Source organism: Tasmannia lanceolata, unplaced genomic scaffold (assembly GCF_043159265.1).
Source record: "Tasmannia lanceolata isolate RefF3 unplaced genomic scaffold, GAP_Taslan_0.1 ptg000002l, whole genome shotgun sequence".
NCBI classification, from domain to species: domain Eukaryota; kingdom Viridiplantae; phylum Streptophyta; class Magnoliopsida; order Canellales; family Winteraceae; genus Tasmannia; species Tasmannia lanceolata.
This window is the reverse complement of record NW_027518679.1, coordinates 8,330,653-8,402,468: the sequence shown is the minus strand read 5'-3', so window position 1 is coordinate 8,402,468 and position 71,816 is coordinate 8,330,653. Positions and strand designations below refer to the sequence as shown.

Below are 71,816 nucleotides of genomic sequence, written 5' to 3'. Positions count from 1 at the left end.
TTAGAAAATCAGGTATACATATCGAAAATACTTTCGTTTTGATCCATTCTAAACATTTCATATTTGCTCTTTAACAAGTTTATTTTGGAGTCCTTGACTTGAGATGTTCCCTCATGGGTAACGGCAAGTGTATCCCAAATAATCTTGGTGGAATCAAAAAGAGCAACTCGATTAAACTCCTCTGTAGATAAGGCGCAAAACAAAGAATTTATAGCTTTGTAATTCAAATTGGCATGCCTTTTCTCTACCGTATTCCGTTCTTCAAATGGTGTGGAAGGCAAAATGTATCCATTTTCAATAATATGCCAAAGTTCCACATCTATCGAAAGAAGATAGATGCGCATCATTGTCTTCCAATGTCCATAGTTGGACCCATTAAAGAAGGGAGGTCTAGTTGTGGAATGGCCCTCCGGAAGTCCGGTTCCATTTTTGTCTGCCATTTCACAATTAGAAAGTTGCCAAAGATCTTATGATCTTTCCCTTGTTGAAATTTAAAGAAAAAATTTACCAAAGATTTTAAGAAAAGAAAATCTTTTAAGAGCCAAGGCTCTGATACCAAGTGAAAATCCAAGGGTGGTCCCGAGATGGCAACTATGAGGAGTGAAAATTATTAGGTTGCTAGCAAGTTTTAACCTTTTGAAAAACTCAAACCTAATTTGGAAATTAAGAGATCAACAATGAAATTTAAGCACACAAGTTAAATCTAGAGGTGCAATGCAAATAAGAGCTAGAGTTCAAGAGAGAGTGCACCCGAGATTTAAAGTGGTTCGGTTCTCAAAACGCGAGGCCTACTCCACTCCACCAACAAAAAACCCGTTGATGGCTTCACTATGTGATCTTCTTAACTTCGGCGAAGATCAATGCCGATTACAAAATTCCAACCGCCTTTAACCTTAGTGGCGATCTTCACCAATGAGAGTGGGCTACGCTTCTCCGAACACTCGCCCGATACAAAGTTCTTGAATAAGAAAGAAAGAACTAAAAATCCCTCACAAGGGTTTACAACTTAGAATAAGATGTACAACTTTGAGCCTAATGATCCAAATCCTAATCTTAGAAGATGAGAGGCATAAACAAGCTTTGATTAACTCTTGGGATATTCAAGTAGAGTTTAAGAGTGTTTGGATTGATTATCTTGAAGTTTAGAATGCCCATATATATAGGAAAAGCCAAATATGACCGTTCAAGGGCATTGTTGTAATTCCTGAAAAATTCCCAACGGCTCTTTTTCCGACCGTTATAGTGTTCTCGGAGTTCCGAGAAAAAATCTCGGAGTTCCGGGAATACAAACAGAACTTGGAAAATTTCTACTGGACCAAATCTCGGAGCTCCGAGGATTTCTCGGAGTTCCGAGAAGTCTCTCGGAGTTCCGAGAAGTCTATCAGCAGCAGATTTTCATTTCTGTTTCTTGGGCTTCCAACTTTACACCAAGTTAGGATTGCTATGAGAGTTCCAAGGTGTTGGAACTCCACAAAGACAATCTCTTTGACATTTAGGGTGTGTGTTTATTTACTTTATTTATGCCTCTAAAATCTAATTTAAGATTGGATCTTTTACAATCTAAATTAACTTCGATCTTCAATGCGATTCTTCAAGTCTTCATTCGTCTTGTACTTCGATGACTTTGGCCTTCATGATGTGGTCCATGAGATTTTCTTGGCCTTAATCCAAGCAATGTTGTCTTAGCACAATTAAGATCTACAACTTAAACAATCAAACACATTAGTGATCTTAAATCACTTGTGTATTGGAATCATCAAAATAAGATGGGAATTGCCAATGTGGGAACCATTGGGCTTACACTTCCAATCTAGCAATCGGAGAAAAGGTCTCATCATAATCGATACCTTCCTCTTGGTTGTAACCTTAGGCAACTAATCTAGCTTTATTTCTTTGAATATCTCCATGCTCATCGAGTTTGTTTCTAAACACCCATCTAGTCTCAATAACCGGGTGATCACTAGGCCTAAGAACTAACCTCCATACTTTGTTTCTTTCAAATTGGTTTAGTTCCTCTTTCATAGCAACCATCCAAAATTCATCATTTTCGGCTTCTTTTATGGACTTGGGTTCTATTTGGGAGATAAATGCCATGTTGGCACAAACATTCCTATAGTGAGATCTTGTCTTGACTCCTTGTGAGGTTTCACCTATGATTTGAGTAGAATGGTGACTAGACATGATTCTACTATGTTTGTGAGGACCTTCTATTTCTATAGGTTGACCTTCTAAATCAAGATTTTCTAAGGGTTGAACAAGGGACTCTACTTGACTAGGAGGCTCTAGAAGATTTGCACCATCATCATCTTCATCAATGACTTTAGGAGGTTCAAATGACTCATCAAATTTGACATGCACGGATTCTTCAACAATTTGAGTTCTTTTGTTGTAGACTCTATAACCTTTACTATGGATTGAATAGCCTAAGAAGATACCTCCATCGGATTTTGAATCAAACTTGTGCAAAGTGTCTTTCATGTTTAAAATAAAACATTTACAGCCAAACACTTTGATATAGCTAACTTTAGGCGGTGTTCTACTCCATAGTTCATAAGGTATTTTGTTAAGGTGACGTTTAATGAGCACCCTATTTAAAGTATAGCAAGCCGTGTGAACGGCTTCCGCCCAAAAGTTTCTTGGAACATTGTGCTCATTTAACATGGTTCTAGCCATTTCAATAAGTGATCTATTTTTCCTTTCAACTAGCCCATTTTGTTGGGGAGTTCTTGGAGCCCAGAAATTGTGCTTGATTCCATTTTCATTACAAAAGGTATCAAACTCAATGTTCTCAAACTCGGTTCCATGATCACTTCTAATTTCATTTATGAAGACCCCTTGTTCATTTTGAATTCTCTTGCACAAGTCAACAAATTTCTTGAAGGTTTCATCTTTACTAGTTAAAAACAACACCCAAGTAAATCTAGAGTAGTCATCAACAATCACATATACATATCTACTTCCTCCTCTACTACGAGTCTTCATGGGACCAAATAGGTCCATGTGAAGGAGTTGTAGTGGACAAGAGGTCGATAATACACTTATGGGTTTAAAAGAGTCTTTAGCATGTTTTCCATGAATGCAAGCACTACAAACTTTATCTCTAATATACTTGAGTTTAGGTAACTCTCTCACAAGATTCTTAGAAGACAATCTTGAAATCAAATCTATATGAGCATGACCAAGTTTCCTATGCCATAACCAAGGGTTATCATCCATGGCGGAGAGACATTGGATGTTTTGATTCTCAAGGTCTTCTAATGCTAATGAATACATATTACCATATCTATATGCAACAAATTCAACTTCATTATTCTTAGCATTCAAAATCTTACATCTATCTTTTTCAAAAAGAACTTTGTGACCAAGATCACATAGTTGACTAATGCTTATCAAATTGAATGAAAGACCATCAACATGCAAAACATGTTCAACTTTAATATCCTTAATTTTAATGGTACCTTCACCGATGATTTTGCTTCTTGTATCATCCCCAAAGGTGACATTTTCTTGATGGCTCATGGTGACGAAGGCGAACTTGGTTACGTCTCCCGTCATGTGCCTTGAGCAACCGCTATCCAAGAACCACTTGTCATTTGAGGGTTTTCCTTTCAAGCACACCTACAAGAACCAAAGCTCATGTTGAAGTTTTAGGTACCCACTTTTTCTTGGGTCCTTCAAGGTTAGCAATATCATAAAGCTCATTTTTTCTAACCCAAATAACTTTAGATGCTTTTGATTTCTTAATATTGCATGCAAACCTTAAGTGTCATATTCTACCACAATAGTGATAAGTAGGAATAAAAGCACTAGTGCTAGCATGCATATGGGAAGAATTCATTATAAACTTATTCTTGAATGAGGCTTCTCCTTTAGAAAAGGGTTGGTATCCAAGACAAATTTTTTCTAGAGAGACAAGCTTATTTTCAAGAATTTCATCTAGTTTATTTTTGCCACATGAGAATTTTCTAAACGTTAAATCAAGTTCTTTGCATTTCAAAACAAGTTTCTCATTTTTCTCTTTCAAGCTTTTATTTTCAAAAAATAATTTGTCTACTTCTTCATTCAAAGCCTTGTTTTTCAAAAATCAATTTTTCACTTGTATATTGGTTTGCCAATCAAATTCCTTTTTCAAGAATTCAAAATCCCTAGTTATATCATGCAAGGACTTTTTCATTGTTTTGTTTTTGGCAAGTTGTAAATCCAAATTTTCATGAAGTTTTTCACAAGCAATTAATAGTTCATCATTAGAAAATTCATGAGAGATATCATCGACATCATTTACCTCGAGTACGGAGATGTCATGTGTCAAATCGGCGAGTCCCATGAAGCAAAGGTCATCTTCATCATTTCCATTGGATTCATTTCCGGATGAAGCACTCTCTTCATCTCAAGTTGCCGCACATAAAGCCTTTTTGCCATTTCTTCTATTCTTCTTGTCCTTGTCTGACCAACCTTGTTGCACTTATAGCATCTCATCTCCTCTTTACTTGAAGGCCTATTTCTTCCTTGGCTAGAGTTGCCTCCTCTCTTGAACTTGAGAAATTTCTTGAATCTCTTGGTGAAGAGAGCAAGATCATCATCTTGTATGTCTTCTTCACTCTCTTTTTCTTCACTATCAACTCTTGCTTAAAAGCTATTCCTTTCTTTTTTGTATCTTCATTTTGTTTGTTTAAATTTTCTCTTCCTTTTAAAACCATTTCAAAAGTTATCATAGAACCTATTAAGTCTTCTAAGCCCATTTTTTATACATCTCTTGCTTCTTCAATGGCGGTGACTTTGGGATACCAATCTTTAGGTAATGACCTAAGTATTTTGGTAACTAAGTCCTTGTTGGCCAATTATTTACCTAATGATTTCAAACCATTGGTTATGTTTGTGAACCTAGTATGCATTTCGGCAATGGTTTCATTAGGGTCCATCATGAATAGTTCATACTCTCTAAAGAGAAGATTCATCTTGGACTCTTTGACTTGATTTGTCCCTTAATGAGCTACCTCTAACATATCCCAAATCTCCTTAGCAGTTTCAATAGTAGAAACTCGATTGATTTCCTCGGCAGATAAGGCACAAATCAAGGCATTCATTGCTTTTGCATTGATAGTGGACTCTTTTCTTTCATTATCATCCCATATGTCCATATCAATACTAGGTTCTTTATATCCCTTTTGGATGCTTCTCCAAACATTAAAATCTAAAGATTTCAAAAACACTTTCATTCTAGCTTTCGAATATGGATAGTTTGAGCCATTGAAGAAGGGAGGTCTAGTAGTGGATTGCCCCTCATTGCTATGAGAAAATGTTGCCATTTGGATCTTTCCCTTGTAGATTTTCAAAGAGGAATCCTATGTAAGAGCCTATGCTCTGATACCAAGTGAAATTCCACTTAGCAACCCAAGAGGGGGGTGAATTGGGTTTCTTTTAAAATCTTACTAATTTAAAAACTTTGTTTGCACTAGTTTTAGATTGATTAGAAAATCAATATTAAGATTCAAGATAAAAGTAAAGAACTTACCACAAGAGAAGATGTGAAGAGACAAAGAGGATTGACACAAGGATTTTTATAGTGGTTCGGTCTTAACCAAAGAGCTACTCCACTCTTCTCAAGTTTGGCTCCTTGAGGTTTCCACTATCTTCTCCAAGGAACTTAAATACGGCATTCCTTTCGCCTTGTACAATCTGAGCTTCGAGCTCCAAGGGTCTTCTACGGCGCCCTTTGTGCCAAATACAAAGAAGAGAAAAGGGTTTAGCTCACTTGCCTCTTAGTAGGCTGATTACAAGTAGAAAGCACACTCACTCTCATAAGAAAAAGATGTACAAATGAAAAGCCTAAGGTCTCTCAAGAATAATCCATGGTCAAAGCACAAGAGAGAGAGGGAGAGTGGAAATCTTGAAGAAAATGAGTATTAATGCCTTTGAATGCTCTTAGAATGTTAGGTTAACTCATTAGATAGGCTCCCAAAGCTCCCAAGGTTCATATATATAGAGGGGAGAAATATATGCCTTTTTTAAGCTCCCCAACGGTCTTCTCGAAGTCCGGGTTCGGAGCTTCGAGCGGACCGTAGTCCCTTTAAAATTTGAACCTGGAACAATTCTCGGAGTTCCGAGAAGCCTACACACAGCAAATTTTTCCTATTTTCTATGTTGTTTTGGTTTGGGCTTTTGGAATTCTATTTTATCAAGATAAATGGAATGTCATGGGGGTCCAACAATGTTGGGATACCACTATGAACATTCACAAACCAATTAAGTTCTATTTAGGTTGATTTTAACTCTCCCTTGTGCCTTAGACTTAGACTATACATGATAGACCATTTACATTCTAATTTTGCTTGGTCTTCAATCTTGTTGGCACCTTGTAGAGGCTTTGACATGTCTTCACTTAACTCCATTGATGCTTGAGCCAAGCTTAAGCTTTTGAGTTGATTTCTATTCTTGTTGGGCCTGAATTCAACCTAGTTTTTTAATACCTTTGACTTGCCTTTATGTTGGTCTTCTCTTGTATTTGAATTGTCTTTGTGATGGTGTGTAGACACCCCATTTTGACCTGGCCCTAAAGTCCCCAAAGTAGAGTCGAAGTCTTGAGGTTTAAGAAATTCCTGAAGGATGGACCCAATATGAGAAGAAGGCTTGAGTTTTTTAGCATCTTATTGTGCGCATTCGTGGGTACAAATTCCCGAGGAGATCGTTAGTGTTCTCAGGGACACCCCTACAAAATTTTGTGGCAGTCGGGCTAAAAATATAAAATAAGATAGGCGAAGCTTGTGCAATAATCAAAGCTTGGTTGTGTAGATATCCCCCTCCCTTTTCTATAAAAGACAATATTCAAAGAGAGGGGATTTGCCTTTTTTCATAAGGGTAATTTGGGTAATTCCGGTATTGCTTGTGTTGCAAGCAACATTTAATAACCATTGGATCAAATTAGAAGGTTAGGATTGTGTAGGGTGAAAAGAATCTTCTTTTTTATGTCCCCCTTCTCTTTCCCGAGCCACCCCCCTGGTAGTATGAAAAAGTAGTTATAATTACACTAAGGGGGGGTTGTCCAATAAGCAAGAGGGGGGTCGAAAACACCATTTTTCCTATATAAAATCCCATCGATTAGGGCTCTGGAGGGAGGAGAAGTCTCTTCATTTTTTGTTTTGCAAAGGAGAGAGAGAGAGAGAGAGAGAGAGAGAGAAAACAGAGAGAGGATAGAGGGATTTAGGCCGTCTTCTTCATCATCTTCTCCGGCCACCCTCCAACCTCCGACCAACCTCCAATCCAACCACCACCTGATTCTTCCTCTCTCACTCCTACTCCCCTTGAAACCCACTCCCATTCACCATCAACCACCACCTCTCCCAACTCCGGGCGTGCCTCCGCCATTGCTAGCCACCGCTCCAATCTCCGGCCATCTCTTCTTCCACCACCACCTTGAACCGCCGGCCGATTACCCTTTCACGACCATCATCACCACCATCTCCTCCACCTTGTTGTCCATCCACCATCTTCTTCACAACCACTTTTAAACCCTTTGAAATTTTTATCCTCTCTGTTACCCAGGAACCCAATCCAACCCCAACTCCATCTTCTCCACCCTCTCTACACCATCCATCTCCGATCAACATCACCATCTCCATCGATTCCGGCAACTTTGCCAGAATCCGACAAATCCCCTGTAAATCCAACCCCTATTACCTCCATTGAAACCCCCCTCCACCATTTCCACTTCAACCACGATCCTCTCTTTCCATCTTCACTTCTAACCCAAATCCGACCATTTTCCCCATCTCCGGCCGGAGCTCCAACCAACCCCAATTCCGGTCGCACCTCCATTTCTGCCTCATCGCCGATCCTTTCCACCATCTTCAACATCAAAGCCCATTTCTGCAAAACCAAAACCCACCTCACCGAACCTCCTCAAATCTGTCTCCATCTTCTCCGGGAATTCCCACTGGAATCCGGCGAACCGTTACACCCGAATCCGACCGATCAACTCATTCTATCATTACCCTAACCTTAAACTTGTGTTATCTTTATCCCCTTCACCCATCTTCAACCTCCCTCTCAGATCTGCAATATAGATCCCTCAAAACCCCATTCTCTCCTCCATTGCAGCCACCATCTCCACCCGAAACCTATTATACCTCCATTAGACCCCATTCCCCCCTGAAAGCAGCCCAATTAGATCCCATCGCTTTAGATCTGAATTCACTTTACCCTCCTCTAGATAAATCTAAAGAAAGAGTATCGGGTTGATTTGGGATTTGCTCTCTAGTCTAGAGTTATTACAAACTTGGAGAAGAAGAAAAGGAGATCATGTCTTTGATTTTGGGGGGAGTTGCTTCCGATTATAAAGCTTGGTTGCTGTCCTTTTCATCGCTTTAGTATGAATCAGCCACTCAAAATGGTGTCGGATGGGAGTTCTTGCTAATTTAATTCTTGCTAATTTAATTCCGGCTCAATCTCGATCGGCTGCTTAGGTAACAATCGTCCCTTGTTTTTAGTTCATGCGTGTGAATGTGGTGATTGTTCTTATCAATCTTTTGCTGCTGGGCCGTTTGGGATTTCCTTCGATTTACTAATGCTCTAATTACAAAGCCTAAAACGAGTAGATCCTATCCTTGATCCCAGCCCTCACCCCTTGGTTCAAAATCAAAGAAGAAACCCTTTTTCTGGTATCCTCCTTGGGCCTAATGTTGGAATAACCATGCTTCAATCAATACACTAGAAAATTGATTTGTTATTGTTGGAACAATTCAAATATTTGTCTGTTTCATAGATGTTAAGTTAATGAAAAAAACAAGTCCCAAGAATATTTGAAGCATGGTAATGCCAACATTAGAGTCTTAAGGAAATGGACACCAGCAGCAGCTTTATCATGTTTGTAGTTACATAAAATTTCCTTCACAGGTGAGTTGGTGTAATTATCAAACCATAGTATTGTCAATATTTCTAACCTAAAATAGGGCTTCTTCTTCATCTTTTTTTGGTGTTTTTAACACCAGAATTGCATTTTAATGTGTTGTGCTTAGTTCCTGCCCAGTTCTTATCAATTGTGTAGTAGGAAATGATATTAGTCTCAACCATGTTTCAATTGTTGCACAACTCAGCTTGTCTCTTTCCCTCTGATTGGCTTATGAGAAGCATTTGTGAACCATAATAACATCTGAACAATTTATGGAAATATCAAGATATGTTGGTGTGGCAGTCATTTCCTTGTATTGCTTATAAGAACCGCTAAGACCATTTGACGTCCCTTCGAACACTGAAAGACAAAAGGGCTTAGCAATTGTGTTAGTACCACTCCCTATTCAGCCCAATTCTCTTTGCTATATCTTGCAACTTGCACCAAACTCACCATGTCTTTCACATTTGGCATTGTTTCTTTGACCTTTTTGGGGCAACTGTAGTGGCCTTAATTGACAATTCGGTCAAAATGGGTTAGTGCAGCTAAAGAACATGGTTGTGGTGATAACATTCCTTTCAAGATAACATTAGGAGACTGATATTTGACCCTATATTTTAATCATGACCCTGTTATGATGTTCTGTATTCATCAGCTTTAATGGTCAGCCAACACACCGGGTGTACTATTCGCTAAATTCATGTCCAAATAGATGACTGCATAATAAAGTAAGGGGAGCCTTTGTTAAAATACCAAGGTACAGACATCAGCCATTGATATTGGCACCAACTTACCTCGGTACTAGTGCAAAATCATCATGTCTCTTCCATTTTATTCAACTTCTTCTTTGATGGGTCTTTCATAGGAAACTATCATGATTCCCTATGAGTATTCTACTAGTAAGAGACAAGATGATTCTTGAGTAACTATCGGAGTAGGGATAGTGACCTTGCCAACTTCTTTCTTCTTAAGGCATGCAAAAGGAAAAAAACAAAAAAAGCCGCTTTCCAAAACAATTGCCGTTTTGGGCTATGATGAGGCTTCTCAGAGCCCACCTTAATCCTTCTCTTTTCTTCCTTTTCTCTTAGTTTTAGGATTTTCCTTAAATCTCGGGGTTCCTATCGGTTTTCGAGGGGTTGTCCATTGATTTCAGCTGCTTTCTCTCTCAGTCAAGGCTATGACGGAATGTATCTTGAGCCAACCCCTTCCCTTCCTGCCTTAGAGTCTTCGCAGGTTAAGGGGTTTCTTCCTCTTTAGAGTCCGTCATAGAGAGTTTAAGAGTCTGTCCTACCATCCTAGAGTTTAGGAGTCTGTCCTACCCTCATAGAGTTAGGAGTCCGTCCTGCTTTCATAGAGTCTAGGAGTCTGTCCTACCTTTCTCAGAGTTAGGAATCTGTCCTACCTTTGCAGAGTTATTGGATTCTGTCCTACTGTCATAGAGAGTTTAGGAGTTTGTCCTATCCCCTATATAGAGTTTAGGAGTCTGTCCTCCCCCTATAAAGTTTAGGAGTCTGTCCAACCTTTGTAGAGTTTAGGATTCCGCCCTTCCATCTTTCAAAGTCAATCTTTGCATGTTCCTAGGCTTCGTAGTTTTGAAAAGTTTTCGAACTACGGATGGCTTGATCCCTAGTTGAGGGGTAAGTAGGCAGCTCAGGCTTGCAGCTGGCATCCTGAGTTCAGTCACAACTTCAAAAACTTCCATAACTTCAAAACCCTTCAAACTTTCCAAAAATACAAAAATTCTTCAAAATAACCTTGCAAACCATTTTCAAAAAAAGATCTTCCCATAGAGTCAGAAGTCTGTCCTAGATGTTTGGGGTATCTTAGAGTTAGGAGTCTGTCTTGGGTAGGTTGATGCTTTGTGTGTCTGGTCGTGTGAGTGTCCCTAGAGTTAGGAGGCCTCGAGTCGTGATCGGTCAAACACTTAGTCAAGCCGATGGCTAGACTAGAATGCACTTAGATAGCCCATGGTTTTCCTTAGGACACACAGCCTACTCACACATAGAGTGTAGGGTCCACCTGCATTAGTTAGGGCATTGTAGTATCGCAAGAAGCTTTAAAAACTAATCAAGTCTAGTTGATAGAGTCTAGGATAGCGGTCCTAGATGGTTAGGCATTGTAGTTTAGAATAGGCCGCTGAACTACGTTGACTCTGATTCTTCCCGAGGCCGAGATACGTAGAGCAGCCTGGATGGACGGCCATCCTGGTCCAAGTCAAGTATCGCATTAGAGTCTAGGGTTTGTCGTGTCGAGTCGTGTGTGGAGTCATGTTGTGTTGTGTGTTTTGCTGTGTTTTCTTACTTTCATGTACAGACCCTATACCTTTAGCTTTAGCATGCATGTGTTTGCCCATCAGAACTTAGACACCAATTAGGCATGACACTCATAACCTAGCTATTCTTAGGTGGTATGTCTTTCATTTCTTTTTGTGTGTGCTTATTATTCCTCTCCGAGACATGCATGATTAACTAGACGTTATCTCGAAGATATTCGTTCCCATTTCACATGATTTTCGCCCAAAACTCTTCAAGGTTAATAATAAATGGCGTAAGAAACCAGGTGTTTGCACTTGGGGGAATTGGAGGTGCCTAACCCCCTCCCCATTCGTCATCAGGCACGGACCTTTTGTATCTCTGGTTATCTATTGTGACAGAGCATAGTATGGGATCCAGGGCCTACTTTCTTGGATGGCGACTCTTTCTTTGTTTAAGGTACGCCTCGAATCCGGCTAGTCCCCGAATCGAGAGGTATCTCACTTTACATCGCCACTCATGCTGTGAGGGGCAGTCTTTCGAGAGTTCCTTGGTGGAGTTCTCCATCACGTGGATGATCTAGAGACTTTCTGGGGGCTCGTCCCCCCCGCCTCTCTCGGATCAGGGTCCACATGGTGATGCCTTCTTCATGCCTTTGATATCACTTTGAGCTTGAATGATTTGCCATTTGTTGTGCAATCTTGAATGTACTAAAGCTATTAACACAATAACTTAGCCAATGGAAATCATTAGTACATAAAACCATTTTATATCAAATTGAGTTTCTTAATCATCAAAACATGTCAAAGGGAATACTCGTTGAACCCCTTGGGCTAACACCATTGATGTTTCTAAGTTTAGATGGGAGGGGAATTTGAGAAGGTATAGTCTGCTCGATGCTATGGAGGGGAGGGCCAGCTGGACGGGTGAGGAAGTGGGGGAGAGTCCCGCCAGTCATCGTGGTGAGCCCCTTTCCTTGCTAATAATTTTCTTAAGTTTTTCCTTATTTGGTGTTCTTTCCTGAGCTGTTTTTTTTTGCGACAGGTATGTTTTCTTCCGAGGACGTCGCTAAAGGGAAGGGGGTCATGGTGGAGGAGACGAGGGGTTCATCTGGTCGGCCGAAGATTCCTTCCGATTTCATGGCCGCGGCCAGGAAAGACCGGACTGCGGCCAGGCTTCCCGAGCCCGCGCCATCTAGCTCCTCCGGCCACTCGGTTGCGGTAAAAGATACGACAATATCTCTTTCTAAGGAGTTGGAGGCCCCCCACCAAGAGGGTCATTCCCCCTCGCGCCACTCAGGGGAAAACTGGTTGGCCAGCCCGTGCTCCGACTGCACTTGTAGAGGACATGCCCAGCCGGCTGGAGGGGTCGGTCATGACCAAGCTACTCTTAGATAGAATGGAGGTCCCGGCGCATTGTTACTAGGTGCAAGGAGAAGTGTTCAAGCCGGAGTGGAAGATTGGTGTTGAGGACGGTGTCCTTTCGAACCCCGAGTTGGGGTAGAGCTGGGGTTGAAGAATGCTCTTCCTGGTGATGAGGCCGAGTTGGAGAACTTCCCCGTAGGGCGTTGGGGACCCGGTACCTTCATTCTATTTCCTGTGTAAGTATTGCATTGTTGACTTTCATTTCTTCTGTTGTCTTGAGATTGCATGTGGCTAATTACTAATGGTCTGTTTGTGGTGAGACTTTGCAGGCTCACAGTTATGCCAGGAAGATGTCGCAGTACATGATTGAGGATGAGTCTGAGATGGGCGCTTTCGAAGAGCGTCTTCGTAAGCAGAGCGAGGATCTTGAGAACCCCAAGCCGAGAAGGCGGCGCTTGATGACACCGTCAAGAACCTTCAGGGGCAGCTCCAGATGTCTGACCAAGGGAGGGACTAGGCGGAGAATAACCTGTTGGTGGCCCGACTGGCGAATGCTGAGGAATTGGTAAAAGTGCGAGAGGAATGGCGAGATTCTGAGGAGTTCTTAAGGGATGCGGCTGCATTTAGCATCGATGTTGAGATAGAGGCTTTTATCGAATGCCGCCGGCGCGTTCGTGATGTCAATCCTTCTTTTCCTTTGGAGAAGTTGGTGCATGATGCTGAGGACACCGTTCCGGAGGACCTCTCTCAGGGGGTAGTGGATGCCAGGGAGCCGGTTAACGATCTGGTGGCCGCTCCAAATGCCCCTACTAAAGCTGAGGCTCCCGCAGGGGGCCAGTAAGATGCAGGTGCTTCTGAACTTTTCCCGAACTTTGTTTCTTCAGGACCTTGTTTGAGGTCGATGTGTTTGGTTTGTAATAACTCTCTGAACTCTCTTTCTTTTTCCTCATTTCTCCCCTCCTTTTTTTTGTTGTGAGTGAAATACAAGGTGACAACCCAAGAGGGGGGGTGAATTGGCTACTTAAAAATTTGGGGCTTAATTAATTGAGTTACTAAAATCAATTTACACATTAAGCCTTAACTATTGATCAATCAATAAGGATATTAAGAGCTAGGGTTTGGATGTTACTTTAAATATGCATTCACTAACCCTTGTTCAATTAAAACATAGACATAAGTTGGGTTAGAGATTACCAATCACCACAATGTGCAAATGAGAAGGAGAAGAAGAAAGCATCCACATGGCACAAGATTTATAGTGGTTCGGTCACAACTTGACCTACTCCGCTCTTCCAAGTTTTCCTCCTTGGGATTCTTCACTAACTAATAAGATTATTCAAAGGGCGAATCTCAAAGCCTTACACCACCAACTCCTTCTTCAAATGGATCACACCATTTTCTGCACGAAGCCTTTCCGAGGACACCTTCCTCGTACAATTGATTTACCTTTCTTTCCGAGCCAAATCGGAGACCCTCAAACATAGAATGAAGAAAGAAACTCTCAATGCCTCTTGATAGGCTGATTACAACATTTAAAGCTCACAAACTCTCCAAGGAATATATACAAATGTAAAGCCTATGGAGATCCTCTTGATAGAATGTAAAATTACAAGTTCAAAGAAGTTTAACCTTTCATATAAAAGTTTTGGTTCAAGAAGATGGGATTTGATCTTGCAAAAGGTTTTTTATAAAGGTTTATGATAGTGTATATATAGCCCACAAGAAAATATGATCGTTTAGGGCTAAAACTGTAATTTACAGGGTTGAAAAAGTCAACCTGCGAAAGCCCCAACAGATCTATTTCTCAGTGGCGGCGGTCGACCGAGGCACGGCGGTCGCCTACCCTTATCGGGCTCTTCTTTTGAAATTCAAAATTCATATCGGCGCGGTCGCCTGGCGAGGGCTTACTGTTTGAATTACATTTTCGCTCAAAACACTATCGCGGTCAACCAGACCCATGGAGGTCGACTGCCCACACCATACTGGATTGTTTCTGTTTGAAACAGAAACGTATCTGCGGTCGCCCAGCTTGCCCCGGTGGATCGGTCCGATAGAATTCGAGATGGCCTGGATTTCCAGGTTCCATCCCGCGGTAGCCCAGCCTAGCCCGGTCGACCGGCCCTGAGTAAAATTCCATTTTAACTTTAAAATTCAGGGGCTTTTTGGGCTATGGTCTTTGGGCTTTAGTCCAAGGTTTTCAAACACATTTTTGGGTGTGTTGATGGTTTTCAAAGATGTAAACTGTTAAGTATAAAAACCATTTTGAAAACCTTTTGAATGTGCATTTTATATAAAATCAAGAGGACTTCAAATACATTCTAAAAATAAGAACCTTGAGTCTTCTTGAAATGTCTTTGCTCCTTTGCACTTTCTTGGACTTCTTCGGCTTGGGTGAACATCTTGACTTTGTCTTGGCTCTTGTGACACCCTCCAATCTTCACTGCATGTTGTGAGGAGCATGAGGTGTCACCAATGGTTTGTTCAACACCAAGCTTCTTCTTGACACTTGCTTAGGGAACTTGTGGGATCTTCTTCATGATGAGCTTCTTTACTTGAACATCTTCAAATGAGGATGTCTTCACTGTAGGATCAAGGTCTTGGTTCCTTTGATCCTTGATCCACAAGTCATGTATTATGAAGAGTTGTGTAATGGCGATTATGACATGAAAGTTCTGTATACAACACAACATCTCAAAGCAACACATTAGTCTGTCAATGCTAATCAATTTGTGTTTGCTAGCATCAAAACAAGAAGGTAAGGTGAATGATTAAACCCATGTGCACCCTTGGGCTTATAGTGAGGACCCTGGGAAAGAAGGTTCGCTTGCTTCCTGTATTTTATGTGACACTGTATATGGTGGCTGAGCCCTCTTGCAGGTTCTTTTTTTTTATGGAATGTTGTTGATTTTTAATTGCGTCGGCAAGAATACCTCTAGTGCGCCCTCGCGGGGCGTCATTCCTAGGTGTTCGTGGAAGGGCTATCTTCCTCTCGAGTGATCTGCTCGGAGTTAATGGGCCCTGCCTACCCTTTACAAAGGACAAGTCTTTTTCTCATAGGGAGCGTTTTAGGGTATTTTCGGGGGGATCAACCCAGATGTTACCTCTATCTCGCTCCCTGTATTCTTTCGGCCCCGTATATGTCACGGGCTAGAAAGTGGAGATGCGTAGATTTTTTGGAGGGAACGCTATTTCATTGATCGAAAAGGAAATACATAGCTTTGTACTGAAAATAACAAAAAGAGATAAACAGACAAAACATTGTACACCCCATTTTGACTAAGCCCTAAAAAAACAAAAAAAATAAAAAATTGGAAAATCCTAGGGCAGCTGGGCCCGAATAAGTCCTCGAGTGCAAATGTATATATATATAAATAAATAAATAAATAAATTAGCAACTTAAGGCTCTGGGGTTAAATCTTGGATAGTTCGAGACTGTAAGTGGGCCCCATGAAGTTTCGTCGAGATTCGACAGAATTTACCTGGGTAATGGGGTTTATTTCGAAAAATAGTGCAGAAGAGGGTCGAATTAGTTAAGTCGGGGGGTGCCCTGGGCAGAGAAAAACCAGTGAAAATAAACCAAAAGAAGGTTGTCCCCGGGAAAAAGAGGAAGCCAAATTCGTGTTCTCATCAAGAGTGAGTTTTGGGTGCGCTTATAGGATTGGTGTGCCAATATCATTTCCCCAAAATCTACCTATATATAACGAAGAGAGGGGAGAGAAGCCCTAATGGTTTTTCACCCCCATCAGCTACAGAGAGAGAGGGAGAGAGGTGTTGAGGGAGAGCTGCGAAGAAGAGAAAAAGGGAGCTCCGGCCTCCTCCTCCAGCCGAAATCCGGCAAAGTCCAAGCCATCCACCTCCTCCCTCTTCAACCTCAAAACCCCTTTCTGCAAAACCAAAACCCCACCTCACCGAACCTCCTCCTCCGGCAAGCTTGCCGGCTTCCGGCCAAGACTACCCCACCATCGCCACTCATGCTGTGAGGGGCACTCTTTCAAGAATTCCTTGGTGGAGCTCTCCTTCACATGGATGATCTAAAGACTTTCTGGGGGGCCCGTCCCCCCGCCTCTCTCGAATCGGGGTCCACAGGCTGGCGACTTTGCTGGGGAAAACTTGAAACATTGCCTAACTCTGTAAAAATGCCATTTTAATTAATTTTGAAGAAATTTGGGTCTAAACCAAGTTAAATGGGAACTTTATCGTTAGAAATCCAGGGGCACCAAGTAGGTGCGTAAATAAAACGAGGGATTTACACTGCGCATCATGCATTGTCATATTCTTTATTTCTTTCATCATTTTCATTATTGGCCCCAGGGAATAGATATGACGCGTACCAGACGGGAAATTATGACCTTAAGGGAACCGTTGTATCTATTTCCAAGCTATGCGCCGGAGCTGTAGACGTAAACACTGGGTGTGCTGGTGTTCTACAGCAGCCGATGAGCAATGAACATACTCTGTATAATGTCGGGTGTGCTGGCGTTATACATCAAGGGTATGGTCATAGGCATAGTACCCTGTAGAAATGCTTGGGCCCTACTTTTATTTCATTATATTATGTATGTATATAATAGTTGTCCCTTTAGAACCAAAATTAGGGAACCCTTGCTAGGATACTATATATATATGTACTCATATAGGACGAACATGTGCGACTGGCATGTGTGAGCCAAGGATAGAAGTCAGTCTACCCTTGTAGTGTAGAAGGGTAAATCACACTGTGATTACCCGTCGCGCTGTCTAGTACACTCACAGACAATTTTGAGTCAAGACATCATTGACTCCGCTAGGTTAGACTAGGGATGGTGCCGCTGGTTAGGATCTATGTATATCTGTGTATATGTATATATATATTTATTTATATGTCTACATATTTGTTATTAGATTAGGGTTTACTTCCTAGTTAAGTTTTCCTTCATAATCTAATCAATTATTCATCTCTATCAATTCTGTGGATTATCATCAGATGCTTGGCTCTTTTAGCCATGATCTATCTCCCGTGAGCTTGATCATTTGATTGATCCTGATCAGATGTACTCCGTATGTCGATTATGAGTCTATCTTGCCATTGTCATTACCGGAGTGTGTGTTCTTGCTGAGAGCCCTGCTTTATCTTGACCATGAAGGCATACTCTTCATGTTTAGTTGCCGAGACCCTCCTAGTATAGCTGTCATGCTGTCGATTTTTTTTTAGAACTCTTGAGCGTAATCATTATCCTTTTGGGTTTGTTGACAAACCATGTGCTTACCTTACCACATCTCCTGGTATAGGCGTTATGCTGCCGAATTTTCTCCAAATACCTTGAGTGTGGTCATCATCCTTTTAGGCTTGTTGACAAACCATGTACGTGCCGTACCATATCTTCATGTACAGTAACAACTGTCTGATTATATCCAAGGGATGGATGTGTTTGTCTACCTTTTGTTTCAACTTGCACATTACATTGCCATGTGATTAATTCTCATTAAGCCTAGTGTTTATGGTGTCCATGACAGGAGTCTTAGTCACTCGTCTGCCATCAACCCCAAAAGAGCTTTCATCCCTAAACTCGCTTGGTCTAGCTAGTTCGTTGTACCTATTTCCTCTCACATTGCCCAGATGGCTGAGTATACTGAAAATTTCATCTTGACAAAAATGAGAGAGATGATGATGATATCCATGACCTGATAGACAAGGATCCCCTCATTATTCTTGAACTCAAGTGCTTCCAAGAACCCTATGAGAGAGATGATGATGATATCCATGACCTGATAGACAGGGATCCCCTCATTATTCTTGAACTCAAGTGCTTCCAAGAACCCTACACCTAAACGTGTTGCACCTCCTACACCCACCATGGGAACCATTTCACCCATTCAACCATTCATATATCTTACCACGTTTACCCGTACCACCCTGGGGCTGGGAAGTAGATTGATTGCAAAGGGAAAAGGGAATAGGTCAGAGCTTGAAATTCAGGAGATATCACCGCGCCAAAGAAAATCCCACCAATGCCAATGGATCAGTTTGAGCCAAGTTGATAGGACATCATAGGACTGTCCCTTCTGAGATTCTAACTCCAGGGTCGATCTCTCCAATCATTATCATCATTAAGGAAGGCACATTGCCCTTGAACTTTCAGCGCCAATCCGTTGCCTCCGATGAAGTGTCTCATCTTTGAAATTTGTTTTGAAGTATGTCTACCAACCCTCCTGTCAAAGTTGGTAAGTCTAACCATGTCAATATCAATTCTAAGTATGTTGTGTTTATTGGTCTCTCTCATTGTGAGCCAATGTCCAATCTTTTGTTGAATTTGATGGAGAGCCTATCGTGGCGCGTCAAAAATCATTGTATGTACTTCAAACATTCAATGCAATGAACATTTGATTCCAGTGTCGTCAATATTCTTGTATATGTTCACTCTTGGATCTAATGTTAATAAACAAATTAAGACACCCTCCTCGGACGAGGATGCCGATGAAATTCTCCTCGAGATTTGAAAGATGATCAAACGAGAGAAAGAGTGTCGAGCAAAGCCACTTGAAGATGAAATCGATACCGTGGATAGTGGTATCCAAATCCGAAACTCGGGAAATAAGGATTGGTAAAATTTTATCTCCCGAAGAGCGCAAAGAATCGATAAACCTATTTAGAGGGTTCAAAGAAGTGTTTCTTGGTCCTCTGAGGATAAACCGGAAGCGTGCCTTGACACTGTTCAACGTACGTCACCCTCAGCTTTAGACATCAGGTCGAAAAAGAGAAAATTTCAAACGAAGAATACCAGACATCAAGTAAAGTTAATGAAAACTTGAGAGAAGACTTTCGGACAACAAAGTCATGAGCATAGAGCATGAACCCCAAAAAGAATACTTGGGCTATACGTTCCGATGGAATTTCAAGTCAAAGTAATCAAAGAGTAAGGGCATTCCCGCATTTCAAGTGAAAAAAGAAGAAGAATGAACAAAGAAAAAAAAAGATAGAATCCAGAGAAGAAAGGAGAAGGGAGCATGCCCCACGTCAACTCCTCAAGAACGTCAGAATCGCAGGAAGCGAAGTCAATAAATAGATTGAAAATTTCAAAATCATCAGCATTCAGAGAAGACCTAGAGTCGTAGAATCCCGAATATCAGTGCAAGATCCCAAAGAAAAAGTGGGAATTCAATCAGTTTAGCTTGCACAGTGCAGATGAAGTCTTGCTAGGAAATGCCGCCAGACTCGTCAAAAAAAAAAAGAAAGTTCAAAGCCATTGAACCTTAGCGATTCAAAACGCTTGTATGCCAAAACATCAGAAGGCCATCCTTGGACGCCTGAGCCTTAAATGCCAAAATCCCAAGTTTAAAAAATCCTTTTGCAAACACCTTCGAGCCTCAACAAAATCAAACATTATTTTCAAGCACCCGCAAACCAGGGGCATTACGTTTCCGAACTACGTCTGACCTGATCCCTTTCTACAGGGTACGTAGGCAACCTGATCAATTCAGGTTCGGTCAACCTTTGGATTAAAAGTCAAACTATTCCCTTTCAACCTTTGAGCTTAAAAGCCAAATCATTCTGTTCCAAATCCCAGCGAACTACACAGACCTGGTCCTCCATTTTTGGAGTACTTAGGCAAACTGACCAATCCAGGTTCGGTTGAAACTTTGAAATCCAAAAAAAATATCCAACCCTTTTGAACCCAAGCCCACCTAGAAAGTCCTTCTGGTGAACAAGCAGAGGTTCAAAGTCAAGAAAAAACGATGGAGTCTGAAGACCCGCTAGGCTAAAAATCCGAGAGGGCGGTCTAGGCAAAATTTAGGGTCATTCACCCGCTAAGTTGACAACCAAAAAGTCAGCTTAGGCAAAAATTAGGGTATCAAGCCCGCTGGATTGAAAACCCGAAAGGACGAACCAGGCAAAAGTTAGGGCAAGCGGTCCGTCAGATTGAAAACCTGAAAAGGCAATCTGGTCAATGGCAATGACTTCCAACAAAAAGCGAATCATTGTGATGGAGAAACAGTCTTCAACCAGGGTAAAATCTCGGAGTCCAAGTAGTGCCAGCAAGCTTACTTTAACATTCCTCTAAACTAGGAGCATTGAAACCGAGAAATCCGAAAGGGATAATAACCATGACATAAACGCCGAAAGAGGAGAGTAGTGCCTCTTGACATGGTTTTCGAAATGCTCTAAGAGTGGCTAAGCCATACCCTTAAAAAATGACACATCAGATCCAAGAGTGAGTCGAAAGCTAGTCGAGTCCTTCGAACAATAAGAATCTTCTTTGATTGAGTCCTTGGAAATCTGTTACTCCTTCATATTTGTATTCCCTTTCCTTGCAAAGTCCAAACTGTCGGGTGCTGGAAGAATGGGGGAGTGTCCTCCAAAATGCGAAGAAAATTCAGAGTAAATCCTGGTTTAGGTATCAGAAGGGGCGAGAGACATCTTGTTCAAACCTACCAGAGACCTTAAGCCTCCTAAAGTGAGCAATGTGAAAGAAGGGATTCTCAGACTCAGCCATCATGGTGATTGTCCTACTCTCTCCATAAAAATAAAAAAACTGTGCAACCTCAATCCTTCATGAAGCAATACATCTTCTCTTCAACCATCATTGTCCTGCCTCCTTAAAACTCTTGTCATGGAAACACAATATACTAGGGGCATCTTTTATGACTTGCGTCCTAAAAGATGTCAAGCACACAAAGGCAATCAGTAACAATGTCTCCAGCAAGTAAAGATAAGAGGGGTACAAGCGCATCTCAAGCCAAACCTCTAAACTCCTCAGTTGAGTCCATCCTTCAGAAGAGTCAATTCTCCAAGAAAATCAGTTTCCCCAGCGGAATCTAGAATTTGCTCCCACAACCTTCAATCCCTAGCAAAATTCAGTTCTCTCAGAAAAAATGATCTACTCAAAACCTCAGCAAGTTACTTGTGTTTGGTTCTTAGCAGAGATCGTGCACTCCTAAAGTTCTCGACAAGAGACAATCAATCATGTAATGGAATCGATCAAAATCTCGGTTTCTTGAATCAAAATTGTTCCTTCTTGAGTTTCGTGTTCTTGATTAGTTTAGTGAGAGACTGTCTCACAATTTTAGTGTGTGCTTGGTGAGAGACTGTCTCACAAACTTGAGTGGTTGTATGATGAGCAACTGTCTTATCATTGCAATTTATGGTATGGTAAAAAGCAAAAAAAAAAATCTTTCAAAATTGTTGAAAAGAAAAAGAAAACACATTAAAAAAAAATCTTTCAAAGCTGTTGAAAAGAAAAAGAAAAAAATTTCAAAAAAAAATCATTGTAACCCAAATTTCATGAAAGAAAGCTTGAATCTGTTCGAGTTTTGTTAGGACTCCTGAATCGGAAGCGAAATTATACTAGGGGCATCTTTTATGTCCTGATAAAAGTCAGACCATAAAAGATATCTAGCATGCATTGATGGTTGAGATAGCAGTTTTAAACGAATCAGGATTTGAGAAGCTTGAACGTGTTTTTCAAATCAAAATTTTAATTCAGGTTTGATCATGATAACTGTCTAATCATTCCGCTTTGTTGATCTGTCAAGATGCTGTCTTCTCAGATCCTAATTTAGGTTTGATCATGATGATTGTCTAATCATTCCGCTTTGTTGATCTGTCAAGATGCTGTCTTCTCAGATCCTAATTTAGGTTTGATCATGATGACTGTCTAATCATTCCGCTTTGTTGATCTGTCAAGATGCCGTCTTCTCAGATCCTAATTTAGGTTTGATCATGATGACTGTCTAATAATTCTGCTTTGTCGATCTGTCAAGATGCTGTCTTCTCAGATCCTAATTTAGGTTTGATCATGATAATTGTCTAATCATTCCGCTTTGTCGATCTGTCAAGATGCTGTCTTCTCAGATCCTAGAGTGGTTTGATCATGATGATTGTCTAATCATTCCGCTTTGTCGATCTGTCAAGATGACGTCTTCTCAGATCCTAATTTAGGTTTGATCATGATGACTGTCTAATCATTTCGCTTTGTCGATCTGTCAAGATGCTGTCTTCTCAGATCCTAATTTAGGTTTGATCATGATAATTGTCTAATCATTCCGCTTTGTTGATCTGTCAAGATGCTGTCTTCTCAGATCCTAATTTAGGTTTGATCATGATAATTGTCTAATCATTCCGCTTTGTTGATCTGTCAAGATGCTGTCTTCTCAGATCCTAATTTAGGAATGATCATGATGCTGTCTAATCATTCTGCTTTGTTGATCTATCAAGATGCCGTCTTCTCAGATTCTAATTTAGGTTTGATCATGATAGCTGTCTAATCATTCCGCTTTGTCGATCTGTCAAGATGTCGTCTTCTCAGATCCTAATTTAGGAATGATCATGATAACTGTCTAATCATTCCGCTTTGTTGATATGTCAAGATGCTGTCTTCTCAGATCCTAATTTGGGAATGATCATGATGATTGTCTAATCATTTCGCTTTGTTGATCTGTCAGGATGCCGTCTTCTCAGATCCTAGAGTGGTTTGATCATGATGATTATCTAGTCATTCTGCTTTGTAATCTCCAAATCCCTGAGTGGCTTAGTTAGAAGCTGTCTAATCATTCCATTCTGCAATCAGTGAGAGTCTGTCTCACTACTTCATCGAGAGTCCGTCTCATTATCCTATCGAGAATCCGTCTCGCCAATTCATCTTATCATTTCTTTCTTGATTGATCCGATGAGAATCTGTCTTGTCAATCAACCTTGTTATCCTCTTACATTCCTTTGTTTGAAGCCTTGGGCCAGTCAAAATGTGTTGTCTGCTCGGCCTTAGCATTCGTGCGACATGCACACTCTGCCAAAGAGGGGCATCTGTAGACACCCCATTTTGACTAAGCCCTAAAAAAACAAAAAAAACAAAAAATTGGAAAATCCCTGGGCAACTGGGCCTGGATAAGTCCTCAAGTGCAAATGTATATATATATAAATAAATAAAAATAAAAAATTAGCAACTCAAGGCTCTGGGGTTAAATCTTGGATAGTTCGAGACCATAAGTGGGCCCCATGAAGTTTCGTCAAGATTCGACAGAATTTACCTGGGTAATGGGGTTTATTTCGAAAAATAGTGCAGAAGAGGGTCGAATTAGTTAAGTCGGGGGGTGCCCTGGGCAGAGAAAAACCTGTGAAAATAAACCAAAAGAAGGTTGTCCCTGGGAAAAAGAGGAAGCCAAATTCGTGTTCTCATCAAGAGTGAGTTTTGGGTGCGCTTATAGGATTGGTGTGCCAATATCATTTCCCCAAAACCTACCTATATATAATGAAGAGAGGGGAGAGAAGCCCTAATGGTTTTTCACCCCCATCAGCTGCAGAGAGAGAGAGGGAGAGAGGTGTTGAGGGAGAGCTGCGAAGAAGAGAAAAAGGGAGCTCCGGCCTCCTCCGGCCGAAATTCGGCAAAGTCCAAGCCATCCACCTCCTCCCTCTTCAACCTCAAAACCCCTTTCTGCAAAACCAAAATCCCACCGAACCGAACCTCCTCCTCCGGCAAGCTTGCCGGATTCCGGCCAAGACTACCCCACCATCGCCTCTCATGCTGTGAGGGGCACTCTTTCGAGAGTTCCTTGGTGGAGCTCTCCTCCATTTTTGAGATACGTAGGCAGTCTGGCTAGACCAGAGTCGGTCCAAATCTTTTGAACTTTTGATATCTAACCCTTTTGAACTCAAGCCCACCTAGAAAGTCCTTCTGGTGAAACAAGCAAAGGTTCAAGGCGAATGAAAAAAACATAAAGAAAAGAAAAGAACGAGTCTGAAGACCCGCTAGGTTGAAAACCCGAAAGGGCGGCCTAGAGAAAAGTGAGAACCATTTTCTTGCTAAGTCTACAACCAAAGGAGTTGGCTTATGCAAAGTGAGGGTAGAGTCTAATAGATTGAAAACTCAAGAAGGCAATCTAGTCAGAGGCAAGAATTTTTCATAAATAGTGAGCTGATGAGATAAAGGAGGAGTTCCTCAGTTACGAAGAATTCCAAAATTCGAGTGCGAGTAGTGCAAGCAAGAGTTGAGACAAGTGGTCTGCTAGACCGAAAATTTTGAAGAACAATAGTTGTGACTTCATGGGAAGAGTGAAATCAAAGATATGGAGAAACAATCACTACATAGGGCAGGATCTTGGAATCCGAGTAGTGTCGACAAAACTTACTTTGACACCTTTCTAAACTAGGGGCATTAAGACTGAACAATCTGAAGGGGGTAATAACCATGACGGAAATCCTGATTGAGGAAATTAGAACCTCTTGACATGGTTTCGAGATTACTCTGAGGATGGCTAGACCTACCATAAAAAATAACACATTTGATCTAAGGGTGAATAAAAAATGAGTTAAGTCCCTTGAGTATCATAAGTCTTCTTTGAAAGAGTCCTTATGAGTTTGTTTATTGTCTATATTTCTCTCATTTCAAGGTCTAAAGTGTCTGGCACTGAGAAGGAATGGGTGTATACCTTCTGAAATATAGAGAAAATCCGAAGTAAATCATGGTTTAAGAATCAAAGAAGGGCATGAAACTTCTTATTCAGACATGGTTGAAACATTAAAGCCTCAAACATTGAGCAAAATGAAGAATTCTTACATTCAACCTTTGTGGAGATGGTTTTACCACTATACCAAAGAAAGAACTCATGCAAATTTAAATTTTTCTACTTACCTTGGTTGTGCTTTCTTAATACTCTTATCATGGAAGCACATCATACTAGGAGCATATTTTATGACTTGCGTCATAAAAGATATTAAACAATGATAATTGTGATATCTATTCTTATCAAATAGAGACGAGAGAAGCTTGAACACAGCCTTTAAGTTGAATTCTTTGATTAAATTATCTCTTTTGGAGTCAAAATTTTAGAAACTTCAATTCCCAGCAGAGTCTAGAACCTACTCCTACAGTCTTCAAACCTCACCAAAATGTTTCTCACATGTTAAAGAGAGTCATTACCCAAAAATCTCATCAATCTATTTGAGTCTTGCTTTTAGCAAAGATCATGCACTCTTAGTTTCTCTCGACAAAAGATAACTAATCTATTAGTGAAATCAATCAAAGTTGTCAAATTTTTCAATCACTTCCTTAGAGTTTTTAATTAGGATAGAAATTGACAACTCCGTGCTTCGAAGTCTAGCTTTTCTTCCATCATTTTGAAAAGTTTTTAATAAGGATAGAAATTGACAGCTCCGTGCTTTGGAGTTTGCCTTTTCTTCCATCTTTTGAGTTTTTAATAATGATAGGAACAGACGGTTCTATGCTTCGGAGTCTGTTTTTTTTTTCTTCTATGGTTTTTGAGAAGTTTTCAATAAAGTAGAAAATTATTGGAGTCCGTGTTGCGCGGTTTGGTCTTTTTCTTCAGTTTTCAAAAAAAAAAAAAAACTCTTTGAGCGTTTAGTTTGTACTTGCTTTGGTAAAGACTCTTTGAGTGTTTGGTTTGTACGTGTTTTGGTAAAATTTCAAAAAAAAACTCTTTAAGTGCTTAGTTTTATACTTGTTTTGGTGAAGTTTTTCATACAACGATAAAAAAAAACTCTTTGAGTGTTTGGTTTTGTACTTGTATGGAGCTGGTATATGCGGCACCATATAAATCAAGGATGTTCCGCAATGTGTCGCTACCTAACTTGTTAGGAGTCAGGCATATCTGCGAAACGGTTTATATGAAACTTGTTTGTGCAGAATCATATGAATATGGATTTACATGGAGCTGGTTTATGCAGCACCATATAAATCTTGGGTGATTCGCTACATTGAAAGAGAGGAGTCAGAGTTATCCAGGTAGCTAAACAAATGGATTTTTAGCAATGGTCTGTATAGCTATCACCCTGGTCTTTGACCTAATTGACAGTAAAAAAAAAACTCTTTGAGTGTTTGGTTTTGTGTTTTGTTTTGGTATATCTGTGAAGGGTTCATATGGAGCTGGTTTATGTAGAACCATACGAATCTGGATTTACCTGGAGCTAGTTTATGCGGCACCATTTTTGTTTTGGAAAAGGTTTTGATATCTCATATAAAAAAAACTCTTTGAGTGTTTGGTTTTATGTTTTGTGTTTTGTTTTGGTATTGTAGACACCCCATTTTGCTTTGCTTAATCAACAAAGAAGTAAGTGTTCTTGTTATCAGTCTTTTTTTCAGTGTTTTCCATTCTCGTGTCCGTCCATTATGCTTTATCAATCTTTCCGATCATTTCCGCAATGTTCTGCATTTTTCGTTTCGCTAAGAGTTGAGAGTGGTTATTCAGAAGAATCCAAGCCAGGGGAGAATTCAGACCCTTTCGGTGGGTCCGCATTGAACATTTATTGAAATTTGGACCGGTTTGGGGGGCCCGCATTGAACCTGTTGACTAGATTTGGGTCAAGCAAATGTGCCCCGCATTATTTTTAATAAAAAGCATGAGTTCTGAATTTATTGGGATCGAATAGGCAAAGCTGACTTACATGGTTGCCATAATGTATTTCGGCCAATCTAGCATGGGCTCTCGACTGTTGTAAATCAAGCTTAAGGTGGCAGCCCATCAATGGAGTGATTTTCACTAAAGCGATTTAGTCATCGCAAACTATTTGTGTTGTGGCCCATAAAATGGAACATTCCGATCGTCTTATTGGAAGGGGTTGTGGGCACAGTCTATTCATGTTCAGCCCATCAATTTGATGGCTTATATCTTCCTTTCTCTTCCCGCATTTTGGTTTGTGGATCAAAATCCTACCCTGGAAAAAAAGTAGAGCAACTAATTTAATTCCATGGGGGTTTGGAAAATTTGAGTGGGACCTGCAATTCCTAGAGAATGAGATCCTCATGAGACTTAGAAAAATATCAAAAGAGGAAAATTCGATGGTCTCCAAGCCAAATTCGTTTGCTTTAGGTGGGGTCCATTGGTTGATCTTATCTTTAGTAATAAAATCTCCTCTCTTATTTTCTTGGAAAGGTCTATAATAAGCTCATGCAAAATATAGTTCTTTGAATCTTGGCTGATTCCCGCTCTCTCTAGTTTAGCAAGAAGCCAGAATCCTTGGTTTCTTTCTTTTCTAGTTGGAAGAAATTATCTTGGCAAGGGTTATTAAAATAGAAAAAAATAAAAATTCTGAGAGGGAAGAAGGAGATTTCGGCAACTTTCCGACAGAGATTCTAAAAAAAGAAAAAGAAAGAAAGAATATAGAGCAGCAGGATAGAAGAAAAAAAAAGAAAAAAAGAGGAGGGTGACCTTGATCGCTGGCTCGATGTTTCCTTCTTCTCCGGATAGCTTCTGTGTTTTCCTCTCCCCTCAGAGGCTCGGTTTTGATCTCTCCTCTCATAGGCTCAGTTTTGATCTCACACAGACCACCCTCTGTTTCTCATCTCACGCAGACCACCCTTTGTTCTTCATCTCACACAGATCACCCTCTGTTTTCTTTAACCTTCCTATTCTCTCAATAAGCCCACGTGTTCTTCCATCTCTCTGGAATACTCCCACAAAACTCAAACTTCATTTCAAAAAAGAACCAGAGCGTCGGTTTCTTTTCAAAAAAAAAAAAAAAAAAAAGCTAAAAAACGGAGTGCCGTATCTGTTCCCATCACCTTCCCCTCTCAATCTCCCTCTGATCTATTCTCTTCTTCACTCACCATCCCTATGTTTTTTTTCCTCTCTCTGGAATACCCCACACGACCCATGCGTCATCTCAAGGAAAACAGAGCATCAGTTTCTTGTGTTTCATTTTAAGAAAAAAAAATATATAAACCACGGAAAAAACAGAGCACCCTCACGGCCTCTCTCTCTCTCTCTCTCTCTCTCTCTCTCTCTTAATCCCATTATCACTCTCTTTCTCACTATCTCCCACTCTCTAATCTCCCACACCATCCTCTGCTTCTCACCCTCACCCTCTCAGCTATATCTATCATTCTATCTCCATTTTTCTAAAAAAATAGAGGATCAGTTTTTGTTGTTTTTTTTTTCGTTTGTTTTTCTCGTACTCTCTCTCTCTCTCTCTCTCTCTCTCACTCTCTCTCTCTCTTTCTCTCTATCTCTCTATCCCTCTCAGTCTCATTCTCTCTTTGAACTCTCTCTCTCTCTCCATCCTCGGTGAGGAAAACATAGCAACAAAAAGAAGAAAAAAATATATAAAAAACAAAGAAGAAGGAAGCGGAGTGGATCGAGTAGCGGCCGGATTTTCGGATTTCTTCGGCTCTCGGATTCAGTGGGGATCTCCACCATAGGTAGGTACACTGTTCTCGAATTTTTCCAAAATTATTTGGTATTTTTTTAGATTTTTGCATGATTTTTAAGCATTTAAATGATTTTAATTCAATATTAAATGTGTGTGCTTAAAATCATGATCTGCAAGAGTGTTTCAATTTCGTTTCGTCCCAAAATTTAATACAATGATCTATCTAAATAGAGTAAGATAATCATCGGATCGGATCGGACATTGAATCAATGGTTTTCGAAAATTTGAGTGAAGAGGGGTATTTTATTTAAAAAAAATGGCTGAGTAATTACGAAATTCGAAAAAATAGCCATCTCAGGATGATCTATTTTTTAGAATTTTTTTTTTTTTTTCATCATATCAGAAGAAGGTTGGAGGACATTTTCCGGAATCGTAATTTTCTCGAAAATCGCGTTTTAAAAATAGAAAACTCTTCAAAAATATCTTTTCGACGAAGAAAGATAAAATATATACTAAACGAATTCCAAAATTAATGAAATTTCGTAAGAAAATAACATAATTCTGATACATTATACCATGAATTTTTGAGAATTTTTGGAATTGGTTTGGTGTATTATTTTATGCTTTCTGTGAAAATTATCAGATTTTGGGAGAATTTTTATAGACACCAGATCACAGATAAAATTCCCAAAATTTTTACAGTAGTCTTATATTCCATATTTCTAGATGCTGTAAAATTTTCAAGTGATTTAGATCTTGTTTCATATGGGATGTATTGTTAATTCATAATCTTGTCTGAACATTAACAAATCCGAAACTGATAGTAAATGGTTTGTAAAATTCATGAAAATCTCATAGCATGCTATTTTTACTTATATCTTGTTACTGTAGAAATTTCATTGAATTTAGATTCCTATTTCTAGTAGTTTCTGTGTTATTTTTGCAATCTGATCAATTAATTGTTAAATCAAAATTAAATGTGAGCTTAATGTAAAAATCTGTAAAAATCTTCCAGTAAGCTACATCTCATCATATCTTGCTGCTGTAGAAGTTTCAACTCATTTCGAATTCGTTTGCAGCAGTTTCACTTGTAAAATCACTCATATGTTTAAAATTGATAAAATTCATTGAAATTCCGAAATTAATTAAAAATCATCTGAAAATCTCTAAAGAACCTTAAAACTCTGTCACGTATTAACTTCTTAATCCATTGAAACAGAAATCTTAGGATCTTTAGATTTCCCTGGAAAAAAGGCCAGTGCATCCATAATCGTATCCCAATTGCAACCGATCTTTAACAATTTGAATACTTAAGCTATAGCATGTTATTGGCTCCGAGGTTACTGTCCACGGAAATCCTGAGATATGCCAGGCAATAAGGTGCTATAACCTAAGTATTAAATTGCACAAGGAAAGAGCGCACGATTCCCTCCCTTGGATGTTATTCTGGGCCGAAATTGGTGAACCCTAGAACCATTGGTAATCCTTGAATGTCTAGAAACTGAAAATCCTTGAAATCTGAAATTAACTAACTTCAAGAGCTTAAATTGATTTGTCTCGTGTCTTTGGGAACCGTTGGACCACGGTTTCTGTCATAAGAACCCTTAGAGCCCAATTTAGGAACACTGGTGTCGTGTCTTGTCCTAAGTTTTAAGGATTCTTAGGTTTTAGGAAGTCCTAGAGTTAGGAGTCCAGCCTCATCATGTACGCTTGCTATGGATAGCAACCGTGCCATAGGTCTAGTTACACTAGTCACCCAATCTTTCCCTAGGACAAGCCTAGCAAACTAGGATGTAGGCTAACCTGCATTAGTCTAAGGAACAACTTGCATTTAGATAAGAATCATATAGAATCTTAGATGAAATCTTAGGATAATAAAATCCTCAACTTGAATTAAATAACTCCTCTTAAAACTGTTGAAACAGTCAAATCCGTCTAGATCGGTGTCTTAGTTGAGTTAGGCATAAGTAGCTTAGCTTAGGTGCACCGAACTACGTCGACTCTGATCCCAGTGAGGCTTGGGTATGTAGGCAGCTTGGATGTCTGATGGCATACCACCCGCGAGTCGGCACTACAACAAATTGTGGTGTTTTGTATATTAATTTTCTTGTAAATGCTTAATTAAATCACTTAGGACTTTCCATGAAATTAGAATTTTAGGAGAACTTTCACTTAGATTGAATCCAGACAAATTAAGAAATCAAGATACACATTTAGGATTCACATTGAAATTAGATCATAGGATGTATGTAACATAGTTAGCACATTAATAAAGAGTTGAATGAGCCATTTAAAATGAATTTAAAAGAGTTAGCTTTTGGAATTGAAGACCGATTACCGGGTAGGAATGGTGCATGTGGTGGATAACTCCCCATACCTTCCATTCTTGTAACCAGGTAGCGAGTCTAGATTTCTGGTTAATCATGGGTCCTAGATCCCACATCTAGGTGGCGACTCTGTTAGTCTCTTTTGTGTGGAATTCGGATTGTCTCAGTGATCCCAAGTTCACATAAAAGATGAATTAAAGTCAATATTAAAAATGCACACGCCATTCGCGTGGGTACGAGAGATCAAGAGAGAGCGTGGCGGCTCGCGCCCCACCCCTCTTGCGGGATCGGGTCCCACAGGTATATCTGTGAAAGGTTCATATGGAGCTGGTTTATGCAGAACCATACGAATTTGGATTTACCCGGAGCTGGTTTATTCGGCACTATATTTGTTTTGGAAAAAGTTTTGACATCTTATATATATATATATATATATATATATATATATATATATATATAACTCTTTCTGCATTTGGTTTTATACTTGGTCATATGGATCTCGTTTATGCAGAACCATACGAATTTGGATTTACATGGAGCTGGTTTGTGCGGCGCCATATTTGTTTTGGAAAAAGTTTGATTATCTCATATAAAAAAAACTTTTTGAGTGTTTGGTGTGGACCCCGATCCGAGAGAGGCGGGGGGACGTAGGCTATCTGGAAGGGTCCAGATTCGGTCCAGTCAATGCAAACACCCTAATCCAATTCTTTCAAACCCTAACCCACCTAGAAGTCCTCCTAGTGTGATAAGGCAAAGGTTTGTGAAAACAGAAAAAAGAAAAGAAAATAAAATATAATGGAGTCTTAAACCTGCTAGACTGAAAACCCGAAAGGGCGGTCTAGGCAAAAGTTAGGGTCATTCACCCACTAAGCTGAAAACCCGAAAGGGCGGCTTAGGCAAAAATCAGGGTGCGGAGCCTGCTGGATGGAAAACCTGTAAGGGCAGGCAGTCCAGGCAAAAATCAAGGCAAGCGGTCCACTAGATTGAAAACCCAAAAGGGCAGTCTAGTCATGGCAGTCGCTTCTCACGAAGGACTAAATTTTCGAAGCTAGCAAGACTTTCATACCTGTATCGGCATCACTTCCAAGGTCTGAATAGTGCCGGCAAGGCTTCCTTTGATATTCCTCTCAGCTAGGGGTTAAAACCGAGCAATCCAAAGGGAATAATAACCAGGACTAAATACCAGAAAGAGGCGAAATCACCTTAAAACGCGGTATTCAAAGAATTCCAAGAGTGGTAAGCTGTACCATCTTAAAACAATTATCAAATTAAGAAGTAGATTCAGTCTTTTCTGAAAGTCAGTCTTGTAACTCGGTTGTGTACTCACCCAAAAGTCCTTTGTCAAGCAGTTGTCAAGGTCATTCTTTGTCAAGTCAAAGTCATGTACTCAGTCGAGTCAGGTTTGTCCCAGAATGACCTGTTTGGTCCAGTATCCTTTCAAAAGCTGGGGTAACAGGTACCAAAAATTGAAGTCGCATCTCCAGAAGGCGAAATGACCTATGCATAGTCTAGAAGTGCGGCAAGCTCTCTGGCCCATTTGAAATTCCTGCAGCAGGCAGGAGGTTGAAGATGTGTCAAGCAGAATCAGTCTGTTTGGAAGTTGAAAACCATTATAACCTGAAATTCTGACAGCTGGTAGAAAATTGAAAGTGTTTCAGGCAGAATCAGTCTCTTGTGCATTTGAAAGCCTTTGAGGCCCGAAGCCCTGCTATTGGAATAAAAGTGCCAGACCCTTTAGCAAGAGTCAGTCTCTTGTACCTTCAAAATCTTTGTAACCCAAATTTCATAAAAGAAAGCTTGAATATGTTCGGGTTTTGTTAGGACTCCTGAATTGGAAGCGAAATTATACTAAGGGCATCTTTTATGTCCTGATAAAAGTCAGACCATAAAAGATACCTAGCATGCATTGATGGTTGAGATAGCAGTTTTAACGAATCAGGATTTGAGAAACTTGAACGCGTTTTTCAAATCAAAATTTTAATTTAGGTTTGATCATGATGATTGTCTAATCATTCCGCTTTGTCGATCTGTCAAGATGCTGTCTTCTCAGGTCCTAATTTAGGTTTGATCATGATGATTGTCTAATCATTCCGCTTTGTCGATCTGTCAGGATGCTGTCTTCTCAGATCCTAATTTAGGTTTGATCATGATAATTGTCTAATCATTCCGCTTTGTCGATCTGTCAAGATGCTGTCTTCTCAGGTCCTAATTTAGGTTTGATCATGATGATTGTCTAATCATTCCGCTTTGTCGATCTGTCAAGATGATGTCTTCTCTTAGATCCTAATTTAGGTTTGATCATGATAATTGTCTAATCATTCCGCTTTGTCGATCTGTCAAGATGCTGTCTTCTCAGGTCCTAATTTAGGTTTGATCATGATAATTGTCTAATCATTCCGCTTTGTCGATCTGTCAAGATGCTGTCTTCTCAGATCCTAATTCAGGTTTGATCATGATAATTGTCTAATCATTCCGGTTTGTCGATCTATCAAGATGCTGTCTTCTCAGATCCTAATTCAGGTTTGATCATGATAATTGTCTAATCATTCCGCTTTGTCGATCTGTCAAGTTGCTGTCTTCTCAGGTCCTAATTTAGGTTTGATCATGATGATTGTCTAATCATTCCGCTTTGTCGATCTGTCAAGATCTTGTCTTCTCAGATCCTAATTTAGGTTTGATCATGATAATTGTTTAATCATTCCGCTTTGTCCATCTGTCAAGATGCTGTCTTCTCAGATCCTAATTTAGGTTTGATCATGACGATTGTCTAATCATTCCGCTTTGCAATCTCCAAATCCCTGAGTGGCTTAATTAGAGGCTGTCTAATCATTCCATTCTGCAATTTGTGAGAGTCTGTCTCACTATCCCTTGAGAGCCTGTCTCAATGTTTCAGCATCTCAGTTTCCTTTACGAGAATTTGTCTCATCAATTCACCTTATCATTTCTTCTTGATGAGAATCTGTCTCGTCAATCCATCTCGTCGCCCCCTTGCATCCCTTTTGTTTAAAGCCTTGGGTCAGTCGAAATGTGATGTCTGTTCGGCTTTGGCATTCGTGCGATAAGCACATTCTGCCAAAGAGGGGCATCTGTAGACACCTCATTTTGACCGGACCCTAAAAGTCCCCAAAATCGAATAAAATTCCCAAATTCCGAGTCCCAAGATGTCCCAAAATTAATCTCAAAATTCCTGAAGGGCTGGGCCCAAAATGAGAAGAAGGCTTGAGTTTCGAGCATCTTATTGTGCGTATTCCTGGGTACAAATTCCCCAGAAAGTTGTTAGTATTCTCAAGGATACCCCTGCAAAATTTCATGGCAATCGGGCGAGAAATGTAGAATAAGACAGGTGAAGTTTGTGCAATAGTGAAAACTGGGTTGTGATAGGGTATGAATTATCAAAGCTTGGTTGTATAGATATCACCCTCTTTTTTTCATAAAAGGCAAGATATTTTTGTTGGTAAAATGGTGATTTGTCATCTTTAGAAGGGCAATTTTGGAATTCTGATAATACTTAAGGTGTCAGCAATCTCTAAGAGCCATTGGATCAAATCAAAAGGCTAGGATTGATTTGGGAGAAAAGAATCTTTTCCTTTATTTTTGCCCCCGTTTTCTACTTAGCCCCCCCTGTTCACCAAATGAATAAACATAAATGCACTAGGTGGTGGCTATCCATGGAGGATGGGGGAGGAAGAAAATTTCCCATTTTCCCTTATATAGCTCGATCGGATTAGGGTTTAAGAGAAGAAAAAGAAACGGAGGGTCTCATTTTTGTTGGAAAATAAAATAGAGAGAGAGAAGCAGAGAAGAGAGAGCCTACCCCAAAACCCACCTTCTTCTCCGGCAAGCTTGCCGGAATCCGGCAAGCCTACTCCCACTCCATCTTCTTCCTCCACTCATCTGTCATTTCCCCACTCACGGCCACCACCTTCTTCTTTCCCTTTCATCTCTGTAACTCCCGACCTCCGGCCATCTCTCTTGCCGTCGGCAAGCTCTCCCATCCACACCACCATCGTCTTCAACCCCCATTAAACCCTCTATCAAAACCCCATTAAAATCCCATTTCTCTTCCACCATTGCAGCCGCCATCGCCAGCCTAAACCCATTCCAGAAACCCACGGCCACCACCTTCTTCTTCCCCTTTCATCTCTGTAACTCCCGACCTCCGGCCATCTCTCTTGCCGTCGACAAGCTCCCCCATCCACACTGCCATCGTCTTCAACCCCCATTAAACCCTCTATCTAAACCCCATTAAAAACCCATTTCTTCTCCACCATTGCAGCCGCCATCGCCAGCCTAAACCCATTCCAGAAACCCACGGTGACCCCTTCTCCTTCCCCTTTCATCTCTGTAACTCCCGACCTCCGGCCATCTCTCTTGCCGTCGGCAAGCTCCCCCATCCACACTACCATCGTCTTAAACCCCCATTAAACTCTCTATCAAAACCCCATTAAAACCCCATTTCTTCTCCACCATTGCAGCCGCCATCGCCAGCCTAAACCCATTCCAGAAACCCATCATCCACCACCTTCTTCCACCTCCGGCCACTCCTCCTGCCGAGCCTCCTCCACAGCCACCCATCCTCTGCCATTTCCGACCCAAACCCATTTTTAACCTCCACCTCCATCTCCGGCCAGCCGTCCACCATCTCCGACCATCTCCGACCATCTCAACCACCACCTCCACTACAAACCCATTTCGTTTTTTTTTTCTTTCTTCACTTGCTAGCCACCCTTAAAGCCCATCAGCTCCTCCTCCAAACCCATTCTTACCCAAATCACTTCCTCAAACCTATCCTCTTCTCCACTCCATCCTCACCACTATTTAAAAGTTCCAAACCCCTTTTCCATCTTATTCTAAAAAAAAAAAAAAGAAGAAACCAGAGGGTCTCTGTTTTCGTGAGAAAAAGAGGAAGGGGAGGAGAGACTCGCAGAAATAGATAGAAAGAGAGGTAGGTGAGGATTCATCCATTTTTTTTTCACCAGGCCTATGCCATTTTCTCCGGCCAAACCTTGGCTGCTGGCGAGCTTCTCCGATCACCTCTGCAAAAACCACCCTCCAGCCCATTCCACACGGATCTGATCTCGCCTTCTCCTCCGATGACATTTGCCTTTTCTAGGGAGGAATTCTACCAGCCTGAGAAGAAGAGCAGGTTGAATCATCACATTTGAAACAGGTATCATCTCCCCTGCCTCTTTCCCTTTATTTTGCATTGAGCAATAGGTCTCGGTTCAATTTTTGCTTTCTTACCATATTTTTTATTTAACTTGGAGTCTTTGAATTGTGAGATTCTCTTGTTTTTCCCTTTCATTCTCTTCATCTTTGTTTTTCATCGCTTCGGATTACTTCTCAGATCTCTCTTTCTATATTTGGTCTTGGGCTTGGCTTAGACATTTGGTAATTTGCCTACATCGGCTAGTGCATTGGAGCATTTATTTCCTTGATTCATAGAAGAGAAACCAAATGTGAATTTCATTGATATGAAAGTCTGTTCTTAAAAGACAAAGCTGAAGTAGTCTCGTAGTATGGACTGTGTTTTTTTTTTATTCATTTCAATAAAAAAAAAGATAGCATTCCTCTTTTGATTAAACCTGAACATGTTTGAATGGATGTTTTTCCATAGTGTATACTAGGATGTATTATCTTCATCTGCTTTGGAAATCTGTAATGCTCCAACTCTCAGTTGCAACCATTATCATGTTACTTTTATATGTTGCAGCCTTGGTCTTGAGTTTTAAATCTCTCTTCATGTTTTAATTTCCATTTCTTGAAACTCCAAGGTTTAGGTTTGGCAATCTCTTGGCTTTCAATACACTCATGCTTGGATCCCGGTTACAGCTTTTATTAGGCATTCCATGAATTTTATACTCAAGGTCCTTCGCTCAACCTGAGCATAAAGGAGAAGCAATGACCATATCATCTAATTCAATCAGAAATTTGCAGAGAGAAGCATTGAAAGTCATCCAAGGGTTGTTATATTCTTGAAATCCCTGGCCCCTTCAAAAGGGTCGGATATATCTTTAGATGTATTGGAAAATTGGCTGATGGATTTAATAGGATATTCTTTGATGAGATTTTATTGGAAGCTAAAAAGGATATGTCTAAGAATGAGGGAATCATGGAACTGGGCACATCATTTGACTTCATGTTTGGTGCCTTATAATCTTCATTTAAGCCTGATTTTCTTAAACTTTGTAGAAGAAAGTTAGGATTCACTCATTCAACCTGGTTTCACCTTGATTCGGTCTTTTCAATGTATGTGCTTGAGTGTTTTTTTTGGAACATAATGGCAGGTTCAGTTTTAAGCTATAGTTTATCCGTGTGTTCCCTCGTACATCTATGTGAACATCAAGGTCAGAGAACCTGGTGCCTAATTTGGTTCCTTCCTGGATCCTTCTTTTGGTTTTCTATGGGGTATGTCTGACAGCGCAGGGGGGAGCTTAGATCTTCTGATTCGATGTATCCAGAGTTTTGATTTTGATTTTGGTCGTTTAAAGGGTTTTGGCTATGACGGGACGTCTCTTGAGCCAACCCCTTCCCTTCCTGCCTTTGAGTTTTCACAGGTTAAGGGATTTCTTCCTCTTTAGGAGTCTGTCCTACCATCCTAGGGTTTGGGAGTCTGTCCTACCCTTGTAGAGTTTAGGATTCCGTCCTTCCATCTTTCAGAGTCAGTCTTCAGCATAGGAGTCAGTCCTTCAGTCTTCCAGGAGTCAGTCCTATCATAATAGGGATTAGGATTCTGTCGAACCCCTCATCAAGTCATGTGATTTTATCCGCTCCTGCAAGGTATAGGATGCTGTCCAACCCTTGCAGAGTCGTGATTCTGTTCATTTCCCCCGCAGAGTATAGGATGCTGTCAAACCTTTGCGGGATATCTGGAGTCTATCCTCCCCTTATGATGATAGGATTCTATCCTCTTAAGTCAAAAACATCAAAAACATCTGAAAAATCAAAAAATCTCAAAAATCTTGAGTCATTAGGAGTGTAGTTAGGAAATTTGGTCCGAACTACGGATGGCTTGATCCCTAGCTGAGGGGTACGTAGGCAGCTCAGGCGTGCAGCTGGCATCCTGAGTTCAGTCACAACTTTCACAACTTTCACAATTTCAAAAACTTCTATAAGCTTCAAAACCTTTCAAACTTTCCAAAACTACAAAAATTCTTCAAAATAACCTTACCAACAATTTTCAAAAGATCTTCCCATAGAGTTAGGAGTCTGTCCTAGGCGTTTGGGGTGTCTTAGAGTTAGGAGTCTGTCATGTTTGTGTTGATATGCTGAGTCCTGTCGTGTGAGTGTCCTCAGAGTTAGGAGGCCTCGAGTCGTGGTCGGTTAGACACTTAGTCGAGCCGATGGCTAGACTAGGACGCGCTTAGAGAGCCCATGGTTTTCCTTAGGACACACAGCCTAGTCACATATAGGGTGTAGGGTCCACTTGCATTAGTTAGGGTATATAGGGAGTCCTAAAAATTACAATTCACTTGAACTTAAGTAATAGCAAGAAGCTTTAAAAACTAGTCAGGTCTAGTTGATCGAGTCTAGGATAGCGGTCCTAGAGGGTTAGGCATTGTAGTTTAGCATAGGTCGCCGAACTACGTTGACTCTGATTCTTCCCGAGGCCGGGATACGTAGTGCAGCCAGGATGGATGGCCATTCTGGTCCGAGTCAAATATTGCATTAGAGTCTAGGGTTTGTCATATTGTATATTTTATTGTGTTTTCTTACTTTCATGTACATATCCTATACCTTTAGCTGTAGCATGCGTGTGTTTGTCTACCAGAACTTAGACACCAATCAGGCATGACACCCATAACCTAGCTATTCTTAGGTGGCATGTCTTTCATTTTCTTTTGTATGTGCTTATTATTTATCTCCAAGACATGCATGATTAGCTAGACGTTATCTCGGGGATATTCGTTCCCATTTCGCATGATTTTCGCCCAAAACTCTTCAAAGTTAATAATAAATGGCATAAGAGACCAGGTGCTTGCACTTGGGCGAATTGGGGGCGCCTAACCCCTTCCCCATTTGTCATCAGGCACGAACCTTTTGTATCTCTGGTTATCTGTTGCGACAGAGCACAGCATGGGATCCAGGGCCTACTTCCTTGGATGGCGACTCTTTCTTTGTTAAAGGTGCGTCTCGAATTCGGGCCAGTCCCCAAATCGAGAGGTATCTCACTTTACATCGCCGCTCATGCGGTGAGGGGCACCCTTTCGAGAGTTCCTTGGTCGAGCTCTCATTCACGTGGATGATCCTGAGACTCGTCTGGGGGCACGTCCCCCCGCCTCTCTCGGATCGGGGTCCACATTTGGTTTTATACTTCTTCATATGGATCTAGTTTATGCAGAACCATACGAATCTGGATTTACATGGAGTTGGTTTGTACGATGCCATAACTATTTTTGAAAAGTTTGGTTATCTCATATATAAAAAAAACTCTTTGAGTGTTTGGTTTTATGCTTATTCATATGGATCTAGTTTATGCAGAACCATACGAATCTGGATTTATATGGAGCTGGTTTGAGCGGCACAATATTTGTTTTAATTTTTTTTTTAATATCTCTAAAAAAATCTCCTTGAGTGTTTGGTTTTGAACTTGTTTTGGTGACGTTTCAAGGATATAAAAAAAGGAAGAACTCTTTGAGTGTTTGGTTTTGTATTTTTTTTGTTCAATGTGACGATACAAAAAAATCTGAGTCATTGGTTTGTATTTGTTTGAGTGATTAGTTTGTTTGTTTTGTTTGTGCTCTTTGAACAATTGTCATGTTTGCTTTGATATAGTCTCGTTTTAAAAAAAGAAAAGACAGAAAGTGTATTTTTTGTTAGCTTGTGTTAATAATAGTCCTTGTGGACTGGTTTAAATAGTTGAGGCGTGAGTATTAGTGAGAGGCTATCTCTTTGATGTCATGCGTTGTCACTTTAAGAGTTAGAGAGAGGTTATCTCCCAATTACTTGCAAAAGTTGAGTTTGGTTGACATTTTGCTGTTTTTACGCTTGTTAATACCTTTTTTTAGAACCAAATCCCAAAAATTCGTTTTACTTTGTTTTCAGGTCGGCCAAAATGTGTCGTCTTGTCAGCTTTGCCATTCGTGTGACAAGCACACTCTACCAAAGAGGGGCATCTGTAGACACCCCATTTTGACCGAACCCTAATAAGCTTGTTTTGATTAAAATCCTAGTAAACTAGTGTTCTAGAGTTTCAAATTAAACCTAAAGTAGTTTAGGATCCCATTTAGGTCCCTTAAAAATTTGGTCGAAATTCGCCCAGAAATGGTAAATAAGAGTGTAGTTTGTAGTTTGTAGCGTTGTCTGTTATAGTGTAGCAGCAGGGGGTTGCCTGGGAGAAATAAAACATGTGTAATTTGCAGTAAGGGGTGTCCTTGGGCAATGGAAAGGGTCAAAATTCATTTGCCTAATTTTTCATTAAACTTTTTCCAAATGGCCACCCTTTTGCAACCAAAACCAAAGCAAAATTTTTGAAAAGGAGTTGTCCTATAAACTAATGGGGGACAAAAATTAAAGAAAACTCTATAAATAAAGCCTTTAGGCTCTCATTTGAGAAATTAAGGCTCTTAATTTAATTTTAGAGAGAGGGAGAGAGGGAGAGAGAGAACTTTCTAGAGAGATAGAGAGAATTCTAGAGAGAGAGAGAATTCTAGAGAGAGAATTCTAGAGAAAGAAGGAGATCTAGAGAGAGAAAGAAGGAGAAGAAGAAGATCTCAAGGAGAGATACAAGAGAAGAGCACAAGGTTAGTAGATTTTCAGTTTTCTTTGAAAATCTAACATAAAATGAGAAATCTAAGAAGAAAATGCTTAAAAATGGCTAGATCTAGCAACCTAGGGCTAAATTCTACCAAAATATGTTTAACAATATGTCTCATTTAAAGATCTAAAATAAATCATCTTAGATTTTGAGTTTTAGTTGAATTTCGATGTGAAAATGGCAAAATAAAGTGCTGTCCAGGTTCATTTTTACCATTTTGATCAATTTTTGGCTTGAATTTGTGAAAATTTTTAATGAATAGGTGTAGATCTCGTTGAGATCTTCGATTTGGCATATAATGGCCCAAAATTGGCAAAAAAATGTAGAAGTTATGCTAATTTTAAGATTTCAGCTGAATATTAGGGTTAAAATGATGAATTCTTGGATGAATCTGTAGATCTTATGTGTTAGGCTTTGGAATTCAAAACATTATGTATCAATATGTGTGTGATGTGAATATCTAGTAAAATTCATGATAGATCTAAGGTTTTGATGTGAAATGCTCTTGTAAGATTTTGAAAAACTTAAAAAATATATGTTGTCCAGATTTATTTTTTGGGTTTTTCACTAAAATCTGTTTAGAACTGAGTGTTGTACTCACATAAGAGTTGTAGAGGTTGTCGAGATCTTCGATCTGGCATATTATGGCCCAAATTTGGCAAAGAAACGAAGAAGTTACGCCAATTTTAAGATTTCAGCTCAAAATTCGACGCAAAATGGTGAATATATGTGTGTTTTTATAAGAATTTCTTAAAGATCTTCAAAACTGAAACTAACATGGTTAGATCTAAGCCTAATCAACATGTATTGTCATCTATTTGTGTCAAATTCCCATAGATTTTGTGTTTGAATGAAGTTTTGATGTGAAATGTCATGAAATTGTGTTGAATTACATGCTGTCAAAATTTTATTTTCAAAATTTCACTAAAATCCGGTTAGATCTAGCAAAAGTAATACACAGGAAACTTGTAGATCTTTCCGAGATCCTCAATTTGACATCTTACGGGCTTCGAAACGATGAAAAATGAAAAAGTTATGCTACTTTTAAGATGTTAGCCAAAAATACTACATTTTCAGATTTGAATTTACCCGGAGATGGTCGTTTTCTGGCCACTTCCGGCAAGATCCAGCAAAAATTGTCAACGGGGAAAAGTTTATTTGATCAATTGCCTAAAATGTTGTAGTTGAACACGTTTCTTGAAAATGTATTTTTAATCTTCTGGTTTACAAAACCAAATCAGAACTTTTGAAAAATAAAACTGCATAAATGAAATCTGAAATCAGCCCAAAGATGACCATTTTCGGCTACTTCCCGCTAGAACCGGCCGAAGTACATAACTAATTAAATGTTCCCTGATGTGTTCCCTACAACCGTTATGTGTATCACGTGTGCTAGTTTTGCCATTTGGATAGTGTAATGTTAAATACAAATTTTCAACTTACATGTAGAATGCAAATGCGTGCTTTTGATACTTGATTCATGCTTAGCCTAGTGGGCGATGAAGGCGTTAGCCCAAGCCCATCCTTAGGGGACTTGTTTAGTCCGAGTAGCTCTCCCATATTTCATTTAGAAGATTTTTTAATTCTTTTAGACGTGTTTAAACCATAGAATCCTTCCTCCATTGCAAATGGCGATGAAGGCGTTAGCCTAAGCCCATTCTTTTAGAGGGACTTACCTAATTATGGTAGTACTCTTTTCCTTCTCTTTCTTTATATAGAGAGTTTCCAGTCTTTTAGATATCCTTCTTAGTCATTTGTCTTTCCTTGCCTATCATCGCTAAGGCGATGAAGGTGTTAGCCCAAGCCCATCCTTTAAGGGGACTTACTTAGTCTCAGTAGTTTCCCCTTCCTTTTTTTTCTTTCTATAGAGACTTTCCTAGTGTTTTAGACAGTCGCAAGTCATTCGTAGCCCTTTCATCATTGCATGGGCGATGAAGGCGTTATCTCAAACCCATCTTTAGGCGACTTGCTCAGTCAAAGTAGTGCTCCCCTCTTTATTTAGTAGACTAACACAGTCTTTTATATATCTTTTAGATAGTAGACCTTCTCATTGCAAGGGCAATGAAAGAGTCATCTAGAGCCCTTAGTAGGAGACACGCCCAGTCTCGTTGAGGCGATTTTCCTGTGGAGACAAGCCTCATTTAGAACTTACTCTCAGGGAGTTTACATTAGATGCATTAGAGAGTTTACTCATAGGAGGCATGTCTTGCCTCATTTACAGAATCATTTCTAAGTTGTGCCCCAACTTGCCCCCTACTAGTTGGAGACCAACTTGGTCTGTTACTTGCCTTAGCTCTACTTATTCATTGCACGGGCAATGATAAGGATACATTGATCCCACCTTTGTGTCTAGGAGACTTGCCCAATCTCACTAACACTTTTGTTCACTCCCTCATTATAGAGAGTCTTTGACTTATTTGTACCCCTTTAGAGTGTGAGTCATGCTTTGATTTATTCGTACCCCCTTTAGAGTTTGAGTCATGCTTTGACTTATTTGCCCACTTCTTTATAGAGTTTTTTGTCATACTGGGACTTATACTCCCTTTTAGTGTTGATTGTTTGGAAGTCTATTTCATAGACTATTCGTTGGTTTTCTAGTTAGGAATTGGTCTTTTGGGTGTTATTGTCTCCTCTTTGTTAGAGACTAGCTCAATCTCATTAGAGTTTATCTACTTAGGATCTTAGATCAGTTTTAATTTCCTTGGGATATTAGTTTACTCGTTTCGAGGTTATTTCACTTTTAGTGAGTTTGTTTGTTTGGGGTTTCCCCTTTGCCCTAGGGTTTGGCCATAGGGTGTTGCTTTACGTGTTCCCTTAGGACTTTGACCAAAATGGTGAAAACATCTTAAAATCTAAAAAACATCAGAAATTTAAAATTCAAAAAATATTTAAAAATATCGAAAACACTAGAAAATCTTTAATAGAACCAAAAACACTGGAAATCATTTCAAAATTCGAAAACATTAAAACTTTTGGAAAAGTTAAAAGATTTTAGGAGCGTAGTAGGAGAGTTTGTTCCGAACGACGTTGGCTTGATCCTCTTTCACGAGGTACGTAGGCAGCTTGGGATTTTTGTCCAAAGTCCAGCCAAACTTTGTAAACTCTTTTAAAATATATATATATATAAATCTTCAAAGACATTGTTTTTTTTAAAAGATCTTCTTCTAGAGTTAGGACTTTGTCCTAGAAAGAGAGTTTTAGAGTTAGGACTTTGTCTTTGATATGTTGTGTGTTTGGTTTGTGTTTGTTTTAGAGTTAGGAGTTTGTTCTAGCTAGGAACGCCTCCGTCCAGTCAGTTGGCGATCCACATCACCGACTGATGACTAGAATATGATGCGTTAGATAGCTCATTATTTTTCTTAAGACATACAGCCTAGTTACACATAGGATATAGGAACCACTTGCATTAGCTTAGGGCTAAAACTTGCATTTAGTTAGGACATATAGGGTGTCCTAAAATCCACAATTCACTTGAATTTAAATAAGCGTTAAAGAAGCTTTAAATAACTAGTCCAGCCTTTTAGGTCGAGTCTAGGATAGAGGTCTAGATGGCTTTGGCATCATAGTTTAGAATAGGCGCGAAGAATTACGTTGCTTTGATTCTCGTGGAGGCAGGGATACGCATGCGGCTTGGGATGAATACCAGACCATCCAAAGAATCAGGCGAAATCGTTTAGAGTCTTAGGGTTTGTTGTGTTGTGTCGTGTGTGGTATCGAGTCGTATTGTATGTTTTTGTTGTGTTTTTCTTACTTTCCTGTACATACCTTATACCTTTAGCTGTAGCATGCAATTGTTTTCCCACCAGAAGTTAGACACCCTTTAGGCATGACACTCTTAACTTAGCTATGCTTAGGTGACACTTCTTGTATTTATTTTGTATGTGTTTATTATCTCCGGGTCATGCATGTTTCGGTAGACATTTTTCGCGGGGATATTTGTTCCCATTTCACCTGATTTTCGCCCAAAACTCTTCAAAGCTAATAAATAGATGGCATAAGAGACCAAGTGCTCGCACTCGGACGGATTGAGATGCTCTTCAGACCTTTCTCATCCGTAATCAGGCACGGACCCATATATATTTCTGGTTTTCCATTGCACAGAGGGTTTATTTTTTGGGTTCCATGGCCTATCCATGGATGACGACTCTGAGTTATTTTAGGTACGTCTTGGTTTCGAGCCCCGGCTCCGGATCAAGAGGTATCTCTTTTATTTATCGCCACTTGTGCTATGCTATGAGGGTGGCACCTGTTTTGAAAGTTCTTTGGTAGAGCTCTCCTTCATGTGGATGATCCAAAGGACCGACGGGGGACTCATTCTCTCGCCGCCTCCTCAGAATCGGGGTCCACACCAGTACACCAACCACGAAAAGTTTTGAATCACCAACCACAACATCAACTATCACCACCAACTAAGAAACATCAACTATCATCACCAACGAACAACCACAAAATCTTTCATGAAGACAACGTAACCACAAAATACCATGAAGGAATAAAGAACACTTAGCCTCCTCAACCAAGTCATAAAATCCCTAAAAAAAAAAATTCAGGACCACAAAGCAGAGAAGAGGTGGTTAAGGGTGTCGTACCAAGGAAGGAGTGCGTGTGGGGTTGTACGAAGCAGAGAGATGCGCTGGGAGGGTCGTGATCAGTAGAAGGTGTCGTACGAAGCAGTGATGGGGTGTGGAGGTGGCAGCAAGCAAGGAAGTAGAGGTGGGGTGTGGGGTGTCGTACAAGGCAGGGAAGATGGTTGGGAGTGTGGTACGAAGCAGAGGGGGGGCTGGGTTTTGTGTAGGTTAGGGTTAGGGTAAGGTTATGTTAGGGTTAGGGTTAGATTTTCTTATAGGTTTATTGTTAGGGTTAGGATTTAGAAGATGAAGGGGATAGTGTTGATCTACATGGCTCTGATACCATGTTAGATTAACACATGAAGTTGCAGAGATAAAGATTGAGGAGAAGAAGAAGAAGAAGAAGTTGAGATTTGGGTTGTGGGAGAGGGAGAATCGTTAGAGTTCTCTCCTCACCCTCACGATTATTATTTTATATTAAAACTATATAAAAAGACAAAACTACCCTTATATGTTTTAACAAAATGGAGGGGTAACTGCCTATGGTACCAAGAGTAAAGAAAAAAATTCCCCCAGCTAAAATTTATTCTCCGATGAATGGAGCCCAAAAAGAAAGAAACAGAGAGAATTTGGGGTAGCGACAAGGGGACTGGTTTTTCTCATCCTGCAATTACTTAAACTTTAAATGGCAGGGTAGATGTCGTTGGTGTCATCTGGATAGAGAGCAAAGCTTTCCATCTCCTGGAGAGTCCCCACTCAACCCTGCGGCTTCGAGTACCGTGGTCAAGGAGGGAGAATGTTGGCCTGATTCAAGGCTAATCTCCTCTTTAGTTGAAGAAGGGATACCATCCTTATCCATTTCGGATCTGAAGGTGGAAATGAGATCGAATACCTTACGAGCGTGTTTGGTAGGTAAAAGAAAAGATACATCCGGAACCATATAGGATCTTTGGCTCTGGGCTAAAAGCTGTTGGGACATTCCTACCCTCCGCTGTCCTTGTCTTTTATAAAGGATGAAGTTCTATTCATGTTTGAATCGATAGGGATGGCCTCTGAAATTCTAGCTAAAGAAGATGAGGCCTATGGAAGTATCCTGCTCTCCCTCTCCACCTGGACCCAAGACTATGTCCAGGGATCTGAAGTGTTTTGGGTCAATATTTATGGTATCCTTTTGCAAGTTTGGGCTACCTCAACAGTTGAAGCTTTGGGGAACCTCTTTGGACCGGTTTTGGAGGTGAAAATGGAAGGAAACCATAAACAATGTATGAGTTTTGTATCGGTCAAAATCCTTGCCCTTAGATGGAAGTTGAATTGTCCCTCTGCTAATTTATGAATTTCTGGTGATTATTACATAGTTGGAATTATAATCCAAGATTCAATGGGACCCCTTTCGATTTCTGAGGCTGACCCTTGTGAGCATTCCTTCGTTTTGGGACCCCTTTCATCCCCGGCGAAAGTCCCTATGAGTCTTCGGTTGAATCTTTTGGGTTCGGACGGACCGCCAGTGGTCCAGGCCATGAGTTGTCCGGCGCCTATTTGGAGGAATCTGGTCAGGAGAACCATCAACCCGTTGGGGTCTGCCACGCTGTTTTCAAAATTCAAATCATCAGGAGCAATGGCGGGAAAAGTGCATGGTGCTCTCTTCAAAAACGTGTCCTCCCTTCCACTTATGACTGATCGATTAGGCCTTGTAGGGAGAAATCTTAGATCCCGAAAAGGTATTTTTAGCCTATCTTAGAATAGAGGTCGATACCCAAGGCCTGTACCGCTTTTGGGTGAAAATCATGGAGTACCTCTAGCTTCTGACAAGGTTGAGCTAGATGGCGTGTGGTATTGGTTTTTACTAGAGAAAGGAAGAAAGTTTAGAGATATCTTTCAGATTTGGATCCTAGCACTATAAAAGCCTTCATCTTGGGAGCATAATTCCCTTTTTCTTTTTATCCCTCAGAAGGCGAAGAAGAATTTTTGAGAATTGGGACTGATTTAATGATTAATACAGCTATACAGAGAAGTATTTCTGAGATTGGACAGGTTGAATGAGTACTACTGCTACATAAAAGCATAATTATTATAGGTTGCATCCGGAATACGCTACTAGGAGAGTGGATGGACACTTGGTGTTAAGGTATTGGCCAAGGGCTTCGTGAAGTGGTCGTGAAGCGAATAGGAATCACCCTCCCTTGTATTCTTAGTTAAAAAAAAGAGAAAGAAAGGAAAAAGTTAGAACAGACGGAAATGGAGGATCCGAGTGGGTCATCCCCTATTCAATCTAGGAAGCGTCCCTTGGATGTGTTGGAAGTGGAAGAAGCTCTAAGTAGAATGCGGACCATAGTATATAATGCAGAACTGGCCTCCAAGCTATTACCAACACCAAGAGAAAAAATTAAAGTTTTTCTGAAGAGGCAATGGAAACCATCCTGGACATGGAGGCCCCGGCAACGGCAGTAGAGGTGCAGCGGCTTGCGGGACGGGTCGCCGCCCTCTGCCGTTTTATGTCCAGATCGGTAAAAAAATGCCAGCCATTCTTTAAGCAGTTAAAGAACGTACGGGAGTTCGAGTGGACCCCGGCTTGTCAAGAAGCCTTCGACGCCTTGAAGCAGTACCTCCAAACACCGCCAGTGCTGACCAAGCCCGAGCCCGGGGAAGAGCTGTTCTTATATTTAGCTTTCAGTCCTACCACGGTAAGCGCGGTACTGGTTAGGCAAAGAGACAAGTGGGAACACCCGGTGTTCTATGTGAACAGGATCCTCCATGGTGCAGAGGTCCGGTACCTGGATATAGAGAAGTTCACCCTCGCCGTTGTCACCGCTGCTCGGAAGCTCTGCCCCTACTTCCAGGCCCACCCCATAATACTCTTGACTGACCAACCACTCAGTAAAAAGCCGGAGACCTCGGGAAGAATGGTAAGCTGGGCCGTCGAGTTAGGAGAATTTGACATCCAGCTCTGACCGAGGCTGACCATCAAATCCCAGGTCCTCGCCTATTTTATAGTAGAATTCACCACACCCGCCACGGAACCGACGATGATGGACGAAACCAGGGCACCCGCCGAGCAAACAGTCCATCGAGACGAACGCGATGGGCCCAGATCACCTGAAGATGACAACAAAATCCACTGGACCTTGCACGTAGACGGTTCAACGAGTAAAAGAGGGTGCGGGGCGGGAGTGGTCCTCCAGGGCCCGGATGAATTCATAGCAGAGTACGCCCTATGACTAGACTTCAAAGCCTCCAACAACGAGGCTGAATACGAGGCCCTATTAGCAGGACTGAGTCTAGCCACAGAGCTGGGCGCAAGGAAATTAAAAATCTACAGTGATTCACAACTGGTGGTCGGGCAAGTAAACAGGACCTACGAAGCCAAAGAACTCAGAATGAAAAGATACCTCTACAGGGCGAGGGAGAAGCTGAAAGGAATGGGGGAAGTCAAAATTCTCTAGGTGCCACGAGGCATGAACGATCGCGGGGACACCCTCTCCAAAATGGCCTCTGAAGAGACCCATAACTTCGGTTCCGTGTACACTGAGATACTGCTTCACCCCAGCATCGATGAAATACAAGTCTTGGAAATCCCGGCGGGGCCCAACTAGATGGACCCCATAGTACGGTACCTGAGGGACGGAACACTACCCAAGGACAAACTAGAAGCACAGAGACTAATCGCGAAGGCCGCCCACTACGTACTCCACGGATCCAAGTTATACAAATGGTCATACACTTGGCCATACCTCCGATGCCTAGTACCATTCGAGTCAGAATATGCATTACGAGAGGTACACGAGGGGATCTGTGGAGACCACGGAGGCGGAAGGACCCTGGCTCAGAAAATCATAAGACACGGCTGTTTTTTGCCCACAATCCTCAGAGACGCTCAGGAGTTCGTCAGAAGGTGCGGCCCGTGCCAGAGATTCACCACCACCCCCCGCCAGCCGGCCACCCCCTACACCTCAACGGCAAGGCCACTGCCCTTCGCTATGTGGGGCATGGACTTGGTCGGCCCATTCCCAAAAGTCCTGGGAGGGCATACAATGCTATACATTGCCATCGATTATTTCACCAAGTGGGTCGAGGTTAAAGTTGTGGCAAGATCAAATTCTAAGGCAACAGTGAAGTTTTTCCATCATGACATGGTATGTCGCTTCGGCATCTTAAAGGTGCTCGTAACGGACAACGGACCCCAGTTCGCAAGTGCCGAATTTTGCAAGTTCTGTGATAACCTGAGCATCGAACACCGGTTAGCCTTCGTAGCACACCCTCAGGCCAACAGACAAGTGGAGGTAACCAACAGGATCCTACTCTAGAGTCTAAAAAAATGATTGGGAGAAGCAGGGAAGTGCTGGGTAGAGGCGCTCCCCAATGTCCTCTGGGCCTACCGGACAACACCACGGGCCGCGACATGGGAATCTCCTTTTAGCCTAACCATCGGGGTCGAAGCTGTCATCCCGGTCGAAATTGGTCTCTCCACTTACCGCATAGAAAACTACGACGAGCACGAAAATTTCGAGCTCCTCCAGAACACTCTTGACCTTGTCCTGGAAGAAAGAGAGCAGGCTCGTCTCCGGATAGCCTCCTACCAACAGAAAGTGGCGCGATACTACAACTCCCGCGTAAGAAAGCGCTCGGTAAAACCTGGGGATCTGGTACTACGACAATCAGAGGTATCTGACCCCCGAAACTCCGGAAATCTCGCACCAAAGTGGGAAGGGCCCTACAAGGTCGCTCGAGCACTCCGCCCCGGAGCCTACCAACTTGAGCACCTCGATGGGACCCCAGTCCCTCAAAGCTGGAACATGGACAACCTCCGAAAGTTTTATCAGTAAAAAGAAAGGGTAAGAGCTGTGTTTTCTTTTAAGTTGTTATGTATGTTTGTGGACCCCAATCCGAGAGAGGCGGGGGGGACGGGCCCCCCAGAAAGTCTCTAGATCATCGACGTGAAGGATCAGATCTGGAGGATCAGATCCGCGTAGTTCGCCCTTTTGGGGTTTAGCAATGAATGGTTTAACTTTTAAGCTTGAAAATTTTCAAAGGGGAATGATTTAGCTTTTATCCCCAAGGTTGACCGAATCTGAATTAATCAGACTACCTACGTACCCCTAAAGATGTGGGGATCAGGTCCGCGTAGTTCAAAATGAACTTTTTTTTCTTAGAAAAAAAATGCCCCTAGTTTATAATGTTGTTAGAAGGAAATAGTCTGATTTGACTTTTTTGCCCAAATGATACACAAAAGGATTTTAAAATGTTAGAATTTTGGCTATAAAGGCGCAAACGTCCAAGGATGGCCTCTTGGTGTATTTGGCGTACAAGCTCTTTTGCTTAAGGTTCAAAGATTTTGAATATTTTTGTCGAGAAGCCCGACGATTTTCTCGCAAGACTTCAACAACGATGTTCAACTTGAATGTATACTCATTTCAAAGATCTTGAATTTGTGCCCAAGATTTTACAACTCTCTTTAGTCTCCAAATGTTGAAGACAATTCTCATATTCAATCTATCTCATTGATTCCTTCATCTGGGTCTTTGACATTCTTAAGGAGTTGTCTTAGGGACACATTCCCTTCTCCTTTTTGTCTTTCTCTCGTGCTTTTCCTTCTTCTGAATGTTCTATTTCTTTTGGACATAAGAAATATCCCCATTACTCGAATGCTTTGGCTTGAAATTCTATTAAGGTACCTAGCCCAGGTATTCTTTTGGGTTAATGCTCTATGAATATAACTTTGTCATCCATAAGTCTTCTCTCAATGTTCTCATCAGCTTCACTTGATGCTTGATGTTCCCTCTTTTGAATTTTGCTCTTTGACTTGTGGTCTAAAGCTGATGGAGTCTTGCTTTGCATCACAACTAGCATTCCCCTAGTTTATCCTTATAGAATCAAGTAAGACTACCTCAAACCCCCTCTAAACAGGTTTATCAATTCTTCGTGCTCCTCAGAAAATAAAGTTTTGCCAATCCATCTTTCCATAGTTTTGAATTTCGATACCACCATCAATGGCTTCGATTTTTTCTTCAAGTGGCTATGTTAGATGTTATTCCTCTCATTTAACCATTTTTCAGATCTTGAGTGGAATTTCGTCTGCATTCTCATTCGAGAAAGGTGTATTTAGTTATTTTAAACATTGGGAGTGAATCATAAGAATACCGATAACGCCGGACTCAAGAGTTTATTTCAATAAAAATTTCATATACATTGATGATGATTTTTGACGCGCCTCAATGAACTCTCCATTGAATTTAACAAAGGAAAAAACACTGACTCTGAATGAACAACACCGACAAATATGACATTTTTTTTCTGACAAGCCTCAAAATGACTAAACATTGACTCAATGAAAAGACTAATGGACTCAACACACTCAAGACTAATATTTGCACAACTTAACTTGCCAACTTCGAATTAAGAATTGGCATTTATTCATCAAAAGACAAACTTTAGGAAAATGACTATGTTTTTATAAGCAGATGATTAGCACTGAAAATTTACAAGTAGCAGGCCTTCCTTCATGATAATGAAAACTATAGAGTTTGACCCCGGAGTAGGAATCTCAAAAAAGGCAACTCCATAAGGTCTAGGTTAAATGAGACAACAAAAGTCTATGTTGACAATGTGGGTGAAGCAATAAACTGCCTGGATCAAGTGTGATTGGACATAGTTAGTCTTTTGGAAGAATGGTCTTTCGTTGAACACAGACTCTTGACTTGGAAGCGCACACACTAGATCAACAGTCATGAGATAAGAATTATGAACAAATAGAAATAAGAGCAATCTTGAGAATATCTATTAGTACCTCAAGTCAAAATGTCAAAATAGAGACGACTCATTGAGATCAAGGAAGGGTAGGCAATGATGACATGATCTAAGTAAACTATGTCTCAAAGAAATCCTCAATCAACTCCTTCAAATTTTCTTCGGGTATGACTTCTCTTCTTTCGGGTATGAAAGAGTCAAGAACGATAAACACCCTTAATCTAAATAGCTTTTGATCTCAGCATCAATCATGCACTCATGGGATAGATGGGCAAGACATAACCAATCCATTAATGATCACGGTATGATACAAGAGTACAAAGTGAAGGACGGAAAACATAGATCAAATGGATAATCAATGGCTCATATGATAAACCATGGCCATAAGAATGACAAAAGTAGGGTCAAGGACCAGATCTAAAATCTGAATGATATATGGACACACAAATGATTTTTATGTACAAAGAATCTCTACAAAAAGGTAAATCCTAACCAATGGATATACATGTGGAATGTAACCAATGGATTTATAAGTGGAATGTAACCAATGGATCAAAAGATAAACCACGGCCATGAAAGTGACAGATAAGAGCCATAGGCCATGTCTAAATTTGAAAGATAGATGGGTATAATTGATTAAATTAGATAGGGAAATCTCATTAAATAAGAAGGCCCTAATCTAATAATCAATATATATAGATATATATATATATATATATATATATATATATATATATACCATAACTAGAGGCACCAGTCCTAAGTCTAATCTAGCGGAGTCAAGAAAATCTCAACCCATAACTGACTGATGAGTGTACTAAAAGATGGAGCGAGTAACCACATAAGGCGAATTACTCTCCTACACTACATAGGTCAAGGCTGGTTTCTAACCTAGGCTTACATGTGCTAGGTGCACATGTTCGTCCTATATGCATATGATAATGTAAAATAAGGCCCCAATATATACACTAAATGGGTCAACATGCTGATGCACAACTTAACCTGTATGTCTCAAATATCTGGGGGAAATACAGAGTGATGCACCATTTGCATGCCATTGGTATTAGATCCCAGGCGGTGTCAACAAGTAATGACCTTCTGTGTCCTGGCTGGATCCATACCGAGGCCGACGTATAGATATATAAATAAAACTTAAAAAAATAGAAAAATGCATGGAGTGAAGTGTGTGAACCCTTGATTTATTATGCACCTACTTGGTGCCCCTGGATTCTAACGATAAAGTTCCTATTTAACTTGATTTTGGCCCAATTTTTTCCAAAATTAATTAAAATGGCATGTTTAACAGAGTTATGCAATGTTTCAAGAAGTCCCCAATGGAATCGCCAGCCTGTGGACCCCGATCCTGAGGAGGCGGAGAGAGAACGAGTCCCCCGTCGGTCCTTTGGATCATCCACATGAAGAAGAACTCAACCAAAGAACTCTCAAAACAAGTGCCACCCTCATAGCATAGCACGAGTGGCGATAAATGAAAGAGATACTACTTGATCCGGAGCCGGGGCTCGAAACCAATACTTACCTAAAATAACTCAGAGTCGCCATCCATGGATAGGCCATGGAACCAAAAAAATAAATCCTCTGTGCAATGGATAACCAGAAATATATATGGGTCCATGCCTGATTACGGATGAGGAAGGTCCAAAGAGCATCTCAATCCGTCCGAGTGCGAGCACTTGGTCTCTTATGCCATTTATTTATTAGCTTTGAAATGTTTTGGACGAAAATCAGGTGAAATGGGAACAAATATCCCCGGGAAAAAACGTCTACCTAAACATGCATGACCCAGGATAATAAGCACATACAAAATAAATAAAAGAAGTGTCACCTAAGCATAACTAAGGTATGAGTGTCATGCCTAAAGGGTGTCTAAGTTCTTGTGGGCAAACACATGCATGCTACAACTAAAGATATACGGTCTGTACAAGAAAGTAAGAAAAACACAACAAAAACATACAACACGACTTGATACCACACACGACACAACACAACAGACCCTATGACTCTAAACGAATTTGCCCGATTCTTTGGATGGTCTGGTATTCATCCGAAGCCGCCTACGAATCCCCGCTTCCACGAGAATCAAAGCAACATAGTTCTTCGCGCATATTCTAAACTATGATGCCTATGACATCTAGACCTCTATCCTAGACTCGACCTAAAAGACCAGACTAGTTATTTAAAGCTTCTTTGACGCTTCTTTAAATTCAAGTGAATTGTGGATTTTAGGACACCCTATATGCCCTAACTAAATGCAAGTTTTATCCCTAAGCTAATGCAAGTGGTTCCTATATCCTATGTGTAACTAGGTTGTATGTCCTAAGGAAAAAATGGGCTATCTAACGCATCCTATTCTGTTCATCAGTCGGCGATGTGGATCGCCAACTGACCGGACAGAGGCGTTCCTAGCTAGGACAAACTCCTAACTCTAAAACAAACACAAACCAAACACACAACATATCAAAGACAAAGTCCTAACTCTAGAACTCTCTCTCTAGGACAAAGTCCTAACTATAGAGGAATATCTTTTCAAAAAAATAATATTTTGGAAGATTTTTTTATTTTTTTAAAAGAGTTCAAATGATTTATTTACAAAGTTTGGCCAGACTTGGGATAAAAATCCCAAGCTGCCTACGTACCTCGTGAAAGAGGATCAAGACAACGTAGTTCGGAATAAACTCTCCTACTACGCTCCTAAAATCTTTTAGCTTTTCCAAAAGTTTTAATGTTTTTGAATTTTGAAATAATTTCTAGTGTTTTGGTTCTTTTAATGATTTTCAAGTGTTTTTTATGTTTTTAAATGTTTTTTGAATTTTAAATTTTTTGATTTTTTATATATTTTAAAATGTTTTTACCCTTTTGGTCAAATACCTAAGAGAACACATAAAGCAACACCCTAGGGCCAAACTATAGGGCAAAGGAAAAACTCCAAACAAACAAACTCACCAAAAGTGAAATAACCTTAAAACGAGTAAACTAATATCCCAAGGAAAGTGAAACTGATCTAAGATCCTAAATAGATAAACACTAACGAGACTGAGCTAGTCTCTAACAAAGAGGAGACAATAACACCCAAAAGACCAACTAAAAGTCTATGAAATAGACTTCTAAACAATCAACACTAAAAGGGAGTATAAGTCCAAGTATGACTAAAACCTCTATAAAGAAGTGGGCAAATAAGTCAAAACATGACTCACACTCTAAAGGGGGTACAAATAAATCAAAGCATGACTCACACTCTAAAGGGGTACAAATAAGTCACTCTCTATGAAGATGGAATGAGCAAAGGTATTAGTGAGACTGGGCAAGTCTCCTAGACACAAAGGTGGCTCTAAGTATCCTTATCATTGCCCATGCAATGAATAAGTAAAGCTAAGGCAACTAACAGACCAAGTTGGTCTCCAACTAGTAGGGGGCAAGTTGGGGCACAACTTAGAAATGATTCTATAAATGAGGCAAGGCATGCCTCCTATTGAGTAAACTCTCTAATGCATCTAATGTAAACTCCCTAAGAGTAAGTTCTAAATGAGGCTTGTCTCCACAGGAAAATCGCCTCGATGAGACTGGGCGTCTCTCCTACTAGGGACTCTAGATGACTCTTTCATTGGCCTTATAATGAGAAGGATTCTACTATCTAAAAGATATCTAAAAGACTATGTTAGTCTACTAAATAAAGAGGGGAACACTACTTTGACTGAGCAAGTCTCCTAAAGAGAGGCTTGAGCTAACGCCTTCATCGCCCTTACAATGATGAAGGGGCTACTAATGACTTGCGACTATCTAAAAGACTAGGAAAGTCTCTATAGAAAGAAGAAAAAGGAAGGAAAAACTACTGAGACTAAGTAAGTCCCTTTAAAGGATGGGCTTGGGCTAACGCCTTTATCGCCTTAGCGATGATAGGCAAGGAAAGACAAATGACTAAGAAAGATATCTAAAAGACTAGAAACTCTCTATATAAAGAAAGAGAAGGAAAATAGTACTACCATAGCTAGGTAAGTCCCTCTAAAAGAATGGGCTTGGGTTAACACCTTCATCGCCATTTCCAATGAAGGAAGGATTCTATGGTTTAAACACATCTAAAAGACTTAACAAATCTTCTAAATGAAAGAGGGGAGAGCTACTCAGACTAAACAAGTCCCCTAAGGATGGGCTTGGGCTAACGCCTTCATCGCCTACTAGGCTAAGTATGAATCCAACATCAAAAGCACACATTTGCATTCTACATGGAAGCTGAAAATTTGTATTTAAACTTACACTATCCAAATGGCAAAAATATCAAACATGATACACATAATGGTTGTAGGGAACACATCAAGGAACATTTCATTAGTTATGCAGTTCGGTCGGTTCTCGCTGAAAGTGGCCGGCCAATGGTCATCTTTGGGCTGATTTCATATTTTATTTATGCAGTTTTATTTTTCAAAAGTTCTGATTTGGTTTTGCAAAATAGAGGATTAAAAATACATTTTCAAGAAAAGTATTCAACTACAACTTTTTAAGCAATTGATCAAATAAACTTTTCTCCGTTAACAATTTTGGCTGGATCTTGCTGGAGGTGGCCCGAAAACGACCATCTCCAAGCAAATTCAAATCTGGAAATGTAGTGTTTTTGGCTGATATATTAAAAGTAGCATAACGTTTTCATTTTTCATCGTTACAAGGTCCCCAAGATGCCAAATCGAGGATCTCAGAAAGATCTACAACTTGTGTATCACTTTTGCTAGATCTAACCGAATTTTAGTAAAAAAATGAAAATAAAATCTGGACAGCATGTAATTCAACACAATTTTATGACATTTAACATCAAACCTTCATTCAAACACAAGATCTATGGTAATTTGACACAAATAGATGATAATACGTGTTGATTAGGCATAGATCTAACCATATTAATTTCAGTTTCGAAGATCTTTAAGGAATTCTTATAAAAACACACATAGATTCACCATTTTGCGCTGAATTTTGAGCTAAAATCTTAAAATTGGCAAAACTTCTTCGTTTCTTTGCCGATTTGGGCCATTATACGCCAAATCAAAGATCTCGACATGATATACAATTCTTATGTAAAGTACAATATTCAGTTCTAACCGAATTTTAATGAAAAATACAAAAAGCAAATCTGGACAGCATATATTTTTAAGTTTTTTAACATATTATAAGAGCATTTCACATCAAAATCCTAGATCTATCATGGATTTCACTAGATATTCATATCATACACATATTAACACATAAATTTTTGAATTCCAAAGCCTAAAATATCAGATTTAAAGATTTTTTACAAAAATCATCAAAGAATTCATCATTTTAACCCTAATTTTCAGCTGAAATCTTAAAATTAGTATAACTTCTTCGTTTCTTTGCCAATTTTAGGCCATTATACGCAAAATCGAAGATCTCAACGAGCTATACACCTGTACGTGAGAAATTTTCACGAAGTCCAACAAAATAATTGATGAAAAATGGCAAAAAAAAACCTGGACAACACTTTATTTTGCCATTTTCACATCGAAATTCAACTAGAACCCAAAATCTGAGGTGATTTGCTTTAGATCTATATATAAGACATGTTCTTCAACATATTTTGGTAAAATTTAGCCCTAAGTTGCTAGATCTAACCATTTTTAAGCATTTTCCACTTAGATATCCCATTTTATGTTAGATTTTCAAAGAAAACTCAAAATCTACTAACCTTGTGCTCTTCTCTTGGATCTCTCCTTGGAATCTTCTTCTCCTCCTTTCTCTCTCTAGATCTCCTTCTTTCTCTAGCTCTAGATCTCCTTTTTCTCTCTAGAATTCTCTCTTTCTCTCTCTAGAAAGCTCTCTCTCCCCCTCTCTCTAAAATTAAATTAAGAGCCTTAATTTCTCAAATGAGAGCACAAAGGCTTTATTTATAGAGTTTTTTCTTAATTTTTGTCCCCCATTAGTTTATAGGACAGCTCATTTTCAAAAAAATTGCTTTGGTTTTGGTTGCAAAAGGGTGGCCATTTGGAAAAAGTTTAATGAAAAATTAAGCAAATGAATTTCGGCCATTTCCATTGCCCAAGGACACCCCTAGTGCAAATTACACATGTTTTATTTCTCCCAGGCAACCCCCTGGCCAGGATAATACGCCCCCTTATGCTACACTATACCACACAACGCTACAAACTACACTCGTCTTATTTGCCATTTCTTGGCGAATTTCGACGAAATTTTTAAGGGATCTAAATAGGATCCTAAACTACTCTAGGGTTTAATTTGGGACTCTAGAACACTAGTTTACTAGGATGTTTAGTCAAAACAAGCTTATTAGGGTTCGGTCAAAATGGGGTGTCCACAACTGGATATATGGGTGTTGGTTGGCTCGTGGTGTTTGTTCGTATTACTATTTCTGTGTTGGTTATGTGCTTGTTGGTGGTCGTAGTGTGTTGACGGTTGATGTGACTCTCAATTTGTTCGTGTGGCAGCTTTATTAGTGGTTTATTTATTTATACTGGGTGGTGGTGTTTTCCGTATGTTGTTGGTTGTGGCTATTCAGGATTGTGTTTCGACTACAGTTGTGGTGGTCTGATATTCGGGTTTGTTTCCCGTATTTGCTGGATATTTAGTTTTTTCTCCTTTATTGTTTTCCAACATTTAGAAATTGTTTATGGAACCCACTAACATGTCTTCGTCGTCGATGGCGTCCTTGAAAACTGATGTGGTTTCTTCCTTTGCACTAAGTCCTCCTACTGGCTACTCTTATGCTGAAGCCCCTCTTCAGATGACTTCGATTCGTTTGGATGGGAAGAATTATCCTCCCTGGAGGAGAGCCATTCGTACTTATCTTCTTGGTCGTGGGAAAGTACGCTTTCTAGAATGTCTTCCTCCTCCAACTACGGATCCCTCCTTTGAGAAATGGGAACGGGAGGATGCTGTAGTCAGATCTTTTCTTTGGAGTTGTTTGGATTCTCAAGTGGCCGCAAATATGATGTTCCTTGACTCTTCTAAGGAGGTTTGGGATTATGCTACAACCTTGTACTCTGGTGCTAATAATGTCACATGCATGTGTGACCTGTTCTCTGACTGGTTAGGATTCTAGCATGGTGACCTGTCTCTTTTCGACCATTTCAGCTCTTATCAGGCTCTTTGTCAACAGTTGGATTTACTCATGTCCTTTACTGTCGATCCTGTTGAGCTTGCACGCCGTCAGGAGGAGATGTGTGTGGTAAGATATATGGATTCTTTAGGGCCAGATTTCCTACAGTTACGGCAGCAGATTGTGGGTTCTGGTAGCTTGCCATCACTTCAGGAGACTTTTTCTCGAGTTCAGCGTATGCTGGCTCTTCCGACGACTAATAATACTCTGGATAGCTCTGCACTAGTTACCTCTTATGGTACTGACCGTGGCCGAGGATCTGGCCGTGTTGGTCGTGGTGGTTAGGGTTGTGGTCGTGGTCGAGAAGTTACTGGGGAGGCCGTGGTCGGCAATCTTGGACTGGTCGTGGACGTGGGTCTCGATTCTATACTCAATGTAGGTTGGAGAGACATACCATTGACTACTGTTATGACTTACATCCAGAGCTTCGTCCTTCTCGACCTACTGCTTCTGTTGCTACATCTAATGGTTCTAGTTCTGCTCTTGCTACTCCTACACATTTGCCTGTTGCCACTTTGCCTACTGCTGATCAAATGGTAGTTTGTTGTGCCGAATATGAAGACCTCATCCGTCTGCGTGATAGAGGCAAGCAACCTGCTGCCACCTTTGCCCAGCCAGGTAGCTCATCTTGTTTCATTTCTCATCCATCATCTGAATCATGGCTCATTGATTCAGGGGCGTCTCATCATATGATCGGTAATTTTCAACTTCTTTCTTCTTTCCAGTCAGCACCGCCTATTGCGCCCCGTACTGTGACATTAGCAGATGGGACTACATCACCAGTCTCTGGAGTTGGTGTGGTATCTATCTCTAATGGTCTTTTACTGTCCTCTGTTTTTTATGTTCCTTCCTTCCCAGTTAATCTATTATCTGTGCGTCATTTGACACAAACTTTGATGTGCTCTGTTTCATTCTTTCCCTCTTATTGCACTTTTCAGGATCTGAAGACTGGGAAGAGGATTGGTAGGGGCCATGAGATCGGTGGCTTATATTACCTTGATTCCTTACCGACTGGCTTTGCACTTCGTACCTCTGCCGATGCTTATCAGTGGCATTGTCGTCTGGGTCATCCTCCTGCAGACAAATTAAGAAAATCTCCTTTTATTAATAAATCTATTGAGTCTTTTTCATGTGAGTCTTGTGAGTTGGAAAGCACTATCGAGTGTCTTTTCCTTCGCGTAGTGGTAGATGGTCATCTAGACCTTTTGAACTTATTCATTCAGATGTATGGGGTCCTACCCGAACTACTTCTTTATATGGTTATCGGTATTTTATTATCTTTGTTGATGATTTCTCATGCAATACATGGTTATACCTTCTCAAGGAACGTTCTGATGTGTTTACTGCTTTTCGTAGTTTTTATTTTGAAATTGAGAATCAATTTAAATGCTCTGTCTTATTTTCGTACTGATAATGCCAATGAGTATTTTTCCATTAGTAATGGTTTCAATCAGTTTCTTGACTCTCGAGGCATTATTCATCAGTCTTCTTGTGCGTATTCTTCCCAACAGAATGGGGTTGCCTAGCGCAAAATCTGACACCTCTTAGATATGACTAGCACTATCATGTTCCAAATGCGAGTACCAAATGTATATTGGGGTGATGCAGTACTCACGACATGTTTTTTAGGAAATTGGCTTGCATCTTCTGTACTTTCTGGTGAGACCTCATTCTCAGTTCTTTATCCACCGGGTAATCATTTCCCTTTATTGCCTCGTGTATTTGGATGTACTTGTTTTGTTCACAAGTTAGGCCCAGGATTGGACAAACTAGACCCTTGTTCTGAAAAATGTATCTTTTTTGGGTTATTCCAGGACTCAAAAAGAATACAAATGCTATAGTCCTACCCTGCGGAAGACTTTGGTTTCAGCAAATGTATCTTTTTTTTAGGATACTCCCTATTTTTTAGATTCTCAGGTTTCTTTCGTTGAGCCCCAAAGTCTAATTTTACCTATCCTTGCTTCGGATGTTATTACTGATAGCCTTGAGTTCCCTTCGGACGTAAATATGAAAGATTCTTCCTCTTCGGCCGAACCTGTGCCAGATTCTCCGGACGTTCCTCTCATGAATGCGCCAAAAGTCTAATATGAAACAAAGTGTAGTTGATGAATCTAATAATCTGCCCACAACAAAAGAAAGTTGAAAAAAGTTTTACGCTGAATCTCGCAGAACATCTTAACCAAACTGAATATAATACAAAACCAAGACATATATCTAATGCCCACCCTTGAATATTAAGAGACGTGCTGTGTTAGTTAATTTGTATCACCTACTGAATATGAAAATTTTCTATCTATCTCCCTCATGAGAATATATAGCAGCACTCAAAAGAAAAAACAAGCAACAAAACCAGACCTTGGGTCCAGGGGCGATGCCAGAAATTTTGCAAAGGGGGGGCAAAAATTATAGTAATTTTTTTATGTATCTTAAAATTAAGATAGAAAAAATTTCTATCTGAAATTTTGCACAAGGGGGCAAAGATTATAGTAAATTTTGCAAAAAAAGGGAGATAAAAATGGTAAAATTAAAATTTTAAACTTATTTTCTATCTTAGGGATGATTGGAAAGGGGGGCATATTTTTTAAAAAAAGGGGTAAAGATAAAAAAAAATTAAAACATGAAGGTATATATTTTTTTTCCAAAAAATTAAGGGGGGCAATTGCCCCCCTTTCCTCTCATGTGGCATCGCCCCTGCTTGGGTCCAAAGATCAAGCCACAACCTCGAACTGTTTAAGCATGTCGCAATGCGGAGTGTTCTGCGTGAGGCCCCACTGGCGTCGTTGCAACTCAACCCGGCAATTTTGTGAAAGAACATTAACATAGTTTCTCTCAATATGTTCTTCAAGTGTGACACACTCTGAGCTCTGAGAAGGATACTCTTGTTCGAATTTTGATATCCTCACAAAATAAGGCACACCCCTTTGCGTAACAAACCGATGCTCATACGGGTAAGTTCGAATAAGGGAATAAATGGGCTCTGAAGATGGGAGAAAGTTCAACAGAATCACGAGAATGATGCGAAGTATCTGAATAAGAGCACCTAAATTGGAATTAGCAGACCTGTTGGTCGCACCTGTTGGTCCCATGCCATTGCCAAACCTAAACCCACCAAACGTGATGGTAGCCATAGGCACACCTCCACCAAAGAAGAAATTCCTGAAAATCTCATCAGGGTCGATATCAGCACCATCATAGAAACCATTGAAACCAGGATTTCCACGCCTTGCCATCGGTCCATCATAAGCAACGTCCTCCAACCCGACAAGATCATACCTTTTCCTACTCTCCTCATTACTAAGGCACTAGAAAGCCTTTGAGACTGACTTAAATGCTTCGTTATCGCCTGGCGCCCTGTTCTTATCAGGTTGAATTTTCAAAGAGAGTTTCTTATATGCCTTGCGAACGTCTTCAACAGAACACTCTTTTTCCAACCCTAAAATCACGAAGTAATCTTTCTGCTTTTTAACCTACCTCGCAACTGATATCTGCCCCTCTGTGTAATCCTTCGAAGAAGAAGAAGAAGACCCATCAGCAGAAACCCTAGAAACCCTAGGTTTAGCAGAAGAATTCCCATTAGGCTTGTTCGAATCGGATGTTCTATCACATGGACTGTCTGTGGGCCCAGCAGGGGTCCGACCCTGGAGGATCAGTGGATTCTCCATTGATCTTGGCTACGAGATCTTCGATCGGGAGACTTGGATCTAGGCGATGGGCTTTCATGATGAACTTTAGGGCATGGATTCTATCCCCATTTTCTAGGGCTTCTTGTCCAATCCTCAAGCATTTTAGAGCCTCATCTTTATTCCCGTCCATTGCTTGAGGATTTGGACGGTAACAGATATGGTAAAAAAGAACCCAGATAATTAAGAAGGTGTTCCCAGGAAACCCAACACTTGAACCAATATTCCTAAAAAAAAATCCAATACATAAAAAGGAATTTTGGGAACAATTGTATTCCCCTGGCTACACAAATACAATCTAACATGCCGAAGACGAAATCGCCCATCATAACTGATGGGGTGTAAAAACTCCAGCCTCTCATAGGCCGCCACCTGTCCTGGAGTAGGTGAACTCCAGCCTCTCACAGGCCGCCACCTGTCCTGGAGTAGGTGAACTCCAGCCTCTCACAGGCCGCCACCTGTCCTCGCACAGGTCATCTCACGTCATCACGTTTTCCTCTATAAATAGGGGTTCAAAGCCCAAACCAATGGGTAATACGAAAAACCTTCTCCACCCTCATTCTTAGACAAGCTCTGCACTCCTGCTCATACTGACTTGAGTGTCGAAGGGCCTGTCCGGAGTAAAACCCGGGTTGGTCTTCTGATCTCGCTGCCTTGGGCAGGACTCAGCCCTCATAGCAGGACTCAGCCACTTCGCTCCCCTTCACTCCGGTCCCTCAGGACTCAGCTCCTCTGGTCATCCAGCTCAGCTCTTACGTCACTGTCGTACCTGTTACCGATTTTCGGTCTAACAGATTGGCGCCATCCGTGAGACCCCAGAACTAAAAGCTGTTCAGATCTCTCACAAAAAATGGCAGGGCGGAAGAATGTGCGAGCACCAGCTGCACGGATTGATCAAGCCGTGCTGCCTCGCAGGACCCGAAGTGAACGAATCGCCTCGCTGGTGGTGGCGGCCTCTGCTACAGCTGAGCAGAGCCCTGCTAGCTCAGGGCACCTGAATCCCCTGCCCACTCCGGAGCAAGTTCAAGCTCTATTTCAACAGATGACAGCTCTCGTTGGGCAGTACCAGCAACTGCTTCAGACGCCTTCACAACCTCCTCCAGAGGCTCCGCGATCTCTCCAAGAAAGGCCAGACATCAACAGGGGAGAGTCGTCGCGCCATGGTGAGGATCGAACTCACCACTCCACCAGACAATTCCATCACCCCACAGCGAGGCATGCCCAAACAGAGACTCACCGCCGTCAAAGGTCGCGGTCCCACTCCGCACAAAGGCGTCGAGCTCATGTAGATCGTGCACCACCAGTGAAGTCCCGGCCTCGTCGTAGGAGTCCGGAGAGTCAGTCCGGCTCCGCGGCAAGCCAATATGTGGGAAGAATCAGGTCCTTGGAACGTAGAACGGATCCTCTCCTACAGAGAATGGAGGAAATGGACCACCGAATAGAGGAACTGGCGAAGGATCAGAGCCGGCCAGCCTCCAGGGCATTCTCAAGTAGAACGCCGTTCACTGACGATGTCCTGGGTGCCCCAGCACCCAGAGGGTTCAAAATGCCCGCCGTCCCGCAGTATGACGGGACTACTGACCCCGTGGACCATTTGGAAACATTCAGAACAATGATGCTCCTCCACGGCGCCTCCGACGGCTTCATTTGCAGAGCGTTTCCAACGACGCTAACTGGTGCGGCAAGAGACTGGTACACCAGAATGAAACCAAACTCTGTCAGTAACTTCGACGACTTCGAGGAGGATCTGGTCCGCCACTTCATGAGCAGCCGCAGGCCAAGGAAAACAACAGCATCCTTGATGGCCTTGCGGCAGGAGGATAATGAACCTCTGAAAGCCTTCGTCCGCCGCTTCAACAGGGAGGCACTTCAGGTGCCCAATCTAGATCCCTCAGCAGCTATGAATGCGCTCCTCGCGGGTGCCAGGTCTAATGACTTCCGTCGGGCTGTAGCTCGACAAAACCCGCACTCACTGGCAGACCTCATGGCCGGGGCAGAGGAGTATATAACGATGGAAGAGACACTGGCAGCTCTTAATTCAAATCGGAGGATAACCTCTGAAGAGAAGAATCCCCCCAAGTAGCGCAGGGAGGATAAACCTCCCAGAAGAGAGAAGTCCCCACTTCCGCAAAGAAGAGGAGAGAACTTCACACCCCTCAACACCTCCAGAAAACATATATTGGCTGCGATCAACGAAGAGGAATTCGTGAAGTGGCCTGCTAGAATGATCTCCAAAGGAAACAGGAGAGATCCATCAAAATACTGTCGGTTCCATAAGGACCACGGTCACGACACAGATGAGTGTTGGCAGCTCAAAGAGGAAATTGAACAGCTGATCGGCCGGGGTTATTTGAAAAAGTATATCCGAACTGACGGCCGCAAGCAAGAGCGCAGGGTAAATAGCCCCCGAGGCCGCAGCCCTCGAAGATCACAGCCGCCCCCTGCTCGGAACAAAACTCCTCAGCCGCCCAGTACGCAGCCAGAGGCACCTCGATCTCAGCCAAGGGGGGTCATTGGTACAATCATGGGTGGACATGCCGCTGGGGGCACGTCCTCCGCTGCCCGCAAAGCGTATGCACGACGGATCAATGCCGTGCACACGACCAGCAAGAAGACAAGAACAGAGAATGAGATCTCCTTCTCAGATGCAGATTTGGACAACCTCATACTGCCTCACGACGATGCACTAGTTGTAACCATGCTCGTTGCCAACTGGGAAGTAAAGAAAATCCTCATTGACAACGGGAGTTCGGCGGATATCTTGTACTATCACGCCTTTCAGAAGATGATGATAGGAGACGACCGCCTGAAGCCGGCATGCTCAGACCTGTTTGGCTTCTCCGGAGAGGTGGTGAAAGTAGAGGGGCAGATTGAGCTCCCAGTTCTTATCGGAGAGCCACCTTGCCAAGCATTCGCCATGGTCAACTTCCTGGTAGTAAGGGCCACTTCTGTCTATAATGCTATCCTGGGACGGCCTGGCCAGAATCTGATCCATGCAGTGGCTTCGGCCTACCACCAAAAGATGAAGTTCATAACGCCCAATGGCGTGGGGGAAGTTCGAGGAGATCAACCTCAATCCAGGGAGTGCTATGCGATGGCATTGAAGGGCAAAATGCAGTGGAATCACTACCAATCGAACTATTCGATGTAAGGGACGAACTCAGCGGGACTCAACCCACTGAAGACCTCATCTCCATTCCGCTGTGCCCAGAAGACAAGGAGAAAGTTGCTCTGATCGGCTCCTCTCTCAGTAGCAGCATTCCGCACCAGCTCACTGAGTTTCTCCAAGACAATGCAGATGTCTTTGCATGGGTTCCCGCTGATATGCCCGGCATTGATCCAGAGATCAGTACGCACAGGCTTGGTGTTGATTCAACCTGTAGACCAGTTAAGCAGAAGAAGAGGCATTTCGCTTTTGAAAAGCGACAGGCGATAAAAGAAGAAGTGGAGAGGCTTCTGAAGGCTGACTTCATTCGCGAGATTCGATATCCGGACTGCCTGACAAATGTAGTCCTAGTCAAGAAGACAAACGGAAAATGGGGGACCTGCGTCGACTTCACCGATCTAAATAAGGCCTGTCCTAAGGACAGCTATCCGCTCCCAAAGATCGATCAACTTATCGACGCCACTGCGGGTCACGAATTGTTGAGCTTCATGGACGCCTTCTCCGGATACAACCAGATCAGGATGTACGAATCAGATATACCAAAGACCTCCTTCGTCACAGATCAAGGGACTTATTGCTACCGTGTTATGCCCTTCGGCCTCAAAAACGCCGGAGCTACTTACCAAAGGCTGGTGAACAGACTCTTTCAGCACCAGATCGGCCGTAACATGGAAGTCTATGTGGACGATATGCTGGTCAAGAGTCGCAGTGCGCAGGATCATGTATTTGATCTCAGAGAATCATTTCAGGTCCTGAAAAAGCACAGCATGAAGCTTAACCCCACCAAGTGCACTTTCGGAGTCAGCTCAGGAAAAATTTTGGGTTTCATGGTAAGCCAACGAGGGATAGAAGCAAATCCAGAGAAGATTAAAGCTGTGATGGAGCTCACCGCTCCAAAAACTATCAGAGAAGTCCAGCGGCTCACGGGAATGATAGCCGCGCTGGGGCGCTTTATCTCCAAGTCCACGGAGAGGTGCCTGCCTTTCTTCAGTGCGGTCAAAGGACTCAAGACTGCGCCCTGGACGGAGGAGTGCCAGACCGCATTCGAGGAGTTGAAGAAATATCTGTCCTCCCCACCACTATTAACAAAGCCGGAGCCGGGTGAGGAGCTATTCCTGTATCTCTCCGTTAGCTCCACGGCTCTGGCATCTGTCCTCGTCCGCGAAGAGCACCGACAGCAAAAACCTATCTATTATGTCAGTAAGGTTCTTCACGACGCAGAAACAAGGTACCAGCGGGTCGAGAAATTGGCTTACGCGCTGGTAATGGCAGCCAGGAAGTTAAGACCTTACTTCCAAGCCCACACCATAAAAGTCTTGACTGATCAGCCACTCCGGCAAGTACTCCATCGACCAGATATCTCCGGGCGGCTTGTGAAATGGGCCGTGGAGCTAAGCAAGTTCGATATTCAGTACGCGCCTAGGCCAGCCATCAAGGCACAAGTACTAGCAGACTTCGTAGCCGAATGCACCATCCCCCAGCAGTTCGTCGATTCTGAAGCTGTGCAGCTCCCAGTCGCAGAGAAAGCAGCCCCTAAAGAATGTATAGCAGAGGGAACAGAAACAGAAATCATCCATCCGCCAGCCGAGCGGGGCTCCACGACCAGCGCACTAATCTGGGAAGTACATGTCGACGGGTCTTCAAACAAAAGTGGTTGTGGAGCTGGCCTCGTCCTCACCGGACCTGATGACTTCACTGCGGATTATGCCTTAAGATTTGGATTCCGCGCATCCAATAACGAGGCAGAGTATGAAGCTCTCCTCGCCGGAATGGGCCTTGCAATCCAAACCGGTGCCCGGAACTTAAAAGCATATTGTGACTCCCAGCTGGTTGCAAACCAGATTCAGGGGGTCTACGAAGCTCGAGACGAGCGTATGACCAAGTACCTCGCCAAGGTCCACCAACTCGCCAGCAAGTTCAAAAGTTTTGAAGTCATCAGAGTCCCCAGAACAGAAAACGCCAAGGCAGATGTACTGTCAAAACTCGCTGCCTCCGGATATACCACCCTTGGGAGCATACACATAGAGTTCCTGTCAAGATCCAGCATTGAAAGTAAAGCCGCAGAAACAATGCAGGTAGAGAATGAGCCGTGCTGGATGGACGAGATCATCAGTTATCTGCGCGACGGTAAACTCCCTGAGGATAAAAAGGAAGCCCGCAAGGTGATACAGAGAGCTGCCCGATTCTCCCTCAGCAGTGACATCTTGTATAAGAGATCCTACACTCTCCCATACTTGAAGTGCCTTAGGCCGGGTGACGCCGCATATACACTCCAGGAGACGCATGAAAGAATTTGTGGAGAACATCTGGGGGCAAAGCACTGGCAATAAAAGTGCTGCTCAGAGGTCTGTATTGGCCCACCATAAGGCAGGATGCGCTGAGTCTGGTTAAAAGGTGTGAGAGGTGTCAGAAATTCTCTCCCACCATCCACCAGCCCGCCGTGGCGATGGCTCCAATTATTAGTCCACTCCCCTTCGCAGTATGGGGGATGGACATCCTGGGCCCCTTTCCACCGGCCTCCGGAAAGCGCATGTTCGTGGTAGTAGCGATCGACTATTTCACTAAGTGGGTGGAGGCGGAACCTCTAGCACAGATCACAGAGCAAAATGTGCAGAACTTCTTCTGGAAATCAATAGTTTGCAGATTTGGGATTCCTCGTGCCTTGATAACGGACAACGGCAAACAGTTCGATTACCGAAACTTTCGTAAGTTCTGCTCCGATCTAAAGATTGAACAGAGGTTCACTTCAGTAGCTCACCCCCAGACCAACGAGCAAACATAAGTGACTAATAGGATCCTGCTTCAAGGGATAAAGAAAAGGTTGGATGAAAAAGCTGGCCGCTGGGCGGACGAGCTTTATCACGCTCTATGGGCATACCGCACTACTCCCCGCACGCCAACGGGTGAATCGCCATTCAACCTCTCCTTTGGAACAGAGGCTGTGATACCGGTCGATGTAGGCACTTCGTCTCCCAGGGTCACCAGCTTCAACGAGCAGCTTAACAGTGACGGGCTCCGTGCCAATCTTGACTTACTAGAGGAGATCCGGGAAGAATCTCGAATCCGAGTCGCCGCCTACAAGCAGAGGGTATCCAACTATCATGACTCCAAGGTACGTCCCAGAGAATTCCGGACAGGAGATTTAGTCCTCAGGAGAGCGGCCGTCTCCCAACCATTGAAAGTCGGTAAACTCTCCCCGACTTGGGAGGGGCCATATCGAGTGAAAGAAGTTATCCGTCCAGGCAGCTACAAGTTAGAGACACTGGAGGAGCGTCTACTACCCCACGTATGGAACTCCAAAAACCTCAGGAAATATTATCAGTAGGCACATCGTCTGGTGTGAGAAGTGATTTTGTAAATTATGTTTATATGAACAAATAATTCTTTTTGCAGATTCAAATTTTCCCCTTATAATTGGAAACCCGGTTCGCTAAAACTGGGTACTCGTTGCTGGGAAACCCTGGTTCATTAAAACTAAGGTACTTGCCGCTTGGTTCGCTGCGGCTTGTCTCCACAAAAACCAGGAGCTCACTCCTGGTTAGGAGCAAGCCGGACAGCAGAAACCAAAGCCGCCTGGAAACCCAGTTCATAAAACTTGGGTACTTTTTGGAAACCCGGTTCGCTAAAACTGGGTACTCGTTGCTGGGAAACCTTGGTTCATTAAAACTAGAGTACTTGCCGCTTGGTTCGCTGCGGCTTGTCTCCACAAAAACCAGGAGCCCACTCCTGGTTAGGAGCAAGCCGGACAGCAGAAACCAAAGCCGCCTGGAAACCCAGTTCATAAAACTTGGGTACTTTTTGGAAACCCAGTTCACTAAAACTGGGTACTCGTTGCTGGGAAACCCTGGTTCTTTAAAACTAGGGTACTTGCCGCTTGGTTCGCTGCGGCTTGTCTCCACAAAAACCAGGAGCCTACTCCTGGTTAGGAGCAAGCCGGACAGCAGAAACCAAAGCCGCCTGGAAACCCAGTTCATAAAACTTGGGTACTTTTTGGAAACCCGGTTTGCTAAAATTGGGTACTCGTTGCTGAGAAACCCTGGTTCATTAAAACTATGGTACTTGCCGCTTGGTTCGCTGCGGCTTGTCTCCACAAAAACCAGGAGCCCACTCCTGGTTAGGAGCAAGCCGGACCGCAAAAACCAAAGCCGCCTGCAAAACCAGTTCGTAAACTTGGGTACTCTCTGAAAACCCAGCTTAGAAAACATGGGTGCTCTCAAACGCCCAAATCCCAGGTTATTGAAACTAGTTGGCAAGCCAGATAAGTTACTCAGCTAAAGCTTATCAGAAAGAGGAGAACAGATACGGACAAGTATGATTTCATTAATCAAAATGTGAGGCCTCGAGGGCCATTACAGAAATTAACCTCAAAAGGCTGTAAAAAAGTATAGGGTCTCAAGGACCATTACAAAAAGAAGCAGAAAGAAATACTAAGAGGCATCTGGGACGGTGGCAGTGTCAACAGCGGTATCAGCAGCGGTATCGGCAGGGGCCTCTGGCTCCTCGTCAATAATCGTCGGCCTGGAGGGAAGAGTCAGATTGACCATCACCAAGTTCGGGTTGCACGCCTGGAGTTCCTGGAGGCAGTCGTAGTACCCAAGACTATAAGCCTCACTCGACAGGCTGAAGAGTTCGGCCTCTTTCGCCTCTGCGACCGCCTTTACTGCCACATCCTGCCTCTCTTTGGCTCTCCTCCTCTGGGCGTCCATGGCCTCGGCAGCCTTGTCCAACTTCTGCCTCTCTAGGGCCAAATCCTCCGTCAGCAGCTGCTTCTCAGCTTGCACCCGTCCGATGCTCGTTTGGAGCTCCTGGACCTCGCGGGCCAACTTTCCATTTACCTCTTCAGATTTGGTGATGGCCTCGGAGAATTTCTTGCTCTTCTGGTTGAGATCGTTGTAGTATATCTCAATCCACAGACAGAAACAAGCATCAGTATAGGAAGAAAGCAAGAGATGGACAGAAAGTAAACAAATTCATTACCTGATAGAGTGAAGAGAACACCGCCTCTTCACCAGTAGCCGGCGGCTCGTGGACGACCTGTTGCTTGTCCTTCACGAGGAGACACTTGCTCACGATCCTAGCCGCTACTCGGCTCTCGCCCAGACCAGTGTCGTCTTTCTGAACGGCCCAATTGGGCCGAAAAACATTGTCACTCGTCCTCACGGGAGGGCGGGCCCCAGCTCCAATTCCAGTGGATGTACCACCAGACTTAGGAGAACCACCTCCCTGAGCAAAGGGGCCCACTAGCCTCACCGTGGTCTTTGCCTTCTGAGCCGGGGGTGGTGCCGTGTCTCGTGATGGGGCCGGACTCGCCAGCTCGGTCGCCTTTCTCTTCTGGCGATCTTGGAGTGCCTGTTGAGCCCCTTCCTGCGCCCTTGGCTGGGCTCCTTGCCTTATCTTCTCCACTGTTGATTGTTTCTTCATTTCTGCAAGTAAGGAAGCAGTCAGAAGCAGATAAAAGGAAAAAACAGCAGTTTTTAGAGTCTAGCTACATACGTGCCGGAGTCGCGGTACTTATACCAAGTCCGACCAGAATATCCTCTCCTGAAAATTCCGAACAGTGAATGAGACCTTGTAGACACCCCATTTTGCTCTGCAGTAATCAACAAAGAAGTTAGTGTTCGTGTTATCAGTCTTTTTCAGTGTTTCCCCATTCCCGTGTCCGTCCCTTATGCTTTCTCAATCTTTCCGATCATTTCCGCAATGTTCCGTATTTTTCTTTTCGCTAAGTGGTGAGAATGGTTATGCAGAAGAATCCAAGCCAGGGGAGTTTGGAACCATTCGGTGGGCCCGCATTGAACATTTATTGAAATTAGGAACCGTTTGGTGGGCCCACATTGAGCATTGGTTTAAATTTGGATCAACAGGAG

The 71,816-nt window shown here is 41.8% G+C and overlaps 2 protein-coding genes, 1 long non-coding RNA gene and 1 pseudogene across 3 annotated transcripts; 3 read left to right on the top strand and 1 right to left on the bottom strand.

Annotated features, from left to right (window-relative positions):
• Positions 1 to 12,023: 12,023 nt before the first annotated feature.
• On the top strand, positions 12,024 to 13,351 carry LOC143882349 (uncharacterized). The gene is made up of 3 exons (XR_013252182.1): positions 12,024 to 12,098; positions 12,181 to 12,736; positions 12,830 to 13,351. It is a non-coding gene; the product is annotated as an uncharacterized LOC143882349 (long non-coding RNA).
• Positions 13,352 to 58,644: 45,293 nt separating this feature from the next.
• On the top strand, positions 58,645 to 60,629 carry LOC143888007 (uncharacterized). The gene is made up of 4 exons (XM_077392281.1): positions 58,645 to 58,982; positions 59,079 to 59,383; positions 59,527 to 59,903; positions 60,042 to 60,629. Exons 1-4 carry the CDS (start codon positions 58,645 to 58,647, stop codon positions 60,627 to 60,629), a joined length of 1,608 nt encoding a protein of 535 aa, XP_077248396.1.
• Positions 60,630 to 61,803: 1,174 nt separating this feature from the next.
• Positions 61,804 to 62,928, bottom strand: LOC143882343 (chaperone protein dnaJ 49 pseudogene; annotated as a pseudogene).
• Positions 62,929 to 65,007: 2,079 nt separating this feature from the next.
• On the top strand, positions 65,008 to 69,274 carry LOC143888001 (uncharacterized). The gene is made up of 5 exons (XM_077392272.1): positions 65,008 to 65,475; positions 66,699 to 67,154; positions 67,362 to 67,691; positions 67,791 to 68,202; positions 68,757 to 69,274. Exons 1-5 carry the CDS (start codon positions 65,008 to 65,010, stop codon positions 69,272 to 69,274), a joined length of 2,184 nt encoding a protein of 727 aa, XP_077248387.1.
• The last annotated feature ends 2,542 nt before the right edge of the window (positions 69,275 to 71,816 follow it).

Bases quoted from the DNA above. Each gene is read 5' to 3' on its own strand.
- LOC143888007 (XM_077392281.1), top strand. From the start codon at position 58,645: ATGGCGTCCTTGAAAACTGATGTGGTTTCTTCCTTTGCACTAAGTCCT. The intron at 58,983-59,078 runs GTACTCTGGTGC...CGACCATTTCAG, and splicing joins TGGGATTATGCTACAACCTT to CTCTTATCAGGCTCTTTGTC. The intron at 59,384-59,526 runs GTTAGGGTTGTG...ACTTACATCCAG, and splicing joins TGGCCGTGTTGGTCGTGGTG to AGCTTCGTCCTTCTCGACCT.
- LOC143888001 (XM_077392272.1), top strand. From the start codon at position 65,008: ATGATCTCCAAAGGAAACAGGAGAGATCCATCAAAATACTGTCGGTTC. The intron at 65,476-66,698 runs GTAACCATGCTC...GAATCATTTCAG, and splicing joins CTCACGACGATGCACTAGTT to GTCCTGAAAAAGCACAGCAT. The intron at 67,155-67,361 runs GTTCTTCACGAC...TTCGATATTCAG, and splicing joins CTATCTATTATGTCAGTAAG to TACGCGCCTAGGCCAGCCAT.